Source organism: Micromys minutus, assembly GCF_963924665.1.
Source record: "Micromys minutus genome assembly, chromosome: 4".
NCBI lineage: Eukaryota > Metazoa > Chordata > Mammalia > Rodentia > Muridae > Micromys > Micromys minutus.
In genome coordinates, this window is record NC_137973.1 from 57,062,143 (window position 1) to 57,134,231 (window position 72,089).

Here is a 72,089-nt window from a genome sequence, read left to right on the forward strand (position 1 = left end):
AGGCATAGCAAAAGGTCTGCTAAAGAACAGGATTGAGACTAGAGGATTTGACTTGGAGAAGCAGAAGGAAAAGTGAAGGTGTGCAATTATCCTACTAGCTTCCCTGGATAGAATGGCCTCTGGGTTTCTAGGGAGGGCCTCCTGGACTTGGGGGCTGAGAAAAGCAGATTGGGAGATGGAGTTTAGAAAGAAATTATCTGTGGGATCAGCTAGAAATAGATTTAGGAGGGAGGCAGAAGCTGCAGCAGGCGTTTTGTTGCAGAGCTAGGGTTGTGACTGGGGTCTTAGGTTTGGAGGAGCTAATAGAAAGATGGTGTACAGTTACCTATCTACTTCCCTGGACAGAGTGCCTCCTAATTCATCAAGACATTGACACATAACTTTTCTAAGATTTTTCCTTGACCCTTTGTTCAAAATCCCAGAACTCAAGCTCACAAACATATTTAACCATCCTGCCCATCAATCATTGTGACAACCACCAGGCTATCTCAGAGACTCATAAAAAGTTGTATTAGAAATGAAAAGTCAACTCAGGATAAAAGTGTTGAAAATGAAAAATTTCCAACATTCTTACCAAGCCTATCTGCACAAGCTTTCATGCTTTGAAAGAAAATAAGGAAAGAAAAAAGTGAGCACAAGGAGCTGTGAGATGTGGACAGTCACCATCACAGTTGAAAATGTGACTCCTGCAACTGTTATTTCAAATTGTTGAGTATTGTTTCTCTATAATCAGGATATTTATATAACTTAGATTTTAATTTTCTGCTTGAGTTCCTCTGTGATTTCTTCGTAAATTATTCTTTCAGAATCTCTTCTCCCCTGATGAGAATTCTCAAACTATAAGCTTCACAGCCTATGCTGAGCTTTATCTCATCAAAACAACAAAAAAGTGCTTGTGTGGTTTGTTTGTCTCTTTGTGTGTCTGTACTGTTTATCTTCTCTGTTGTCTTTTTCTTTTCATTGGTTGGTTGAGTTTAGAAAGAATCACTATTTAAAAGAAAGGTAATAAATAATTGGTCTCGGAATATGCCTTAGTTATTGTTCTGTTGCTATTCAGACAATCAATAGATGTAAGCTTTATTGGGAATACAGTCCTGTAGTGTTAGTTAGACTCATGACCATTATGGAAGGAAAGATAGATGCAGGCATGGCGCTGAAGCAGTAGCTGAGAGAGTCCATCCTGATCCACAAGCAGACGGCACAAAGAGCTACCTAGGAGTGCCAACAGCACAGCATTTGAAAAGTAACTAAAACAGAAATTTATATCAGAAAGTGGGTCAACCCTGTGACAGTCCTGAAAGACCTGTTTAAAGGCGTGTAGAAGACATCAGACTTTTAACCCTGCAGCAGTTGAACACTAAGTGGGACTGATTAGTCCATCATCATAGGAGCTTAGAAGATAGCAATGTATTGTGGACTATGGAGACCCAGCTCGTAGCATATTATAGTAGTGAAAATGTTACATGAATAGAACAAAGAGAGAAAACTAAAAAGAAGAAGAGGAAAACTATAAGTCACATATAAAGGAATACCCATTAAAGTAAAAGATGATTATTCTTTGTAAATTTTGAAAGCATTGTGTAACCAATTTTATATCCAGTTTGACCTATTTAATGTCATGCACAATTTGTAAGCAGTACTGCATTTACATTATTCATGACTTATTTCTGTGATGCCAGTGGACTGCAGACATGCACTCATGAACCAAATGAGCTATAAGATAAAATGCCTCTTCTTTTATAGAAATATGTATCAAGGCATATACATCAGAATTTCCAAAATTCTGTGTTATTTTGCAACAAGATATGAAACAAGAACCATAGTGTGCTATATAGCAAATCATGGTTGAAATAAGAAATATAAACAATTAATTTAACCATGTGATCTGCTAAATCAACACACACAAGCACACACACACTCACACACAATCAGGGACTTTGGTATTAATAAATAAGCTCAATAGTTACTACCTAGCAATGCGTGATCCAACGGAATAACTACAAAGAGACAGTAGTGACCTCAGATCTTGCTCACTACTGTGTGAGAAGAGGTTTGTGCTTAACAGTAAGTTAAGACTATCAGAGCATGTCACTTGATTGTTTTTAACATGTGAAATTTATATTAAAAGTTCTATGAGTCATATCTAACTCGTTTGCCTATCATACAAACCTGCTTCTTTTTCTAACTTCTAAATTTTAACTTAACAACGTGAAATAACTAATCAACACTGTAACATATTTGTTGCAGAACAGCCACGGTGACTGGTAGTTTAAGGGTATTGTTTAACTGCAAAATTTAACTAACAACAAAAAAGTCTCTTAAACATGTCAAAATTTCTCTAGAATTTGATTTTATTTCAATAACATGTCTATCAATATCTCCGCATCTTTGGAGCTACAGTAGAGACCACTATCCTTTCTTTGTGATTCTATAATCTGTATGTGCTAAAGTTTCTGGTAGTTGACATTTCCCAGACAGTCTTTGCACTCCAAGATGAAGTCGTGTGACATGTTCAGCAACTGGCCAAGCAACATGCATCTATGTTGCTATTGGCTTTAGAAGATAGTTATTATTGAATATGTTTTACTTAACTTGTTCATCAAATATTTATTGCAAGTCAAATGGAGTTCAGACTTTCTACAGATGTAAAAGTTATAAATGTTTAAGTATCATCTTATACTATAAAATTGTTTATCTATAATTTGTCATGTCTTCCTTCCTGATTGGAGTCATATGTATTCTGACTTATCCTCTCAGTACTGTCTTCATTACCTAAATTCTTTCTCCATTGTAGGTTAGTGTTCTATGCATAGTAGTTTACTTGGTAGCAATTTATTAAAACTAAATTTCCGTAGATGCTGAACAATTGTTATCAAAAGAACATTAGAACAATCAATTCTTTAGTTATTTATTGGTCATCTTCTCTATTTTGAGAATTTATATTCTTTTATTCAATCCTATATTAAATATATCCCTGACCATAGTCTGGACATATTAAACATAAGACATTGTGTTAACTTGGAAATTCCACTTTAGTGTTACCCACAATGTCATAAACAAATTTCTCTGAAAATATTCCATGCTATTCATGGTGTAACCCTTACCTGATAGGCATGGTAGCTTCGTTTCAGTCCCTAGTACGACTCCTATCTCCCCACAGATCTCTAATTTAATTTTAATCAAAGACCATTGTCTGTTTTTCAGATATTAAACAATGTGAAATATAGATTATTAATTAATTATGATTATTGTCTCCATCCAATCATTTTATTATAGTGTGATTGTGTACTTACATCTAAGTATAAATAATTAGTATGCTAGAAAGCTTTATTTTTTGTGTATGGAAATACATTTTACTTATTGACACTCAAATTTTTCTTTTCTGTATTTTATTTCTGGTATTATTTTTTAAAGGTTAAAAGCTTATTAAGCATTTTAATTTCTCTAAATATAAAGTATGAAAAAAATCTTTTCTTGACTCAGAGTTCAAGTTCTGGACAATGGGAAGAAACACAGTTCTTATAGTCGCAGAGAAAGCCTGTACTGTATGTGTTAGGACAGAAGCAAATTCTCAGGAGAGATTTTGTTATATCCATAGAAAAGAGATGTGTGTTATAGGTCTATAGCACAAGCGTAAACTTCTCTCTCCTCTCTCTCTCTCTCTTTCTCTCTCTCTCTCTCTCTCTCTCTCTCTCTCTCTCTCTCTCTCTCTCTCTCTCTCTCTCTCTCTCCATATATATATATATATATATAGATAGATAGATAGGTAGATAGACAGATGTAGATATTAATATGATAGATTATAGATAAAGAACTAGAGGTAAAAATAAAAATAGTATAGATGCAATTTTTAAGAGTTAAAATGAGTTGCCATATAATAAAGCCATAATGTCTTTCTTAGATACCCAAAGCTCACCAATTTAAAGCCAATTGTCAAATAAAAGGCCAAGTGCCTGGAATGACTTTTTATTTCTGAATTGTTGACAAGTGAGGTCCCCTAGACGCTCAAATATTAAATGATGTGGCTCTTGGCTATCTTCAAGATCTTGACTCTGTTGGTGAAAACACCAAATACTTTTGTTATAGAATATGGAGAAATGAAACTGGTACAACATGGAAGCTTCATGCTTACTGGCTAGCTATCAAATCATAGTGCTAATGAAGTTATGCAAGGTACCAGGGGAGAAAGCTTTTAATTGATTATACTCATCTATGAATCCCATGAGCTCAAATAATTTTTGGCTTTGCAAGATACTCTCACTGGTGCAATAGTGGCATGAACATCATGGGAGTAATCCCAACAAACTGATTGGACTTAAATCTGCACCAGAAGATGAAACCTATGCCTGGCACCATTATTTGTATAAGAACTATGCTAAAATTATCATAGTCCCTAGGAAAGTACCTACTACTATTACATTAAGAAATGACATAATATTAAAATGATTCATAATGTTTCATAAATATACCCTTAGACCAATGTATTTCTCAACCTTCACCTCTGAAGTTTCTATTTACAGTTAATAATAATTAACAAAAAACTCAACTGTCCAACAAGCAGAGATTACAAAATGCTCAGCCCCATTTATACCCCACTCCCACTCCCTAGAACCAGGCTCAGGAATCACTGAAGAAGAGGGGACACAAGGAATGTAAGAGACAAAGTTGATGGGTGACTATAAGAAAATATCTGGGCACAGCAGGGTACCTACACAATAGCAGTTTCACCAGTTGAATAAAACCTGTCCAATCAAGAGTAACCACACACACACACACACACACACACACACACACACACACACACACACACACACACACACACATATACACACACACATACACAATAGAAAGGGAGTCTGGCAAGCACCTCACCCCTAGATGTGCAGTTATTGGCTATCATTAACTGCTGGGAGAAGAATATTTAGTATTGTAGAAGAGTACAGTAAGTTTACCACAGATCAGCAGAAGATGACACACCTAGGATATATTGGGCAACATAACATGGGTTTTAGGAGTTATAAAGGAAGAGATGCATATGGTAGGTTTGTATAGAATGATAGGGGTGAATATAAGATGATCAGGGGAAATGAATAAATTTAGTCAAAACATTTTTCTTGAAACTTTCACAAAACAATAAATATTTAAAAGAATAATGTACAGAAAGGGGATTGTTCATACACTTTTAATTGCAATGAAAATTAGTAAAGCCACTATGAAAATCTCGATATTCCTCTAGAATAATGTAAAATATAACTGATATGTTTCAGAGATGCACACGCTAATTATAAGTAGGAATAATACACCTGAACATCAGAAATATCATATCTATTTAAGCACTGTTTACAAAAGCCAAGTAAAAGAATCAACCTAAGTGTAAATTGAATAGAATGAACAAAGAAACATATAATACATTCCTAAGGGAAATTTTATTTATCTAGGAAGGAATGAAATTATTAAATATGCAGAAAAAAGGAGTGAAAATTAAGAGAAGTACAGTCGAGACAGAAATAAAACTATCCCATGTTCTCTACCATATGTTAAGTAAAGAATATGAAAAGCTTCATATTTATGAAAAGCTTCAACATTTTCACAGAAAAAGGAAGTAGTAAGAGGGATCAGGGAAGAAGAATGGGCTGATGATAATTGATGAACATGACACTTTTCACATATCTGAATACAAATGTTTTCATAGACCCTTCCCAATGTCAAATATATATGTCTTGACACAAATATTTGTTTTATTCTAATGCCTACGTGTTTTTGAAAATTCTGTAGAAAACATATGCATTTCCTACAACTTCCTAATTTGTTATTACTTACAATTCACATACCCACTGTCTATTCTGATTCTGTGATAATTCAACAGGGATGAGGTTATAAGATGAACAGAAATCCTTCCATGGCAGGAGACAGCATCTCCTCAGTCCAGGCTAGAAGCATCACACTACCACAACAGAAGAAAAGGTAGAATGGAATCTGTCACTATCCAGCTTTCCTTACAAATAACCAATGCTTCTTTCCTTACAAATAACCAATGCTCTGGTCTTTGAGTCATACTCACATAGGATGCATCTTTATGTTTTAATGACTTTTACATATAGAAGGATAACTTGTGTGTGTTTGTGTGTGTAGGGCTTTTGCTTGCATACATTCCACACAGCAAAACTCACAAAATGAAATGTAAATGATGTCTGATGACATTATTTCCTACATGAAATATAATTGTTCAAAATGTATCTAAGAGTATTAATAAATCATTTTAAGGGTTTCAGTAGATTTTGTCATGGTGGTAGAAAAATAACCAATGGAAGCATGCAATAAATGTGTGCCTGTTCACATCTCTGTGTGCGAGAGAGTTAGCCAACAGTTTCTTTCTAATTTTAAATATAACCTTAGATTTGAAGCATTATAGTCCTTCAGTGTCACTTGTTTGTTTTTGGTTTTTTTTTTTTTTTTTTTTTTTGCGATGTTTTTAGTTCTGAGAACAAAGACTTTTAAATCAAAGCCATAAAAAAACACTGCTGGAGATGTTCCAAGCACCAGTGTTTCTTGTGGAAGTCAGCAGTTGGCAATTGCAGTAGCAAAAGTTGTGATTGCTAAAGAAAAGCAGCTTGCTGTTGGTAATTTTTTTCTGTCTTAACTACTCCTTACACTGGAGACAGAAACTACAGGCTTCTGGATATTTACACCTACCGTTTAATAGTGGTGGATAAAGTACAGAAGTTAGCTGATTTGGGTTATTTGTTTTTTAAGTTATTTTTTATTGGATATTTTCTATATTTATATTTCAAATGCTATTCCCTTTCCTGGTTGCCCCTATGGAATTCACCTATACCATTTCCCTTCTTCTGCCTTTTGGAGAGTGTTCCCCCACTCACACACTCACTTACTCCTACCTCCCTGCCAGGGCATTCCTCTACACTGGCCCATTTAACATCACAGGACTAAGGATCTCTCCTCCCATTGATGCCCAATAAGGCCATCCTCTGCTACATATGTGTCTGGAGCCACAGATCCTTCCTTGTGTACTCTTTGGTGGCTCGATCTCTGAGATGTCTAGAGGGTCTGGTCCGTTGATACTGTTGTTCTTATTATTGGGTTGAAAACCCATTCACCTCCATCAGATTTTTTTTCTAACTCCTCCATTGGGGAGCCTGTTCTCAGTCCAAGGGTTGGTTCACAGCTTCCAACTCTGTAATTCTCCAGCTCTGGCAGAGCCTCATAGGAGCCTGATATATCTGGCAGATTCGTGCCAGTAAGCACTTCTTGGCATCAGCAATATAACTGGGTTTTGTGGTTGCATATGGAATGGATCTTCATTCAGGTGAAGCAGTCACTGGATGGTCTTTTCTTCAGTCCCTGCTCCATTATTTGTATCTGCATTTTCTTCCATGAGTGTTTTGCTCTCCCTTGTCACAAGGACTGAAGCATCCACATTTTGGTTCTTTCTTCTTTTTGAGTTTCATAAGGTCTGTGAATTGTTACTTGATTATTCCGAGACTTTGTGCCAGTGTTTGTTTATCAGTGAGTGCATACCATGTGTGTTCTTTTGTGACTGGGTTACCTCATTCCGGATAATAGCTTCTTGTCCTATCTATTTGTCTAAGAATTTCATGAAGTCATTGTTTCTAATAGCTGAGTAGTAACCCAATGTGCAAATGTACCACATTTTCTGTATCCATTCCTTTGTTGAAGGACATCTGAGTCCTTTCTAGCATCTGGCTACTATAAATAAGGCTGCTATGAACATAGTCAAACGTGTGTTCTTGTTATATGTTGGAGCTTCTTTTTGGATATATGTCCAGGTGTACTATAGCTGGGTCCTCAGTTATTATTGCATCCAATTTTCTAAGTAACCACTAGACTGATTTCCAGAGTGGTTGTACCAGCTTGCAATTCCACCAACAATTGAGGAATGTTCCTCTCTCTCCACATCCTCACCAGCATCTGGTGTCACCTGATTTTTTGATCTTAGGCATTCTGACTGGTGTGAGATGGAATCTCAGTGCTATTTTGATTTGCATTTCCCTGATGATTAAGGATAGTAAAGATTTCTTTAGGAGCTCCTCAGCCATTTGATAATCCTTAGTTTACAATTTTTTGTTTAACTCTATACTCTATTTTTAATAGGATTATTTGGTTCTCTGTAGTCTAACTTCTTGACTTCGCTGCTGATATTGGACATAAGCCACGTTTCTGACATAGGACTGTTAAAGTTTTTTGTAATCTATTCACTGTCAATTTGTCCTACTGACAATGTCCTTGCCTTACAGAAGCTTTGCAATTTTATGGAGTCCCATTGGTCAATTCTTGATCTTAGAACATAAGTCATTGGTGTTCTGTTCAGGAAAATTACCCTGTGCCTATGTGTTCTAAGCTCTTTTCCACTTTTTGTTCTATTAGTTTGAGTGTATCTGGTTTTATGTGAAGGTCCTTGAGCCACATGGATTTGAGAATTGTACAAAGAGATAAGGATGAATCAATATGCATTGCTCTACGTGCAGACTGCCAGTTGAACTAGAACCATTTGTTGAAAATGATACATTTTTTTGACTGGATTCTTTTAGTTCCTTTGTCCAAGACAAGTGACAATATGTGTGTGAGTTCATCATTTCTGGGTCTTCAATTTTATTCCATTGATTTACCTGCCTATCTCTGTACAAATATCATATAGGATTGCTCTGTAATACAGCTTCAGTTTGTGCTTTATGGTTTTCCCAGATGTTATCTCATTCTTGAGAGTAGTTTTTGCTATCCTGGGTTTTTGCTATTGCGAATGAATTTGAAAATTGCTCTTTCCAACTCTATGAAGAATTGAGTAATATTTTTGATGGGGATTGCTTTGAATCTGTAGTTTCATTTTGGCAAAATGATCATTGTTCCTATATTAATTCTGCCAATCCATGAGCATGGGAGATCTTTCCATCTTCTGAGATCTTCTTTGATTTCTTTCTTCAGAGACTTAAAGTTCTTCTCATACAGATCTTTCACATCCCTGGATATAATGACACCGTGGTATTTTATATTGTTTATTACTATTGGGAAGGGTGTTGTTTTTGTAATTTCTTTCTCAGACTGCTTATCATTTGAGTAGAGGAAGGCCACTGATTTGTTCAACCTAATTTTGTATCCAGCCACTTTGCTGAAGTTATTAGGTTCTCTGGTGGAATTTTTTGACCACCCAAGTACACTATCATATCATCTGCAAAGAGTGATAATTTGCATTTCTTTCCAATTTGAATTTGTTTAATCGTTTTGTCGTCTAATTGCTCTGGCTAGGACTTCAAGTACTATATTTAACAGATAGGAAGAAAGTAAGCAGCATTGTCTAGTTCCTGATTTTAGTGGGATTGTATTAAGTTTCACACTATTTAGTCTGATATTGGCTGCTAATATTAATAATAAATTGCTTTTATTATGTTTAGGTGTAGGTATTGGATTCCTGATTGTTCCAAGTCTTTTAAAATGAATGAGTGTTGAATTTTTTCAAATGCTTTCTCAGCATTAATGAGATGATCATGTATTTTACTTCTTTGAATTTGTTTATATACTGGAATACATTGATGTATTTCTGTATGTTGAACTATTCCTGCATACCTGGAATGAAACCTACTTGAACATGATAGACGATCATGGTAATGTGTTCGTGGATTCAGGTTGCAAGAATTTCATTGAGTATTTTTTCTATAAATGTTTATTCAAACATTGGACTTAAGTTCTCTTCTTTATGGGTCTTTGTGTAGTTTATTTATTTGATTATTTTTTATTTACAACTTTATTTTAAAAACAAAGATAAATGTACAGATTTTAAACATTTATGCATAAAAGGATGCAAATACATTTTTGTCAGTATTTGATCTTTTTAAAGGTTTGATAGAATGCATTAAATTCTTACTAGTTACAATGAACATAAAGTACCTGTAAAACAAGATGTAACCTGAAATTAGTCAAAGTTTTCTTGATGTGTAAAGATTAAGCATAATGGATTTTCATTTTTTTCTTTAACTTCATATAGTCAGTGAGTTGATTCTGGAGTGTTCAGAGCTTTCTGGGGTTAGTATCCAATTATCAGTGACTGCCTATTATGTCTATTTTTTTGTAACTGGGTTATCTCACTCAGGATGATATTCTTTAGATGCATCCAAATTCTTAAGAATTTCATAAGGTTGTTTTTTCTGATAGCTGAGTAGTACTCCATTGTGTAGATGTTCCTCAATTTTTTTATCCAATCATTGGGCTCTTTCCAGCCTTTGGCTATTATAAAAAGAACTGCTATGAATATGGTGGTGCATGTGTTTTTGTTTTATTTTGGAGCTTCTCTGGGGTATATGTCCAGAAGTGGAATGAATGGGTCTTCAGGCAGTAAGTAGTATGTCCAATTTTCTGAGGAGTGGGAAGACTGATTTATAGATTTGTTGTACCATTTTACAACCCCACCAACAGTGGAGAAGTGTTCTTCTTTCTCTACATCCTCGCCAGCACCTGCTATCAACTGAATTTTTGATCATAGCCATTCTGGTTGGTTTGAGGTGAAATATCATAGTTGTTTTCATTTGCATTTCCCCGATGGCTAATGATGTTGAAATATTCCTTAGAGGCTTCTCAGCCATTCAATATTCCTCAATTGAGAACGTTTTGTTTAGCTCTGTACCCCATTTTTAATAGGGTTGTTTGAATCTCTGGTGTCTAACGTCTTGAGTTCTTTGTATACATTGAATATTAGGCCTCTATCTGATATGTAGTTGGTAAAGAACTTTTCCCACTCTGTTCGCTGCCATTTTGGTTTCTTGACAGTGTCCTCAGACTTACAGAAACTTTGCAATCTCATTAAGTCCCATTTGTCGATATTTGGCCTTAGACCACAAGAAATTGGTGTTCTGTTCAGGAAATTTTTCTCCTGTGCCTATGTGTTCTAAGGTTTTCCCTACTTTCTCTTCTAATAATTTCAGTATACCTGGTGTGATGTGGAGATCTTGGATACACTTGCACTTGAGCTTTTTACAAGGAGATAAGAAAGGGTCTATAGTCATTCTTCTGCATGCTCAGTGCCAATTGGACCAACACCATTTGTTGAAGAAGCTGTCCTTTTTCTACTGAATGTTTACAGCTCCTTTGTCAAAACTCAAGTGACCATATATGTGAGAGCTCATTTCTGGATCTTCTATTCTATTCCATTGATCCACGTGCCTATATCTGTACCAGTACCATGCAGTTTTTAGCAAATTGCCTTGTAATAGAGCTTGAGGTCAGAAATGGTGATTCCCACAGACGTTTTCTTGTTGTTGAGGATGGATTTCACTATTCTAGGTCTTTTGTTATTCCAGATGAAATTGCATATTGCACTTTCCAACTCTATGAAGAATTGGGTAAGAATTTTGATGGGGATTACACTGAATCTGTAGATTGTTTTTGATAAGATGACCATTTTTAAAATGTTGATCCTTCCAATCCATGAGCATGGGAGACCTTTCCATTTTCTGAGATCTTCCTCAATTTCCTTTTTTAAAGATTTGAAGTTCTTGTCATACAGGTCCTTCACTTGCTTAGTTAGAGTCACATCAAGGTATTCCATATTGTTTGTGACTATTGTGAAGAGTGTCCTTTCCCTAATTTCTTTTTCTGAAAGGCTGTCCTTTGAGTAGAGGAAGGGTACTAATTTGTTTGAGATAATTTTATATTCACCCACTTTGCTGAAATTGTTTATCAGCTGTAGAAGTTCTCTGGTGGATTTTTTGGTGTCACTTACATACACTATCATGTCATCTGCAAACACTGATGTTTTTACTTCTTCCTTTCCAATTTGTATCCCTTTGATTTCCTTTTGCTGTCTAATGGCTCGGCCAGGATTTCAGTATTATGTTGAATAGGTGGAGGGAGAGTGGGCAGCCTTGTCTATTTCCTGATTTTAGTGGGATTGCTTCAAGTTTCTCATCATTAAGTTTGATGTTGGCTACTGGTTTGCTGTATATTGCTTTTATTATGTTTGGGTATGGGCCTTAGATTCCTGTTCTTTCCAAGACTTTTAACATGAAGGAATGTTGAATTATGTCAAATGATTTTCAGCATCTATGAGATGACCATGTCTTTTTTTTCTTTGAGTTTGTTTATATGGTGAATTATGTTGATGGATTTTCATATATTAATCCAACCCTGCATCCCAGAGATAAAGCCTCCTTGATCATGGAGAATGATTGTTTTGGTATGTTCTTGGATTCAGTTTGCAAGGATTTTGTTGAGTATTTTTGCATCAATGTTTATAAGTGGATTGGTCTGAGGTTCTCTTTCCTAGAAGGGTCTTTGCGTGGTTTAGGAACAAGGGTTATTGTGGCCTCGAAAAATGAGTTAGGTAGTGTTCCATCTTATTCTATTTTGTAGAATAATTTGGAGAGAATTGGTGTTAGGTTGTCAATGAATGTCTGATAGAATTCTGTACTGAACTCATCTGGACCTGGGCTTTTTTTAGTTGGGGGGCTTTTGATGAATGCTTCTATTTCTTTAGGTGTTATGGGATTATTTAGATGGGTTACCTGGTCCTGGTTTAACTTAAGTATCTTGTATCTGTCTAGGAATTCATCCATTTCCTCCACATTCCAGCTTTGTTGAGTATAGTTTTTTGTAGTAGGATCTGATGATTTCTTGAATTTCCTCAGTTTCAGTTGTTATGTCTCCACTTTCATTTCTGATTTTGTTAATTTGGATACTCTCACTTTGCCCTCTAATTAGTATGGCTAGGGGTTTATCAATCTTGTAAATTTTCTCAATGTACAAGCTCATAGTTTTGTTGATTCTTTGAATGGTTCTTTTCATTTCTATTTGTTCAATTTGTGCTCTGAGTTTGATGATTTCTTGCAGTCTGCTCCTTTTGGGTGTATCTGCTTCCTTTTGTTCTAGAGCTTTGAACTGTACTATCAAGTTGTTAGTTTATGCTCTCTCCAGTTCCATTTTGGAAGCAATCCAAACTATGAGTTTTCCTCTCAGTACTGCTTCCACTGCATTATATAGGTTTGGGTATGTTATGTTTTCATTTTCATTAAATTCTATAAAATCCTTAATTTCTTTCTTTATTTCTTTTTTGGCCATGCTACTCTTCCATAGGGATTTGTTGAATTTCCATGTGTATGTGGAATTTTTTTGTCTTTGTTGTTATTAATGACCAGCCTTAGACCATGGTGATCTGATAGGATGTATGGGAGTATTTCAATCTTCTTATACGCATTGATGCTTGTTTCCTGACTGTTTATATGAACAGTTTTGGAGAAGGTGCCGTGAGGTGCTGAGAAGAGGGTATATTCTTTTTTTTTAGGATGATATGTTCTATAGATGTCTATTAATCCCAATTGGTTCATAACTAGTGCTAGTTTCACTGTTTCCTTGTTCAATTTTTGTTTAGATGATCTGTCCATTGATGAGAGTAGGGTGTTGAGGTCTCCCACTCTATTGTGAGGGGTGCAATGTATTTTTTGAACTTTAGTAGGCTTTCTTTTATAAATATGGGTGCCTTTGTATGTGGAGGATATATGTTAAGGATTGAGAGTTTCTCCTGACAAATTTTTCCTGTAATGAGTAAAAAGTGTCCTTTCTTATCTTCTTTGATAACATTTGGTTAAAAATCAAATTTATTTGATATTAAAATGTCCACTCCAGTTTGCTTTTTTTTAGCCATTTGCCTTTAAGGTTTTTTCCCAACCTTTTACTCTGAGATAGTGTCTGTCTTTGTCTCTGAGATGAGTTTCCTGTATGCAGCAAAATGCTGGATTCTGTTTATGTGTCCAGTCTGATAGCCTATATCTTTTTAATTGGGGAATTGAGTCCATTTATGTTAACAGATATTAAGAAATATTAGTTGCTGTTTCCTGCTCTTTTTGCTTTTAGAAGTAGAATTGTGCCTGTGTGTCTTTCTTCTTTTGATTTTCCTTCTTAGTCATTTTCTTGTTTTTACTATAATTTACTTTCCCTTCCTTCTATTGGGTTTTCTACCTACAATTGATTGTAGTGCTGGGTTTGTGGTCAAATATTGTGTAAATTTAGTTTTGTCTTGGAATATTTTGGTCTCTCTTTTTATGGTCATTAAGAGTTTTGTTTGTTATAGCAGCTTGGGCTGACACTTTGGATCTGCATGATTTCTGTCCAGGATCTTCTAGCTTTTATAGTCTCTGTTGAGAAGTCGGGTGTGATTCTGATTGGTCTGCCTTTATATGTTGCATGACCTTTTTCCCTTACTGATTTTAATATTCTTTCTTTGATTTGGGCACTTGGTGTTTTGACTATTATGTGTCAGGAGGAATTTCTCTTCTGGTCCACTCTATTTGGAATTCTGTAGTCTTCTTTTATGCTCATGGTCATCTCATTCTATGATTTTTTGAAGATATTTACTGTGCCTCTTAGTTGATATTCTTCGGCCTCTTCTCTTCCTATTATCCTTAGGTTTCATCTTCTCTTGGTGTCCTGGAACTCCTGGACATTTTGGGTTAGGAGCTTTTTGGCTTTTGCATCTTCTCTGACTGTTTTGTCTATGTTTTCAATGTTCTCTTTGGCCCCCGAGATTCTCTCTTCCATCTCTTGTAGTCTGTTGGAAAGACTTGCATTTGTGACTCCTGATTTCTTTTTTAGGTTTTCTACCTCTAGGTTTGTCTCCTTTATTGTTTTCTTTATTGTTTCCATTTCCATTTTTAATTCCTTCTTCAATTTCTTCATCTCTTTGGTTCTGTTTTCCTCTAGTTCTTTGATTTCTTTGAGTGATTTTATTTCCTCTTTAAAAGCTTCTAGTTCTTTATGTTTTTCCTCCCATTCTTGTTTAAGGATCTCTATCATTATCTTGAGGTATGATTTTGGGTCTGAGTCTTCTTTTTCTGGAGTGCTTGGCATTCTGCTGTTTGCTATTATGGGAGAACTGGGTTCTGGTGTTGCCAGGTTGCCTTGGTTTCCTTGGAGTAAGTTCTTTTGCTTTCTTCTTGCCATCTTGTTGTCTGTGACTATAAGTGGTCTTGTCAGTGATTGCTTCCAGTCTCTCCTGTGTACCTGGCTTGTGTCTCTGGATCTCTGCTGTTCCTGGAGGCAGATAGCCTGAGCGCCTGTTCTGCATGCACTGGCCCACTAGGTGGAAACTGAGTCCCTATGGCAGAGTTCATGCTCCTCTGACCCAATTGGGTTGGGGGGCGCAATCCTGTTGCTCGAACCAGACCTCTCTGCTCCCTGGCTACTCGCAGCCTAGTCTCACCAGGCCCATGTCCCTGGATCTCTGCTGCTCCTGGTGTCAGATGGCCTGTGCGCTTGTTCTGCATGCACGGCCCGCTGGGTAGACACTGAGTTCCTGCTCCCCTGAAACAATCAGGTGGGTGCATTTTCTGAGTGCTAAGCACAGACCTCTCTGTTCCCCTGCTACTCGCAGAGCGGTCCTGTGTAGTTTAAATATAAACATACTTGCGGCTTCATAGAAAGAATTGGGTAGTGTTCCGTTAGTATCTCTTTTGTGGAAGACTTTGAAGAGAATTAATATTAGGTCTTCCTTGAAGTTCTGATAGAATTGTCCACTAAATCCATCTGATCCTTTGGCTTTTTTGGTTGTGAGACTTTTAATGACTGCTTCTATTTCTTTAGGTGTTCTGGGACTGCTTAGATGGTTTATCTGATCCTGATTTAACATTGTAACTGTTATCTATCTAAAAAATTGTCCATTTTCTCCAATATTCTAGTATATGAGTTTTCCTCCTAGCACTGTTTTCATTGTATGTCATAAATTTTGGTATATTTTGATTTCATTTCAATTAAATTATAAAAAGTCTTTAATTTTTCTCTTTATTTCTTCCTTGACCAAGTTATGATTGAGTAGAGCATTGTTCAGCAGCTTGTATGTGCATGTGGGCTTTCTGTCATTTTTGTTGTTATTGAAGACTAGCCTTACTCTATAGTGATCTGATTGGATGCATCAAATTATTCCAAGTATTCCAATCTTCTTGAATCTCTTGAAGCCTTTTTTTTTTAAACCAATTTTATAGTCAGTTTTGGAGAAGGTGTATTCTTTTGTTTACAGATGAAATGTTCTATAGATATCTGTTGCATCCATTTGGCTCATAACATCTGTTAGTTTGATAGGGGTTTTGTTGTTTCTGTTCAGTTTCAGTTTCCATTATATCTCCATTGATGAGATTGGGGTGTTGAATTTTCCCACTATTATTGTGTGTGGCACAATGTATGCTTTCAGCTTTAATAAAATTTCTTTTATGAAAGTGTGTGCCTTGCATTTGGGGTATAGATGTTCAGAATTGAAAATTCATCTTGGTATATTTTTCCTCTGATATGTAAAATGTGACTTTTCTTATCTTTTTTGAAAACTTTTGGTTGAAAGTCTAGTTTATTTGATATTAGACTGAATACTATAGCTTGTTTCTTGGTATCATTTGCTTGGAAAATTTTTTCCAGGCTTTTACTAAGAGAGAGTGCCTGTTCTTGTTGCTGAGGTGAGTTTCCTGTATGCTGCAAAGTGCAGAGTCCTGTTTACATATCCAGTCTGTTAGTGTATGTACTTTTTATTGGGAAATTGAGTCCATTGATGTTAAGAAATATTGAGAAAAAGTGATGCTTCCTGTTATTTTTGTGGTTAAGTGTGAAATTATGGTTTTATGACTAACTTCTTTAGGGTTTGTAAAAAGATAACTTTCTTGCATTTTCTAGGGTTTAGTTTCCCTCCTGGTGTTTAAGTTTTTCATCTATTATCCTTTGTAGGTCTCAATTTGTAGAAAGACTTGGCATATAGTTGTTTTGTCATGAATATCTTAGTTACTTCATCTATGGTTATTGAGAGTTTTGCTGGGTATAGTAGCCTGGGCTACCATTTGTGTTGTCTTAGGTTCTCTATATCATCTGTCTAGGATCCTCTGGTTTAGAGCCTCTGGTTATAAGTCTGGTGTGATTCTGTTAGGTCTGCCTTTATATGTTACTTGACCTTTTTCCCTTACTGCTTTTAATATTTTTCTTTGTTTTGTGCATTGTGTGTTTTGATTATTATGTGGTGGGAGAAATTTCTTTTCTGGTCCAATCTATTTGGAGTTCTGTAAGCTTCTTCTATGTTCCTAGGTATTTCATTCTTTAGGTTGGAAATGTTTTCTTCTACAGTTTTGTTGAAAATATTTTTACTGGCCCTTCAAGTTGGAAATTTTTGCTCTCTTCTATACCTATTATCCTAAGGTTTGGTCTTCATATTGTTTTCTGTATTTCTGGGTATTTGGGTTAGGAAGTTTTTATATTTTACATTTTGCGTTTTCTTTGACTATTGTGTCAATGTTTTCTATAGTATCTTACGCTCCTGAGATTCTTCTATTTCTTCTATTCTGTTGGTGATGCTTCCATCTGTGACACTTGATCTCTTTCCTAGGTTTTCTCTATCCAATTTTGCCTCTCTTTGTGATTTCTTTATTGTTTTTATTTCCAGTTTTAATTCCTGAATGGTTGTCTGGAGAAAGCTGGTCTCCTAGTAGTGCTCTAATTCCTACGTCCAGAGGTGAGACTACCACTTTCACTTGAATAACTGTTCAAATTGGGACTCACCACAGGGCACTGGAACCACAGAGCAGCCTATCTGCACCCTAGAACTAAGGCTGTCCCAAGATTGTCCATTCCCAAATTCAGCGCTGAGATACCTGGTCTCCTAGGAATGCTCTCACTTTTAAGATCACAGGCCCACAGGCCCACAGGAGAGATAAGCTACAGTCAGAGACAGTAAGACCAACTAACACCAAATATAACCAGATGGTGAGAAGCAAGCACAAGGACATAAGCAATAGAAACAAAGGCTACTTGGCATCATCAGAATCTAGTTCTACCATCACAGCAAGTGCTGTATACCCCACCTTACTAAAAAAACAATATTTGGATTTAAAATCTCATTCTATGATGATGATAGAGGACTTTAAGAAGAACATAAATAACCCTTTTAAAGGAATACAGGAGAACACTGGTATATAAGTAGAAGCTCTTAAAAAGGAAACCCAAAAATCCCTAAAAGAAACACAGGAAAACAGCTGAAAAGATCTTTACTAACCCTACATATAATAGAGGGATAATATCCAAAATATACAAAGAACTCATGAAGTTAGATAAATCTATTAAAAATAGGATAGAGAGCTAAACAAATACTTTTCAACTGAAAAATGTTAAATGGCTGAGAGGCACTTAAAGAAATGTTCAACATCCTTAGTCATCAGGAAAATGCAAATAAAAAAATCCTCAGGTTCCACCTCACACTAATCAGAATGGCCATGATAAAAATGCAGGTGACAGCAGATGCTGGTGATGATGTGGAGAAAGAAAAATACTCTCCCATTGCTGGTGGGACTACAAGCTGGTAAAACCAGTTTGGACATATATCTGGCAGTTCCTAGGAAAATTAGAACTAGTTCTTCTGAAGACCCAGCTATACCACTTCTGGGCATATACCAAAAAGATGGGTTCCAACATATTACAGGCACACATGCTCCACTATGTTCATAGCAGCCTTATTTATAATAGCCAGAAGATGGAAACAACCCAGATGTTTCTCAAAAGAAGGATAGATACAGAAATTGTAGTACATTTACACAAAGGAGTACTACTTGGCTATTAAAAACAACTTCATGAAGTTTTCAGGTAAATAGATGGATCTAGTATCACCCTTAATGAAAGAACTCAGATCCAAAGGAACCCACATGGTGTGCTATCACTCATTAGTAGATTTTAACCCCAATGCTCAGAATACTCATAATGCAACCCGGAAACCAAATGCATCTTAAGAAGAAGAGGGACCAAAGTATATGTGCTTCAATCCTGTGTAGAACTGGAAACAAAATAATTACAGGAACTAGAGGGAGAGAGGAACCAAGGAAGGAAATAGGAGGAGGAGCAGAAACTGGGGGCAGGATCAGGGGGTCAAATGGACAGGATAGTACAAAGGGGTCATGAAATTCAATAGAAACATGTAGCAGTGGTGCAAGGAGAACAGGGAATAGCCACTACAATGTCCCAGGCTCCAGGGAAGCAAGAGCTTCCCAGGACCCAACTGTGATGATTTTAGCTGAAATACCAACGAAGGGGACATACAACCTTTAGAGACCATCTCCAGAAGACAGGTATGGCCCCAGGTTGAGGGATAATTTTAAATCCTGTTCAAAAAAAAAAAAAAAAAAAAAAAAAAAGACAGGGACAAAAAGTAGAGCAGAGACTGAAGTGGGGTCACCCAGAGTCTGCCTCACCTAGATATCCATCCTATTTTCAGGCACCAAACCACCACACTATTGCTGATGCTAAAAAACACTTGCTAACAGGAGCCTGATATGGCTGTTCCCTGAGAGGTTCTATCAGCACCTGACCAGTACAGATGCAGATACTCACAGCCAAGCATCAGACTGAGCCCAAGGGCCTCAATGGAATGGCGAGGGGGGGGGGGAGGAAGGACTGAAAAAGCTAAAGGATGTTGCAACTCCATTAGAAGAACAATATCAACCAACTGGACCACCCAGAGCTCCCAGGGACTAAACCACCAACCAAGGAGTAAACATGGAGGGAGCTAGGATGGAAGATGTAGCAGAGGATGGCCTTATCTGACATCAGTATGGGGGAGGGCTCCTTGATATCCCAGCAGAGAGAAATGGTAGAGGGGTGAGACAGAAATGTGTAAATGGGTGGAATGTATGAATTGCCTCCAAGAGGCAAAGTAGAGGGGGGATATGGAGGGTGTGATGGGGGTTGGTGGTAGGGTAACTTGGGAGGGAGATAACTTTTGAAGTATAAGCAAATAAAATGATAAACACACACACACTCATACACACACACACACACACACACAAGCAGAAACAACAAAACCTCTTGGTTCAGGAAGAAAAGCAGTGGCTAAACTAGAAAGTTCTCTATGGTTTTTCCAAAAATGAATGAATATTTTCACTTAAGGAACCTCCATCACATAATTATCCTCTTACAGCAAAATTATGTCACCAGGATTTAGCATTGGCATTACATTTGAGGGCATGGAGAAGGTAGAAATAGCAGAGGTGACTCTCAGGTACACATCCTTGGATTATGTGGAAAGTATGATCATAAAAGCAAGTAACTGTGTAGACTACACAAATAATTTCTTTCTCACAGTCTAGGAAAAAGAGAAATCAGTTGACATCTTGATATTTTAGAGAAAACTGAGACAAACCTACAGCTCAAAAACTGTAAGAATATAGTAAGAGACTAAATTAATAATTCTTACAAAAGCATTAAAACGTTAACATGTGAGATAAAATGTGTTTTGTGACTAATATCTTAGACCCTAAATATTCAAGATGTAATATAATTTTTTATTGTATCCACAGAAAAAGGTAAGGTTACTTATATGCCATATATTTATATGGGGGCACTTATTTACCTTTCTATTCTGCATCCAAAGCATCCTTTCTTTATCTAAAGCTTAGTGTTTATGGTATCATTGTCAAGCAATCAGCCTCAGTCTGTAGCAAGATTCTGACCCTGTCCAAATTAAGAATGAAGGAACAATTTCCATTACCTTTCTAACTTGACAGCAATCATCTTCCCTACAGAAGTCATCTGGGAATGGTGCTCAGACTCAGTGTGTTCTATAGATAACACAAGACCAAATTTTCCAGAACTAAAGCAAACCCTATGCGGGGATCGTCTGCTGACAGTAGCAGAGATGTGATGGTTCTACTTGGCTCACTGGGGTCTTGACAGACATCTCAATCCTGCTGGCAAGGCTGAGGGTTTTGGCAGAAGCTGCAAAAGCATCTCTGGATGATTAAACATCTCAGTCTTCCTGTCAGGAACTCTCTTGGGCTATCTCTAATCTTCGTCATGTTATTTCTCACCAGATCTTCCTTCCCCACAAACAGGCATTAGGAACTAAAAGTGTCAAGATACAAGATTTTACAGCTGAGTATTTTGGATTTCTTTGTAAATGGCCACCTTCTTCACATAGAAGCTATTGAAGTAAATATTTATTCTGAGTGAGAACTCAAAGTCTGACATGCTTTTGAAATGTAACTATTCTGTTTTGCTTACATTCCAGCTTTTGAATTTTTATTCTTTTAGCTTTAGGACTTATTTGAAAGCGGAGCTCGTCACTATGGCTTACAACACCAGCATTCCACAGATGGAGGCGTCCGGATGGATGTCAAGACCAGCCTGAGGCAAAGTGCAAGGCCTGGAGTTCCTTGGTCACTTTTTATGTTACAGCCCCACTTTCTGTTAGGGTTCTGAAACGTCATCTAGAATTATAAGCAGCGTTAGTTATTTCCACTTAAGGAGTTGTTTATCTTTCTTTTTCTACCTGTTAATCTTTATCGTCCTGGAAACATTTTTACTTGGTGTGGCTCTATTACTGTTGCTTTTCTTTATAGCTACCAAAATCTCTTAATAGGTACATTAATGCTTTCAGGCCATTTTGAACACGTGCTTATTGCTCTCTTTTTATAAGATTTATCTTGTACATATTTTTATATCTGTACACCCTACCAAAGTATGTATTCCTTTGTGTACACACATGTGTTTGTATGTATGTTGTGTATGTTTATGTGATGTGTTTGTGTATTTGTGTGTGTGTGCATGTGCTATGTATGACATCTTCCTATATATGTAAAAGCCTATCTTCAGTTTTTTCTAATGATTCTGAGGTTATATTTTTATATTCCAATTAATTATTGTGAAACTTTCCATTATATACTGAATTTGATGTGGCTCATAAATATTCCCTGAGCTATTAAACTTTTGGATCCACATTGTTCCAGAGAACCTTAGCCACTAATTGTGAACAATTGTGAACATGATTTTCTAATTAGATCAAAATTACTTTCTATGCAAGTTCCTTCTTTCCATAATCTCCCATTACCATGGTGCTCTGTGAGAGTGAACAGTGACAATCAATCAAGGACTGAGCCCCTGAAACCCAATTAAAAAAAGCACTGTTTCTTCAGGCTGTAGTCTGACCATATAATTTTTAACTTCAGGATTTGTTCAGAATAAATTTGGAAGTGTTTAGAGCTCTGTACTACAGAAAATATACATTGCTATAATGAAAGGCTTCTGGATAGTACTACTGAATATAAAGAAATCTGACAACCTCCAGGAATGTGCTCAGTGGACACAGAACCATGAATTTTGAATAGAGATATTCATTCTTGTTGAATGACAGTAGAGGCCAATTGAGAAATACTAAAATAAATAATTTATCTAGCTGTTGCTTTAATTTTGCTTTAGTTCTGAGACTTTAAAAGTGGTTGAACACACACACACACACACACACACACACACACACACACACACACACAGAATTGGATTATTAAGTGTATTTTTACATTCAAGATCTTGTTCCCTTCCTGGTCTACCCTCCTACTGTTCTTCATTCCATACTTTCTCCCCCACCCCCATCTCCACGTGGGTTCAGTTAGAGAAGATGTACCTAACCATCAAGAGACTGGAGGCCCCAGGGTTCTTAATTTTATACTGAAATTTCTTGTGTGTGTGTGTATATATATGTGTGTGTGTGTGTGTGTGTGTGTGTGTGTGTGTGTGTATGTGAGATCATCTACCATTAGGTACCAATGAAGAAGAAGAAGAAGAAGAAGAAGAAGAAGAAGAAGAAGAAGAAGAAGAAGAAGAAGAAGAAGAAGAAGAAGAAGAAGAAGAAGAAGAAGAAGAAGAAAAAGAGAAGCTGATTTTCTGGAACTACAGTCATAGGAGCCTGTCAAATGGTGCTGGGAACCAAAGTCCAATTCCTTTGAAAAATCATTATGTGCACTAAGTCACTGATTTCTCTAGCCACTTACAGGGAAATTTTATTTCAGTTTAGAGTTCAGGTTATGACATGACTTGTGCTAACAGTGCTCTTTTATATTCTTCCTGAGAACAAGAAGGATAAACAAAATAGAAAGATCTTAAAAATGTACAACATGCCAATAAGTCATATATATTAAAGAAAAGGAAAAAAGTTGATTTTCTTTTTTGTTGGTTTTTATAGCTCTTTACAGGTACAAGTTTGCTTCAGTTCTGAAGGGCAACTTTAGAGATGGGGTTTTGAACTGAAGTGGAACTGCTAAGTCTTTTATGGCATTTTGAATTATTCGTGGTCATTGCAGTGAAGAAGAGTAGTGTGGATTCACCGTGTGGCTTCCCTAGCCATTGGCAAAACCCTTGGTCCACTGGCGATGATGCAGTTTTCAGATGTTCTGGCAACTTTAGAAGGTGAAGGGTCTCTGAGAGATGACAATCATTTGGGGGCATATCTTTAAAGGTTGAAACTGGTCCCCAGTTCTTTCAACTATGCCCAATGCGCACACAATATAAATTGAATTTTCTCTGTCCAAAGCTCCAAATATCCATAATTGCCAGGTGAGCAAAGGACATAGCTTTCCATGTCAGACATGACAAGCCTGGGATAAGGTGCAGCACAGTGCCATCTTCCTCAGCACTGAACACCAGAGGTCTGACAGCTTCTCTTAGTCCACTTGGTTCATTTCCAGTACAAAGCTGTGCTCCTCCCAGGGCTGTCTTCAGTGCTGCTCAGGGCTAAAGGCCTAGACTTGTGCATCCAGGCTTTGTGGCCATATTTTCTCAGAAAAAGTGTCAGCTATCAAAATGATAAAGTTTTAATAACACGTGCAAGTTTTGGCTCTGAACCTCAAATGGAGGGCAACTTAGCTTACCAAAGTCTGTATGTGCATTAAAAGGGACAGATGTTAGCCTGGGGTATGCCACAGGCTTGAGGGCAGATGATGATTTTGATAATGTTGATAAGGATGAACATGCTGATTTAACAATTAGAGCCCTTTTGGGAGAATATCTCTGAATCTCTGGAGAGTTCAAAGCCATGTTTACTTTACAGCATTACCTGCTGTTGGACGGCATGGCTCTGCCCTCCCTTCTACAGACAGTGGCTGATCTTCAATCCCTGCCGTTGGTGAAATTAAGACTGTCTCGAGGGTCAGGTGTTTGTGTTTCCTGGCAACAGAACATTAGGAATGAGGTGAGCTTATGGCTATACAGCCATGTGTTCCTTTCCCAACCTCTTCGCTGTCTGCATTATAATTTCCAGATTCACAGGCTGACTCACCTCCACCTGCTTTCATATATGTGTGATTACCATGTGGTAACTTTCAAATAGGAAAAATCATATCTATGAATATCTCAGGGTCAATTCTGTTAAATAATGTTGATTTTTTCAAAACTATTAAAGTATACCAATGTTACAAGATGAAGTTGTATGGAAGCTGTAGATACTAATAAACCAAATAATCACTTATTTGAGCATTCTAATTTGTAGAATGGAAATGCTTACTAAATTCATTGACGTACCAAACATAAAGTTGTCTTCTCTTTTGAATGCCAGTATATTACTTTTTGTCATCAATGTGGTAAAAGGTAAAAGGTACTTAACTAGGTATGCAAATTGAAGGGAGAATGGGCAAGTCACATGACTTCAGATACATCTCCGTGTGATGTAGTATGGATTGACCTATTTTTATATCACCACATATCTAGTGAAAATGGATAGAAGTTAAGTTTGATGGACATTAAGAGGAAGAAAGGTCTCTCAGCTTACATGAGTCTGTGAAGCTCCATGCTGGTTGCAGTTCATGGTTGTTAATAGGTTGGTAGATGCATGTTTGTTTTTCATGTGTCTACAGCTCCTTCTGGCAAGGAACAAGACTGCTACGTGCCATTTATTAAGGGGGTGCATAAAATGGCTAAGCCCTGTGGTGTGATCTGTAACTAAATATTGCATTATGCCTGCTTTCAGTGACTGTGAATGATACTTTGGGTTACACAGAGTGAAGTAGGAATATCTATACTAAATGTAATAGATCACATCTTATTTATTATGGGCTTATTTCTGACTGTAAAGTACAAAGCAAACTAAATAAACAAATCTTATTACCCTCTGTTACTAGGTGAGCAAAGAACTTCAAGCTCTCATTGCCAGAACTTTCTTTCAGAATAGGTGGTAACCTCTAAGGCGAGCAGAACAAACCCTTTCTTATACACTCAGGTCATTACAAATAATGTAACTAATACAGAAACCATGGTAATGACAATAGAGCAGTTGTATTTGTGAAACATATCTTATCTCAACCTCATATATTCCTTTGCAACATAACACTGCCCTCTGTGTTACACCTAAATGAAGCACTTCCTGCCTTTCTTTAGCATTTGTGGGTTGTCAATAGAAGTAACAATGTTTGTTGTGTTATTGAATAAGGTCACCTTGATTTCAAAAAAAAGTTAACACAGAAAGCCTTGGTAATGCAATAGTTCACATGTCACTAAATATTTTATGATATGGAATAATTATTATAATTGAAGAGTTAAGGCAGGCACTGGTGAAAACTTCATCACAATGCAGTATGGTATGCAATTTGAAAGGCATGCATCTTTTACTTGGGAAATTTTCATTTTCTTGCAGTTACAGGTAGTAGTCGATTGTGCTACTTTCAAGCTGTGTAAAGTGGAAAACTAAAGCTTCTAGGTGAGGAAATTGATTTTTTATCATCAGAGAGAAGAGAAATTTCTGACTTAGATTTTAAAAAAATCATGCATAGGACAATACTAAAGCATATTAAGGCATAAAATTGTAAAAGATGGGGATGCTTCAGAAGAATTTTCAGTTTGGGGAAGAAGACTGAGCGGTCTATGTAAGGTGGTCTAGACATTGAGTACTGTGTTAAATTTTCTGGTTGCAAAAATGCAGGTAAGTCTGTTCTGCCAGCTGTTGGTTACTTTGAGTGCCACTCACTGCTGCCCGCGCTGATATCTTACCATGTTGGTTATGGTCATAATTGACAGATCTCTCAGTAGGTAGGGCTTTTAATTGCCTCCCTAACACGGCAGCTTGCACGCTATTTTATGGTGCCATAGAAACTGAATTTTCGGATAGAGGATTTCATGTCAGATGTAGGTAGAATCATTTGAATTCTATGTTTGTCTCAAAGGGGACCTACCAGCAATGTTGAGAGGAAAGCAAGGGTTACAGCAGGCATCTACATTTGAGCAAGCATCAGAGATGTCTTGACTAACTGTTAGAAAGTTTTCATTCTGCAGGAATGAAAACATATGGTGCTGGCAATCTAGGTATCTTTGGGGAGCTAGTGAGGTCATAAGTCTTTTAAAAACATCTCATACCAGCACTTTACTACATCCCCAGAACAGATAGTTGCAGCCATTACCCTGGTCAAGGAAATGTCTGTTTACAGTGAATGGAGACCTTAACAGAAAACCCAAACTGGACATGATGAAAAGACATGGCTTGTGGGGAACCTAGCATTCGTACATTTACATCGCACCTCCTTTGCCTATGTCTCAGGGAACATTTGAGAGGAGCGTTTGGAAAGACTGTGAGAGTTGTTGTACCCAAAGGGCCGCTGTGAGTGGAACAGTCTTTCATAGAAATGGATGCAAGACCATGAGGATGGTAATTATCAAAATACAAACGAATACGTAAAGGTAAAAGTCTCATGTGGTTCCACATTGGACAAAGACAGCCTCTTCCAGGAATGAATCCCCATTTATTGTACAATACAGAGGTTTTGGAAGTGCAAATATATACACAAAGACAAAAATAAACACAGTGTGTTATTTTGTATATTTGTGCATACAAGCAAAGGAACACACATACACAATGTAACAATATCCAACAAAAGTATGAGGCATGGGATGGATTGGAAGAAGGAAAAAAAAGGGGCAAAGTGATAAATTTCTAATCAGAGAAAAATTTTAAATTATAATGAATGAAAACAACATATGACCATTTCTAATGGGAATTCAGAAGTGTCAGTAGAATAAATATACATTTCTTTACTGAAGGTTTTCTCTAAAATTTCAATATTTCACATTTGTATTCACGACTTATTTTTAGGAAGACAAATCATATGGAATTCTTTATGTTGAGGTTAAGGACTCAGTTTACAACAAATACGCAAAGCACTTATTTGTGTTTATGAGAATAAATGGTGTGTGTGTGTGTGTGAGTGTGTGTGAGTGTGTGTGTGAGTGTGTGTGTGTGTGAGTGTGAGTGTGAGTATGTGTGTGAGTGTCAGTGTGTGTGATATATGTGTGTGAGTGTGTGTGTGTGAGTGAGTATATGTGTGTGTGTGAGTGTGAGTGCGTGTGTTATGTATGCAGCATTCTTGGGACACATAGGAAAGTTTGAACTAATTTAGGTTAGAGGACAGCATCAGCTATTGGTCTTTGCCTCCCATTATTTCTCAGACTAGGTCTCTTCAGGGTCCTACTTATCAACATTTGAGGATCATCTGCCCAAGAATCTATTGCTGATTCCTTTGCATCTAGCTCAATCCCTGTCAAAGCTTCTAGTTTACAAATTCTTGTGTTACAATGCCCAGCTTTGATTTGTTTTTAATGTAAGTTTTGAAGATCTGAATTCATATCACAAAGTTTTATCTCAATTGCTTTATATATTGAGCCATCTTTTCAGGCCCTTTCATAGAGTCCTACGTTTTGTTCCAAGTTTAAATTCATTCTGTGTAATAAGAAGAAATCGATCAGTTATTCTGGGGGGAGTTTTGAAGAAAATACGTATAAACTGATCCCAGTGGATCTGTCAAGTGGTTCCAGGTCCCTGAGGAAACAGAGAGGACTGTGACATGCCATCATCCTGGAAAATCATGAATAAGACACATTGACACCTAAGCAATCAAATTATGGAGTGACATTTATTATCATAAAATGTGAATACTCTAGAACATAAAACATAAAGAATATAAGATTATTATTTGGAATTAATATATTATGATGAAATGGAGAAGCAGAAGTACATTAATAAGTTCATTAATAAGCTTTTCTGAGGTATGGGTAGGTGGGAGGGGCCATGACACATTCAGAAGGAATGAGCTGGGATCTGAGAAGTGCTTACTTAAGGCTCATGTCCACAGTCTACGAGAATCGCCTTGGGTGCCTCTATTGGTTGATAGTGGCATTTGATTTGGGAGCGGGATTTTTGTTTCTGGACAGAAGCAGAAATCCAAACAAATTCCTTCAAAGGCTGGTAAAACAGGTTGTATAAAAATATTTTTTAGGAATAATCAACAAAGTGAAGGAGAAAGAGAAATTCAATGTAGTCCTGGGAATTCAAGTATTCAGTTGCTGAGAAACATTTCCCTTCCAGAGCCATCTGGATTGGCTCATCCAGATGCTGCTTGTCACCTTCGTCCTGCTCTCGTTTCTGTAGACAAGGTAAGAGAGGGGGTCATTCTGTTTTCTTTGCGTATGGAACATAAGTGCTGTTTTAATACAAATCTTCTCAGGTTGTAGATTCCTCTCAATTTAAATAAAATGTGTTTTCATATATATCAAGCTAAGGAAAGTCAACTATAAGTCACATCCACTCTTTGCACAGTGAAGTATTTATGTCAACTCTACACCTGCTCCTAAATGGTGCTATTTTTTGACTCATAGATGTTCTAGCATCTTTATCATTCTTAATGCGCTCATTGTAGTGGATCCTGCATTGTTTAATACTTACATTAATACTAAGCATTTGATAAAATCCATCTTTCATATGAAATCAATTAGTTACACAAGGATGGCATGCTTCATGGTATGTCCTTCAGAATGCTTGGTGGATTTTAAATAGTTGTTTCTGAATGACTTTTTTAAAAATAATAATTTTACTATCTGAGATATCTTAAATAGCTATTGAACCATAGGGAAGAAATGTAAGAAATAAAAGTTGACAATATTCCGGTATCCTCACAGGGTCTAAAGTAGAAGTGAGTACATCTGTACTACATACATATGTCTATATCTAATCATTCATATACATATATGTGTGTGATTGTCTATGTATCTATATATGTGGTTATATGAATTTATATGCAATGCAATTAAAGTATTTTTAAGACTTCCCTAATGTTTTCATATGTGCCCCAATGCTGCTGTGATGTTACAACTTTCTTATATGAGGAAACGGTTAATCCTTCCATTCATTTGAAGACTATTTCAAACATCCATTACCTGTGAAGTATTCTTTGTAAGGAGAAGCAGCACATAGACTCTCTTCATTGTCTTGCTGAGAGTACATCTTTTCACTATGACAGCCACCCCTATTGTCACCTGTGGCATTGCTCGTTTTATTAGACTCAGCAACATTATTCAAGGGACCTAAAGGTTTCTCTATGTCTCTGCAACTCTTTGGGATCTCTCCATAAAACACAGTGGCATCTTCTCCAAATATATCCAGAAAGTTTTCAATGAGGATTTCTACAATAGCAATCTGTAACACCCTAAGGCAAAAGCAAAATCCTTGTCATTTCATATAGTTTATTATCACATTTGACATGAGACTTTTTAAATGAAAATTATCATTATCAAGAGTAATGAAAAACAACAGTTCCTATAAAAAGATATAAGCCCTTGAAGTAAGTGTATATTAAGGATGTATTTATATATATTTTCAGTGCAATGCATTACTATAAAACGGAAAAAGGTCTCAATAGTCTCACTGTAATTATTCATATTTTATGATTAAATTTTAAAGGTAAATTTGTGTGTGTGTAGCCATATGCCCATGTGAGTGGCTATGACAGTTGGAACTAGAAAAGGTGGTTAGATGCTTGGACTTAGTTCTTAGGCATTTGTAGACTTCCAGAATTGGATGATAGGGGGACCAACTTAGTTCCTCTGCAAAAGGAGTGTGGTTATGTTCATCATCCTTGGAAAAGTTTTATTTTTAAAGTACATTTTAAACTACAGACACACACACACACACACACACACACACAAACACACACATACACACACACACACACACACAGAGAGAGACACTGTAGCTGTCTTCATATACACCAGAAGAGGGCAGCAGAACTCATTACAGATGGCTGTGAGCCACCATGTTGTTGTGGGGATTTGAACTCAGAACCTCTGGAAGATCAGTCAGTGATCTTAACTACTAAGCCATCTCTCCAGCTCTTCTACACAGTCTTAAGTGAGACATTAATTTGCCCATAATTCTACTTCTGCATGCCCCATACTGAATAAAAGGAGGAAATAATGCTGGGAGCAGGTAACAACAGTGTTTTGTCTCTTTTTGCTTTGTAAATGCTAGTATGCTGCTGTTTCAGAAGTCTCTGCCTGGAAAAGAGTTTCTAGATACTTTATATCTCACTAAAAATAGTTTGTTAAAGTTTCATGCATACTGGAATGAATACTATTAGAAACATCCTCACATTCCACAGCTGACAGGTTGCCAAGAGGAACTGTGAAGGAATTGAATTAGTGACATTATAAATGTCTGCTTTATTCATTGGGTTTTCAAATTATGGAGATCAAAGGGAGGGAGGGGACCAAGTAGCAGAGGCTTGAGTTGGCTACTTCTATTATTGGCATCTCAATGCTTCATACTCTGTTCATGATCACATCTGGGTGGATCAAATGGTTTGGCCTTCCTTGAGGATGTAAGTCTTTGGTTGCAATTTAGGTTTGTAAAAGCTATGGACCATTTCCAGAGCACTCCCTCTCTGCTTAATGTTTGGTGTCCATGACGTGAGTCTTTAGCTTTCAGCTTCCTGGACCAGTTGCCCTGCCTTCAACCATGTTCATTTGCTGTGGTTGTTTGGTTCCTCCCTCCCCCTTTTATTGGATATTTTCGGTATTTACTCAAGGACACTAACTGATCTGGATCTTTCAGCCCCAGATAAAAATTTGCTTCTGTATGTTGCCTTGGTCAACATTCTACAAAGCAATATAAAATAATTAAGATGAGATATGTTTCTGCCAGAACTATCAAATCATAGAAATTATCTGAGAAGAAAAATCTTAATTGAGAAAATGCTTCTACAAGATTGGCCTGAAAGTTTGGGGCACCTGTGGGATATTGTCTTGAATGTATGAATTTGTGGTGCACAGATCACTAGGATGGAGCCATCCCTTACGTATATAAGGCTTAGAAAGGTATGAGGTATAAGACAGAAGGCAGCGCTGTTAACGTGGCTTCTGATTCACTTCTTGCTCCCAGGTTCCTGCCCTGCTTCAGGCTGGGCCCTCAGTAACTGTCCATAAGTGCACATATGACATGAAATCAACTCTTTTCTCCAAAAGTTACCTTTCATTAGCGCTTTTTAACAGTCACAGTAGCAAACTAAAAGATGCACTAAGTTGAATCACAGTTGAAATGGTTGGATTAAGTAAACTTGATACACTTTATATTTCTACCCAGCATAAGATTAACTTTATATTTTTCTAGTCTATTATAAGGTAGGGATTAAATGATTCTCCAGAAAATCACAGTCAGTTATTGCCTTATTTCACAAGCAAATATTTCAATATGGTTTTCATATGTTGTTTTTATTCTTGAACATACGTTTTTATTTGAATAAAATTGCCCATTGCAAGTGAATTATTGGAATGTGTGAAGACTGAAAAAAAATTGATTTCATTGTTCAGATTGAACTGAAGATTTAGGTTGATTCAGGTAAGAATTTTAGGTTGCAGGTATGTTGGTATGTGATTATTTAAAAGAGGACTGTGTGCATAGGCCCGAGCCAAGTAGATTTTCAAGTGACTTAGGCATTCGTGGGCTATGCTGCTCCACTGTGTGTGACATTGTCATGATTTCCTTCCTCCTTGGTGCGTTCTTGGAACTTACTAGATAAAATACAACTTTACTTACTTAAAATATTTTATCATGCATTTTGACATAAAATGCCTGACAAAATATTGGGTAATTAGGTTATTAAACTGTTTAATTATTAGCTTCTTTAAGAACTTAGTTCAACACACTTTGGTCATATTGAATACTGAGAACTCTTCCTATAAGTAGGCTCATTTTTTTACATAACTTTGTAGTCTTTTGCATTTGAAACTATTAGAACTACCTTGTTAATTATGGCTTTTCTCTGGAGTTTTTATGTTAGTTACTTAACCTTTCAACCTGCTGTACTGAGAACAAAGCTTTCAAAAGTAAATCTTACTATGAGGTAAATGGGTAGTGTGGGTATGACCATGGAGGAGACATCAGATGGCTTCTTTCTCCTTTCTCTAATTTTTCTTTCCCCATATAAGATGAATATGTTGTTTCCCTGAGAAAATTTCAGTTATTTTGTTAAGTATTTCTCTACCTTTAATTCAAGAAGCTATATCAATAATGAATTAGAAATATCCATACAGCAAATTGATATGTTTTATTGCTAGCTCATCTCTTAGGGTCATTGGCAGCTACTACAGAGGACCCAGTTGGTTCTCAGAACCCATATTGTAGATCACAATCATCTGTGACGTCAGTCTCAAGAGATCCATGCTCACATGTATCCATGAGCACAAGACTGCAAATGGTGCAGAAATTTACATGTAGACAACATAAAACCAGTTTTAAAGTAAGAAAATAAACATTTAATTCATGCTTTACACAAACTAAAATAAGAATTTTGGTACTAGAATTATGTATATAATGGTGAACATCCACCAATCACACACACACACACACACACACACACACACACACACACACACACCTAGATATAAATCTAAAGCTTTCTTTAGTATCTTTAGATGCTAGGTATGGTTAGAATATACATACTTTCATACAAACAGGATATGATGCACTATATTTTATTTTTATAAGTGGATTGTTACAGGCCTGTTGTTATAGAGCCGAAAAGCCTGTCTGGCAATAGGAACTGGTAGATGAGTTTTGATTTCGTTTTCTGATTGAGCCATAAACTGTAAGCAGAGTATTACATATGAAGCCTTGGTGCCCATATGGTCAACTGACAGCAATGACCTCTCAAAGGAGTCCCTAGCTTCTAGGTCCCAATCAAGTCTCTTTCCCCAAGGACAGAATAGAAGAGGTCCACTCGCCTTTTTTGTGATATCGTTTCCGAACCCTGAGTTGAAGGGTGCAGGTTTCCAAAGCATATGTGGAGCTATGCGAACTGATAAAGAATAGGCAGTCATGTGATTAACAGAAGAGTGACTTTTAATCTTGTGTAGCACACTAAGAAGGTGTCTCAAAAGGAGTACATTTGACTCTGGCATCTGTATTAAAAGACTAAACAAAAAAGTGAGAATTCTATGTTTGTCTGTTTCACAAATAATGATTCTATTGGATCTGAATATAAAGAAAAAGAAATGGGTAATATTTTATAGGCCACCTAGAAGCATCAAAATTCACAAGAAATCAAGATTATCACTACAATGTTGCCTAAAATATTTTCCACAAATTATTTTAATATATAATATAATGGCAAATTTTTGAAAATTATCTATGTATGCATGTACACTGTGTGTGCCTGCTGCTGGGAGAGCTGAGGGGAATGAGTCAGGTGCAGGGAAACAGAAATTTTGAGGTCTGACATTTGCAAGCCACTATATGGATAGTGAGAATAGACCCAAGCTCATCAGGAAAAGCAGCCAGAGGTTTGAAACCCTGAACCATCTCTCTAGTCACCATGAATGTACATTTAATATACATTATCACATACATTAAATACATTTAGTCACCATGGATACATATTTAATATACATTATTATATATATTAAACACATATTTTAATAACTATAATATATTTACCATGTATGATTTAAGTGTAATTAAAATAATTACAATGTAATATAGTAAATATAAACACATGTAACAATCTAGAGGCATTCTAGAATTGCTGGGCTGGAACCATGCTGACGAAACTAAGTCATGCACTTATAAAAGCTTCTTTTACAAATAAGGCAAATATGCTAGTGTTCTGGCTACTAATAGGAGGTCAAAGTTCCTCTTTAACCTAAGAAATTGTTTTGTGGAGAGGTGTAGAAGACAGTGTTACACAGAAATCAAAGCTGAATGAGACCTAGATTTCTCTAGCTTTTTATGGTTAAAAACAATTGAAATTATTTTGTACTACAGAGGAATTTAGATTGGCTAGACTGGACCCCACTATATGGCTGAGCCTGTTTGCATGAGGCAAAAGACTCATGCCTGGCAGACACCTGTTTATCAAGTATCTTTACACTTGTGAGCAAAAGCAGCCTCTTGTGACTGGGCATCACTTCAGTGTATAATCTTGTAAATACGAGGTAATACCACAGAACATGTTACTCATATGTTTGTGTCGGTCTCCATGTGATTAATGTATCATTACCTTTGGATAGCAGAAATTTTTTGATCATGGGATTCTTGATCAGGGACATCAAGCCACTTTTCATACAGATTAGAACATAGTAAGCTTCCTTGGATATTCCTAATAAATTCCTAACAATAAAAATACAGTTGTAAATATACTTTGAAGAAATGACTGAGAATCATTTTTATTCAAGAACATCAGTTTAAATGTAATTTCTTAAGATACTCCCTGCTCAACATCGTCCAGAATCTCATCTCAAAGTCAAATAACCAAAGGGTGCAAAAGTTGTAAGTTTTTCCCACCAAGAACTGGAGTCGAAGAAACAGAGTTCTGGCAATAAAATGAACTTACTCTCAGTTCAAAGGGCTTTACCTGGACATAAGCAGATACTAAAAAGAAGCAGGAGACAATACATTGTCCTGATTTGTTGACTAGGTTTGAATTATAGTTAAGTAAAGTTTAATATGTGCATGCACCCTTGCACACAGATTACAGATACAAATGAGGAATTCTGAATTACCTCATCAGTGCCCCGAGTTCCACGTGAGAAGCCTTCACATTTCCACCTTCCCCTGACTGTAGAAGAATTCAGCTCTTTACATTGTAAATAGCACATTGTTTGATAGACAGCCAAATCCTTGTTTTTTGCTCCTCCCAAACCTCGTGTTTTGTTACATGTGCTCAGAGATTTTTAAAAAGTAAGAACATTGATATGTGTGGGGCATAGGCAGGCATGGCAGTACACACCTTGAATCTCAGAATTCAGAATGATGCAATATGACTTTAGGTTAGAAGCTAGAATGGGTTTTAAACATAGATAAGTCAATGGATGGATGGATGGATGGATAGATAGATAGATGATACAGATAAAAGAAAAAGAAATGTGGAGAAATCTCAATTTTTGATAAGAAAGTCCACAGGTGTAAAAATTATCTTTTATAGCTTAAAATGCATTTATTTTCTTCTCTCAATAAATAACTGCAAATAGGCAAATAGTTCGGTATTAACTAGCTCTGAAACACCTTCGTCTCTTAGTGTTCTCTGATTTATAAAGGGGTAGGCATGTTTCCAAATAATAATAACAAACAAATGAGAAACATGGAAAAATCTCAAGTGTTCGCATAGTTTTCAAGTGCTTTGTGAGCATTGAGCTGCCTTGGTAGTCATTGATCTTCCCCACAATGTGGCACCAGTCTTCTGACAGTGAAAGTAAACCATATTTGGCAACTAGGGCCAAACAGGTATCAAGTGCTACCTTTACTAAATGTTCTTACACTTGCCTACTCCCAGACCACTATCTTTTCCTGTGACATCTGCAGCCACTCCTCTAGGATCTACCCAGTGTTAAACTCAGAACATGGCAGAATAAGAAAAAAAAATTTGCATTTTACCCACTGTTTATAGTCAGGTCTCTTAATGTTCAATATTGTACACTATTCAGCAGCAGATAAGACTAAGTCTTGGATATAAACATGGGATTACAAAGGAAGCATCTGGGGGATGTGAAATATCTTTTGGTAGAGGAAGAAAACAAGATGTTTTATATATTAGATTGATGGCAACATCTAACTCTCTGCAAACCTATTCCATGTTAGAGATGGACTAGCCATTTTGAACTGTTGTTATTTATGAAGAACATTTTTCTTTGGTAAGTATGATTTGTAAAATGTGCTTTGACAAAATGTATTTGTATACTTTTATACAAAAATGCTTAAAATTGTACATTTACATTTATCTTTGTTTTTTTAATAAATTTTTCAATAAAAATGTGCTTTGTAAATCAACTTTTGCCACTACTATTACTTGTTTTGTTATTACATCATACAATGTTGTCAAAGTAGAATCAATGGAGTAGTTTATATAATGACAAACCAGAGTACACTTGACCTAAGGAGACGTTAACTTTTTACAGCAGGTCTGCAACAATGCCATTATGATGATTCACATACCCTGGTCAGAGTTTTATCATCATCAGTTTATCTCAAGGAAGTAAATTATTATTGCTCAAATCCTAGTTAGAGGGATGCTGAGTGTGGGTGATGCTCAATCCTTCTTTACCTTCAGTACAGATGCTACAACATAAACAGATTCATCTCTCAAGTTCATTTTCTCCCCAGAGTCAAACTCTTCTTTTAAGGTGAGGTATGATCTATTAACAAATGTTCTGAAGATTCTCTCTGTGTCTGGTCCTTTTTCATCGATGACAGACAGCATATCCTGTATGGGAGAAAGACAAGAACCAATCACTGCACATTCAACATTGCCAAACACGGGTCCAGAGATACAACTGTGAGGAAGGCAGGAGACTGATTTTTTAACCTTCTAAATATATATTCTCTTTTAGTCCAATTTTAAACACTGGAGTGATTTTTGGTTGCTTGTTTTATTTTAATCTGTGTTTTCTAGAAGCTTTTTCCTCATTAAACTTCCTTTCCTTTCTACTTTCCTTTCTACTTTCCTTTCATTTACTTTTCAAAGCTTCTTTAATTTTTTTCCTCTGAATTTTTATTTTCAACTTCCAGTGTCAAAAGATACTTTAATAGTCAAGAACCCAAAAAAAGAATTTCAATTTCTTCTTCATTATCTCACTATGTCTACCATTCACAAATTTAGTGAGGTTATTTTTTTTTCCTATTTGCCAAGTTGGGATGATACAATTTTGATTACCAGAAAATTTTGCTATAAAATCTTTAATGTTTGGGAACTAATTATCACATATCTGATAGGATAAACATGTTCATATGCAGAAAAGTTTTCAATACAGAGTATAGTGCGGAAATGTTTACTGAACAGTAAATATGTATTTCTAATGCAACTATGTAGCTTATTAAAAACTTAATAATGTTTAATGAACAGTAAATATGTATTTATAATAGCACCTTTGTAGCTTTTAAAAACTTAAACCATATTAGGTGGCCTTTAAACATGATTTTTTTCGGATGCAGGTACTAACATCTAGAAGAAAACAATGCTTATGACTGATTCATTGATAATTTACAACAAAAACAGTTTATTTTGAATTAGTAGATTTAATAATCTCAGAGGCAATGACATTAAGAATAAAATGGGTCATGGAAGAGTCTGGAACAGGTTAGGGTAAGAGACAGAGGATGATATCCATAGACCCATTTTCTCCTCAAACTGGTGTTTTGGGGTTGATACTGAAATCACTGAAGGATAAGGCAACATTTTTTGGGGTTTTTCTGTTGGTTTGTTTTCAACATTCTTGTAATACATGAATAAAATTTCAGTGGAATATTATTTCTTTAAGGCACCATTTTAAAAGAATTTCACCCTCACTGTTATGGTATCTAAATATTCATCAACTTGATAACAGAATTGAGTGAGAACACAGAATTCACAGAACTTATATTGTGCATCAAAGCTATCGAAAGCCAAAATGACACTCACCAAGATTGGAGCAGGCAGACTACTGTCCTTACAGACACTGTTGAGAGACTTTCCAAAGAGCTGCCCCTTGTTTGGTGCTGATGGGGATGGGGTCATAAACACATTGTCATGGCTAGTAGTAGAATCACGAGTAATCATTGGTTTTATAAAAGATCCTTTGACAGATTTTTCAGAGTCTAGGAAAGAAAGAAAATCTTTGTATGTAGTAGTTAAATTCAATCATCACATTTCATCAACTTGATATGATAGCATTTGTGATATTATAGTATTGGTTAATCACTTTTTGTATTAACTGAATATTCTCCCTGAAATCCTAAACATAGAAAAACCCAGAAGCCAGATCTATTTTGCATTCAGTTCTTCCACTGCCATTCTGAGACAGTGCTGTCTAAAATATACTGCAGTGCATTGTGTGACATGTAACATCTAATTGTATATGGCCCTTATTTCTAGGTCTGATCAATAAACTCTTGTGTTTGTGTTCATAGCTATAAATAAAGGTATTAGAAGGAGGCAGTTATATAGCGTTTTAGTCTTAGTTTCCTTGTGTGATTTCTGACTGAACACCCATGGGCAACTATAGTCTAACAACTCTCATCTGCACTTACCACTCATCATGCCTGATAAGCTTCAGCTTCTTCCATGTGACAATACCACGTATTGTCATGTCTACCTCTTCCTTACAGTTGTATTATGGTATAGTTAGACTTTCAAAAGAGACAGTCATGGTGGTGCAGGTCATTTATCCCATTACTAGAGAGGCAGAGGCAGGCAGATCTCTGCAAGTACAAGGTTAGCCTCATATACAAAGCAAGTTGCATGTCAGCCAGCATTGTTAAATACAAAAAAAAAGCATATCTCAAAAGACAAAAAAAAATGTGCCTTTTCTCTGCAAAATTGCCACTTCAGGGATTTACCTTTTACATGCACATAGGACCACTAGAAAGAGGGACTAAAAATGTAAAAGCAATCCAGGAACACAGGCCTGGTGAGATTGCTCTGCGAATAACCAGGGTTCAGAGAGGTCTGGGCCTAACACACAGAAAAAAAGGCCCTCTTCATAGGTTCAGGGGAGCATTAACACTGCCATCGGGACTCAGTTTCCACCCGGAGGGCCCATGTGTACAGACCAAAGGCTCAGGCCATTTGCCACCAGGAACAGCAGAGATCCAGGGACACAGGCCAGGTACAAGGGAGAGAAGAGAAATAATCACTAACAACAAGACCATGTATATTCACAGGAAACAAGATGGCAAGAGGAACGCAAAAGAACTTACGCAATGGAAACCAAGACAACCTGGCAACACCAGAACCCAGCTCTCCCATCATAGCAAACAGCAAATTGTCGAACACTCCAGAAAAAGAAGACTCAGACCCAAAATCATACCTCAAGATGCTGATGGAAATCCTTAAAAAAGAACAGGTGGAAAACCATAAGGAAATAGAAGCTTTTAAAGAGAAAACATAAAAAACACTCAAAGAAATAAAAGAACTAGAGAAAAAGAGAACCAAAGAGATGAAGGAATTGAAGAAGGAATTTAAAATGGAAATGGAAACAATAAAGAAAACACTAAAAGAGACAACCCTAGAGGTAGAAAACCTAAAAAAGAAATCAGGAGTCACAGATGCAAGCATCTCCAACAGACTACAAGAGATGGAGGACAGAATCTCAGGGGCTGAAGACAACATGGAAAACATAGACAAAACAGTCAAACAAGATGCAAAAGCCAAAAAGCTCCTAACCCAAATTGTTCAGTCAACCCAGGAAACAATGAGAAGACCAAACCGAAGGATAATAGGAATAGAAGAGGCCGAAGAATATCAACTAAGAGGCACAGTAAAAATCTTCAAAAAAAATCGTAGAAGAAAACTTCCCTACACTTAAGAATGAGATGACCATGAGCATAAAACAAGCCTACAGAACTGCAAATAGAGTGGACCAGAAAAAAATTTTTTTCCCAGCACATAATAATCAAAATGCCAAGTGCCCAAAGCAAAGAAAAAATACTAAAAGCAGTAAGGGAAAAAGGTCATGTAACATATAAAGGCAACTAATCAGAATCACACCCGACTTCTCAACAGAGACTATGAAAGCTAGAAGAGCCTGGACAGACATCATGCAGACCCTAAGAGAGCACGGGTGCCAGCCAAAGCTGCTATACCCAGCAAAACTCTCAATCACCATAGATGGAGAGACCAAGATTTTCCAGGACAAAACGAAACTTACACAATATCGGATCACAAACCCAGCACTACAACAAATTATAGGTGGAAAACCCAATGCAAGGAGGGAATCTACATCCTAGTAAAAACAAGAAAATACCTAAGAATGAAAACCAAAAGAAGAAAGACACACAGGCACAATACTGCCTCTAAAAGAAAAAAAATAGCAGGGAACAGCAACCACTATTCCTTAAAATCTGTTAACATAAATGGACTCAACTCCCCAATAAAAAGTCATAGGTTATCAGACTGGATACATAAAGAGAATACAGCATCTTGCTGCATACAGGAAACTCATCTCAGAGACATCTCAGTCACTGTCTCAGAGTAAAAGTTTGGGAAAATACCTTGCAAAAAATGGTAACACAAAACAAGCTGGCATAGCCATTCTAAATAATTGAATAAAGAAGATTTTCAAGGAAAAGTTGTCAAAAAAGATAAGGAAGACACTTTCGAGTCATTATAGGGAAAATTTTTAAGGAGGAACTCTCAATCCTTAACATATATGCTCCAAATACAAGAGCAGCCATATTCATAAAAGAAACCCTACTAAAGCTCAAAAAATACATTGCACCCCACACAATCATAGTGGGAGTACTAAACTCCCCACACTCATCAATGGACAGATCATGGAAACAGAAAATGAACAAGGACGCAGTGAAACTAGCAGAGGTTATGAACCAATTAGAATTAATAGACCTCTAAATTATATTTCATCCTAAAATAAAGAGTACACCTTCTTCTCAGCACCTCATGGCAGCTTCCCCAAAAATTGACCTTATAATTTGTCACAAAACAAGCCTCAATAGATATGAGAAGATGGAAATACTCCCATGCATCCTATAAGATCACCATCGTCTAAGGCTGCTAATTAATAACAACAAAGACAACAAAAAGCCCATATACAAATGGAAACTAAACAATGCTCTATTAAACGATAGTATAGCCAAAGAAAAAAGTAAAGAAAGAAATTAAAGATTTCTAGAATTTAATGAAAATGAAAACACAACATACCGAAACCTATGGGATGCAATGAAAGCAGCACTGAGAGGAAAACTCATAGCTCTGAGTGCTTCCAAAAAGAAACTGCAGAGAGCATACACTAGCAACTTGACAACATAGTTGAAAGCTCTAGAACAAAAGGAAGCATATACACCCAAGAGGAGTAGATGTTAAAAAACAATCAAACTGAGAGCAGAAATTGACCCAATAAAACAAATAGAACCATTCAAAGAATCAACAAAACCAAGAGCTGGTTCTTTGAGAAAATTAACAAGATTGATTAACTCTTAGACTAAATAAAGGGCAAAAAGAGAGTATCCAATTAAGAAAACCAGAAAGTTAAGTGGAGACATAAAAACTGAAACTGAGGAAATTCAAGAAATCATCAGATACTACTACAAAAGCCTATACTAAACAAAGCTGGAAAATCTGGAGGAAATTTGGACAGATACCAGATACTAAAGTTAAACCAGGATGACGTAAACCATCTAAATAATCCCATAATACCGGAGAAGAAATAGAACTAGTCATCAAAAGTCCCCCAAACAAATAATGCCAAGGTCCAGATGGGTTCAGTGGAGAATTGTATCAGACATTTATTGATGACCTAATACCAATACTCTCCAAACTATTCCACAAAAGAGATTCACAGGGAACCCTAGTTAACTCATTTTTGTGAGTCCACAATAACCCTCCTTCCTAAACCACACAAAGACCCTACAAGGAAAGAACTTCAGACCACTCTCACTTAAGAACATTGATGCAAAAATACTCAACAAAATCCTTGCAAACCAAATACAAGAACACATCAATATGATCATTCACTGTAATCAAGTAGCCTTCATCCCTGGGATGCAGGGATGGTTTAATATTCGAAAATCAATCAAGGTAATTCACTATATAAACAAACTCAAAGAAAAAAAACACATTGTCATCTCACTAGATGCTGAGAAAGCATTTGACAAAATTCAACACCCCTTCATGTTAAAAGTCTTGGAATGAATAGGAATCCAAGGCCCAAACCTAAACAAAATAAAAGCAATATACAGCATACCAATAGCATACATCAAACTTAACTGTTTAAAACTTATATATCCCTCTTAAAACTGGGGTAAACAAGGCTGCCCACTCTCCCCATACCTATTCAACATAGGACTGGAAGTCCTGGCTGGAGAAATTAGACAGCAAAAAGAAATTTAAGGGATCCAAATTGGAAAGGAAGAAGCAAAACCATCACTGTTTGCAGATGACATGATAGTGTTTGTAAGTGACCCCAAAAATTCCACCAGAGAACTTCTACAGGTGATAAACAAGTTCAGCAAAGTGGCTGGATATAAAATTAGTTCAAACAAATCAGTAGCCTTCCTCTACTCAAAGGACAAACATGTCGAAAAAGAAATTAGGGAAAAGATACCCTTCACAATAGTCACAAACAATATGAAAGACCTTGGTGTGACACTTAAATAAGCAAGTGAAGGACCTGTATGAAAATAACTTCAAATCTCTGAAGAAGGAAATCAAGGAAAATCTCAGAAAGTTTAAAGATCTATCACGCACATAGTTTTGAAGTATGAGCATTATAAAAATGGAAATTTTACCAAAGTAATCTACAGATTCAATGCAATCCCCATCAAAATTCCAACCCAGTTCTTCATAAGAGTTGGAAAGAGCAATGTGCAATTTCATCTGGAATAACAACACCTAGAATAGTGAAATCCATCCTCAACAACAAGAAAACATCTGCTGGAATGACCATCCCTGACCTCAAGCTATATTACAAGGCAATTGTGCTAAAAACTGCAAGGTACTGGTACAGAGATAGGCAAGTGGATCAATCGAATAGAATAGAAGATCCGGAAATGAGCCCTCACATATATGGTCACTCGGTTTTTGACAAAGGAGCTGTAAACATTCAATGGAAAAAGGACAGCCTCTTCAACAAATGGTGTTGGTCCAACTGGCTCTCAGCATGCAGAAGAATGAAAATAGACCCTTCAAGATCTCTACCTCTAACCGGGTACATTGAAACTATTAGGAGAGAAAGTAGGGTTAGAACATATAGGCACAGAAGAAAATTTCCTGGACAGAACACCAATGTCTCATGCTCTAAGGTCAAATATATACAATTAGGACTTATTGAGATTGCAAAGTTTCTGTAAGGCTAAGGACACTGTGTAGAAAACAAAATGCAGGCAACAGATTGTGGAAAGTTCTTTACCAACCCCACATATGATAGAGGCCTAATATTCAAAGTATACAAAGAACTCAAGAAGGAGAGAATCAAACAACCCTATTTAAAATGGGGTACAGAGCTAATCAAAAAGTTCTCAATTGAGGAATATCAAATGGCTGACAAACATCTAAGGAAGTGCTTGACATCCTTATTCATCAGGGAAATGCAAATCAAAACAACCCTGAAATTCCACCTCACACCATTCAGAATGGCTAATATCAAAAATTCAGATGACAGCAGATGCTGGGGAGGATGTGGTGAAAGAGGAACACTTCTCCCTGTTGGTGGGGTTATAAACTGGTACAAACAGTCTGGAAATCAATCTGGTGATTTCTCAGAAAATTGGACATAGTACTACCGAAAAACCCAGTGATTCCACTTCTGGGCATATACCCCAGAGAGGCTCCAACATAAAACAAAGACACATGCACCACAGTGTTCATAGCAGCTCTATTTATGATAGCCAGAAGCTGGAAAGAACCTAGATGTCCTTTGGTAGATGAATGAATACAACAATTGTGGCATATTTATACAGTGGAGTATTACTCAGCTATCAGAAACAATGACTTTATGAAATTCTTAAGAAAATGGATATATCTAGAGAATATCATCCTGAGTGAGGTAACTCAATTACAAAAGAACAGACATAATATGCTGTCACTGATATTTGGATACTAACCCCAGAAAGCTCTGACCACCCCAGTTACAACTCACAGACTATATGAAGTTCAAGAAAAACAAAGGCCAAAAAAAATTTGAAAAATTATTATGCTTAATTTTTACACACCGAGAAAACTTTGACTATTTCCAGGTTACATCTTGTTTTACATGTACTTTATGCTCATTTTAACTAGTAAGATTTTAATGCATACTATTAAATCTTTAAAAAAATCAAGTACTGACAAAAATGTATTCATATACTTTTATGCAAAAATGTTTTTAAAATATGTACATTTATCTTTGTTTTTAAAATAAAGTTGTTAAACCAAAAATAAAACAAAATAAAATAATAAATAAAATGATACTGAACAAAATTTAAAAGCAGTTTGTAACAATGGAATGTTTTTAATGAACAGGTAAGAGTATACTTCACAATGGTTTTAGTAAATGCTACATCTCTTATGCCTGTGGACTTCTTTACTTACCTATAGTCCCCTCATTTTGAAGAGGAGCAGCTGCACTCATGGGTACTGAATTGCCAGCAAGACGGTATAAAAGCATGTCTTCTCCAAATATTTTTTGACTATTTTCAATGAGAAATTTTACAAGAGAAATCTGTCAGAGGGGAAAAAGCACAGAGTGTCACTTTTGTGCTTATAAACCCCACTGGATATATGAGACTTAGAGGTTAGAATTGTATAGTTCAAAATTTTGAGCAAAAGTCAGCTATCATAAAATACAGGCGAGAGGGTTTTCTGTTAGAAGTTAGAATTAGAAATACTATCTTGAGATCAGATGTATGGCAAAGTATACTACTAATAGGATGCTTTCCAGTGTTTTCATTGTGATGGCTATATAATGTCAATTTGACCAACTTTGGTTCCATTTGTCACAGGCATAGCTGACAATCCACTCACTCAAATTTTACAAATGATTTACTTACTCCAGAACAATATAACTCAAAGATGTAATTATTTAAAAACAAAAAGAACAAACAACAACAAATCAGTAACTCTCAAAAATTGTCTGTATTGTTGGGTTACTGTGAAGACTTGGCCACCTTAGCCATAAAGTATGTGTCTCATTACCTCATTGGAGATAACATTTGCCAATCCAGAGTTGCAGGAACGAGGCAGACATAGAATACTTGGGGTCATGCAAACAGATAAACAATAAGCTGTCATCTGATTAACTGCAGAATTTCTTTCTATGTTGTTTAACATTCTGAAAAGATGTCTCAAGAGCATGACATTTGGGTAGGGCAGCTCCTCTAAAAGACTGAACAGAAACAAATTATTTTAAAACAAGCATTTTTTTACTCAGGAAGTGGGAAATTTGTAGAAAGACAACATCGTGTCTACATATTATTCATTGCTCTCAGGAAAAAAAAATCAATAAAAGGAGAAATGTGCCCTGAAAATACTGCTTGAAATAGCTCTCTAAAATCAATTTTTTTAAAAAAGGAAAAGTTTAACTAGATATAACTTGATATAAACATACCTAAAACACCTATGGCATTCTGTAATGTATTCAACTAGGAGAACCCTTCAAAGTAAATTGTTGAAATTTTAAAAATCTGTGTATTTTGGAGGCTAAAGCTTATCTGTTAGATGACAGGTCCTGATGGATTTCATGTGCAAATGCAGAGTTCATTAAAATTTTATCCTTAATTAGACATGGTATTCATTGTTTTAATATTATACAAAGTTTAACTATACCACTAAAAAATTGGTTGTTCATTATATTTTACGGAGCCATAGAAATTCATGAAGTAAAATGTTGAAATTTTTAACTGTATATTTTCTTTATTTACATTGCAAATGCCATCCCTCTTCCTGGTTTCCCTCTGGAAACCCCTCCATTCCATCCCCCACCCTTGCTACTATGGGGGTGCTCCACCACCCATGTCCTCCTGCCTCCCCACCCTGGTATTCCCTTACACTGGAACATTGAGCCTTGACAGGACCAAGAGCCTTTACTCATCATTGATGTCCTAGAAGGCTATCCTCTGGCACACATGCAGCAGGAGCCATGGATCCCTCCATGTGTACTCTTTGGTTAGTGTTTTAGTCCCTGGGAGCTCTGGAGCAGGGGGGGAGGGGACTGGTCCATTGATATAGTTGTTCTTTTTATGGGTTTGCAAACCACTTCAGCTCCTTCAGTCCTTTCTCTGGATCATCCATTGGAGATCCTGTGTTCAGTCTAATGGTTAGTTGTGAACATCTACTTCTGTATTTGTCACGCTCTGGCATATCATCTCAGGATACACCTATATCAGGCTCCTACCAACAAGCACTTCTTGGCATCAGTTATAGTTTCTGGGTTTGGTGACTGCATATTGTATGGATTCCCTGGTGTGACAGTCTCTGGATGGTCTTATCTTCAGTCTCTGCTCTACAATTTGTCTCCATATTTCTTCCTTTGAGTATTTTGTTCCCCTTTCTAAGGACTAAAGAATTCAGATGTTGGTTTTCCTTCTTCTTTAGCTTCATTTGGTCTATAAATTTTATCTTAGTTATTCCAAGTTTTTGAGCTAATATCAACGTATCAGTGAGTGCATACCATGTGTGTTATTTTGAGACTGGGATACCTCAATTAGGATGATAGCTTCTAGTTCCATCCATTTGCTTAAGACTTTCATGAAGTCATTGTATTTTAATAGCTAAGTAATATTTTGTTTTGTAAATGTACCACAATTTCTGTAGCCATTCTTCTGTTGAAGAGCATCTGGGTTCTTTCCAGCTTCTAGCTATTATAAATAAGGTTACTATGAACATAGTAGGGCATGTGCCTGTTTTTTATGTTGGAACACCTTTTGGGTATTTGTCTAGGAGTGGTATATCTGGATCTCAGGTAGTATTATGTCCAATTTTCTTAGGAACCATTAGACTAATTTCTAGAGTGATTGTACCAGCTTGCAATCCCACCAACAATGGAGAAGTATTCTTCTTTCTCCACATCCTTGCTACCTGAGGTTTTTATCTTAGCCATTCTGACTGGTGTAAGATAGACTCTCAGGTTGTTTTGATTTGAATTTCCCTGATGGCAAAGGATGTTGAATATTTCTTTAGGTGCTCTCAGCCATTTGCTATTCCTCAGATGATAGTTCCTTATTTACCTCTGCATCTCATTTTTAATAGGGTTATTTGGTTCTCTGGTGTCAAAATTCTTGAGTTCTTTGTATATATTTGATATTAGCCTTCTATCAGATGTGGGGTTGGTAAAGATATTTTTCAAATCTGTTGGTTGCTGGTTTGTCCTATTGACAATGTCCTTAGCCTGACAGAAGCTTTCAATTTTCTTTTTGATGTCCCATTTGTCAATTCTTGCTCTTAGAGCATAAGCCATTGGTGTTCTGTTCAGGAAATTGTCCTCTGTGCCTATGTGTTCTAGTCTCTTCTCCACTTTATCATCTATGTGGAGGTCCTTAGTCCACTTGAATTTGAAATAAGAGTGGATTGATTTTCATTCTACTACATGCAGACTGCCAGCTGAACCACCATTGTTGAAAATGCTGTCTTTTTTCCACTGTATGGTTTTAGCTCCTTTGTCAAAGATCAAGTGGCTATAGATGATAAATTTTCATATTAAGAATTAAGATACATTTATTGTCATGAAATATATTTGTTTTTATTGTTTTTTTTCTTTTTCAATAAAGTCTGGGCTATTCTTGACCATTTAGGTTACCCAGGCTGACCCCAAGTTGTTGGTGATTATACCTCTGCACCTCAAGTGCTATTATTACCAGCAAGAGCCACTGTGACTGCTGAAATAAATCATACTTCTTTTCTTCAAAATGTCTTCCATGTCTGTAAGCAATTGAACCTACTTGTTGTCAGTGGAAAATATTTTGTAAATAACTGTGGGGTATATAATCTAATGATTCTAAGCAAGTATTCCTTCTATTTTTGTTGATGTTGTCCAAGCAATTAGTCAATTATTACCTCTGCATGGCAGCAAGTTTCTTCTTTTCATTCCCTTGGTCAAGGACACCAAGCCACATATCATACAGTCTAGATGTCAGCACACTTCCTGGAATATTTTGAAGAAACTCCTTCCATAGAAAAAATATTTTGGAACATATAAATCACAGAAGTTATTGAAAATATTTCCTACTGTAAAATACAGTTTAGGCCCAACTTTCTTCATAGTGTCCATTTTGTTCCCTTGTTAAAATTCTGTCTGACATGGAGGCCCACTAAAGGGACCTGCATTATCTCTAGTGTTAAAAACCTATGAGCAGATTGTGGGTAGTGCTGGGAATGCAGGCAAATCTTCCCTCTTGTTCCAAGGGACTCCATCTGAACAAACTAGCATGCAGTGAAGAGACCAATACTTCATCTCAAACCCTATTTCAAATGACATAAATATACATGCCATAGTCATTTTCACTGGTAGCAAACACTTTTTGTTTTTAGCCTAAAAAGTTCTGAAACAAGTGATTCAAACACACAAACTTTTGCTCATAAGCAAAGGTCGAATGAGTCTGGGTTTCTTTCTTGTGCTGCGTTCTCTGAAGAAAAAATCCTTCTAGTCAAATCATGTAAGTGGTGGTCAAAATGAAACGCTTGTCTTTATATAGTGACTGTGAAATATCACAAAACTGAGCACGCTATACTTGGTGATACATAGGTAGTCATAAGAGTGTGTGCACCTGCAGTCTCAGAGCTCAACCAGAGAAAACATGTAAATATCAAAATAGAGCCTAACCCTGGGCAAATTTTCATTAATTAAAACTTAGTGGAACCTTCATGTTTAATTATTAAAAAGAGGAAGCAATAGTCAAATCACATATAATGTGTCCAAAGAAAAATTCCCTTTGTGCTAATCTCACAGAAAAAAATTTCAGAAAATTTCCCTGAAGTACATTTATAATAATACATCAGTAATTACTCAATCCTGAACATATTTGTAGAGCGGACCCATGTACCAGGCAGGAGGTGAGTACCAGCCACCCTCCTCTTATATCATTAACACACATTAAATATAATAATCTAGTTTGCATCATTCCACGTATTTTTCACAGATGTCTTTCAGTATTTAGAAAAAGAAAACACTACTACAGTGACTGACTCAGATAGTCAGGGCTTGGGGGAGGTCATTAGCATCTTTGCTTGCTGTCACTGAACAGGTATGATTTTTACAGCATGTTTAATTCTGAGGATTCCTGGGCCAACCTGTGCCAAGGAAAATTGCTGTTGAGCCACTTCACAGACACAGATTAATAGCAAGGTTTTTGTTTTTATGTTTGCTTTTATTTATTTATTTATTTTTTTGGTGCTGAGACCATATTTATTAGTAGGTTATGCTGATAAATTGAAATGTGAAATCATATTATGAAAGGAAATTTAGAAAATTTAAAGTCTGTTAATTTACATATTCTGGTATAATCAAATCACTTTCAGATATACACCTAATAGGTGCAAATTCTGACTCTTTTCCACAATTATCATATGGATTACTTGGTCTGTTACAAATGTTTTCTGAACGGATGGCATTTCTAGTTTAGTCAATATTTAATATAGATGAGAAAAATACTTTATTTCAGAGATATGTTTGCACTCATTAGAGTATTAATATATTTTGGATCTCATCAATATGAATTCTTTCTAAATTGCAGTATTTCCCCATCAAGCTACAACTCACTTTTTGCATAAATGAAATTAATTTTCAGAACCTTAAATTAAACTTGGTTTTTGTAACCAGGTTAGAGGACAGACCTATGTGAAGTGTCTGTGTGGAGGAGCTGCTTCTGGTGTGGCATGTCAAGCATCTGAAGAGAGACTCCAAAGCTCAAAACAGTGAAGGAAACACAGACGGGGTCATGATTTCATACAAATTGTAAAACAAAACTGAAGATCAAGATGAGAACTTGAGAAGCCCTCAAGTATGTTTTAATATAGAATAATTACAAGAGAAATGCTTGTTTGTTGTTTAAACATCTATCGATTTGAAAATTGACCAAGCACAAATCTAACTGGAGAGAAAGTATGGAATAAGTAGAGAAGGAACGAGAGTGAGGAGGCAAAAGTCACACTGAGGTTGTTGAAATGACCTCAAAAGAATCTTGTTATTGTTATTATTTACCTGGTGTCATATACAATGTAACTTCATATCACATATTACATATAAGTATAATGATTTAAGTTCACAGAAGGAATTTAAATTTCCAGTTGACACTACTTTGTACAATACAGCTACCTAGACTATCTAAAAACCATCACTGAACCAGGTATGAGAAAACACTGCACGTTGTTTTGTCTAAGAGACTCAAAAATATACGTGCTATTGCTGCTGCCCTTGGTTGCCTCACAGAAGTTGAAAATAAGTTTCTGTAGATGAAGACACAGGGTTGGAACATCTGAGCCAGGTTTGATGTGTAAACCTCCTCTCTGAAGACAAGCTTTAACTGTATTCAAAGGTTCTATGCAAGCTACAAAGCAGACAGAGGAAAGCAAAGAACAGGGCTATAAAGCTTAACCTATGACCACAACAAGGACAAACATGACAAATCCTTCCTAAAGTGTGCAATAAAACACAGCTGTCAATCAAACGCATAGCCTGCAAAACGTACAGGAAACTTTACAACCAACCAGGGATGGTGATGTTGTCATGGCTCTTAATGAAGAATAACCTGTTACTATGTCACTAAACAAGTACAATTTCTAACTATATTCTAAATAGTATTCTAATTCTGACACATAGTATAGCTTTTTCTCACCCACTAAAGAAGGTTCACTTTGCAATATATGAAAAGCATTACAGAAAATTACAACTATCCAAAATTGCAGTGAAAGAAACCTTTAGAGTAACAGTCCCCAATGGTTGTATGACTGTGTATGTGTGTATGTACTCCTGAATCTTAGGATGTGGGGAAATTGTTTAAAGGACTCAGAAGGATCATAAACCAGATGATCACAAATCCTGCCTTGTATCATGCCACCTGGAAACGATGCACAGGCAGCACTCATAATAATCCCATAAAATGGTTGCTTAAATAATACCTGAGCAAAGCCATCATCCCTCTAATAACAGGTAGAGTGGGAAAATCTCATGAAGCTGAATTTCCAGACTAAGAATTACAGGTGCATAAATAGAAATGAGAGTGGAAAAATTAGTCTTTCCCAAAGATGAGCTCCAGAATTGATAATCCAGTACCAAATCCAGTACTATGAAATCATACATACACTACCAACCACAAATGGAGTCACCAGATTATTTAAAATGGATTATGGATGCATACCTGTGAATGCAATAATAACAATTTTAAAATGGAGGCCATCTCAGTAGGAAAGGTTGTACCTAATACTGTAAGGACTTGATGCCCTAGGGAATGAGGGTGTTGGGAGTGGGATGGAGTAAGGAGGTTGGTTGGGTGGGTGAGTACGCTCTCAAAGGAGATGTGGGGAAGGGTATGGGGTGAAGAGCTCTAGGAGGGGGGAGTGGGAATGGGAGCCACATTTAAATCTGAATGCATTTAGTTAAATTTTTAATTAAATTAAGAAAAATAAGAGAGGCCATGTATTTGAGAGGGAGTGGGAGAATGAGGGAACCATAGAGAATTAGAGCAAGGAAAGGGAAAGAGTGAATAAAACCAGTTACTCGGTGGAACTGCAGGCTTGGGTCAGTGAGACTGCACTTCCCAGTTATGAGGACTTGGGTTTGATTCCAACATTCTGAGAGAAAAAGAGAGAGGACAGAGAGAGAGAGAAACAGAGAGAGAGAGAGAGAGAGAGAGAGAGAGAGAGAGAGAGAGAGAGAGAGAGAGAGAGAGAGAAAGAGAGAAAGAGAGAGAGAGAGACAGACAGACAGAGAGACACAGAGAGACAGACTGAGAGACAGAGAGACAGAGACAGAGAGACAGAGAGATAGAGAGACTGGATCTTGCTGGCATGTGTAAACAAAGTTTTTCCTGAGGGGACACAGCAAAACACACCCACCTAGGCATGCTCACTAGATAACATACATCTGCATGTTAGAAATGCTACTCCACATACTTGGGAGTTGGAATTAGTGTCTCATTTACGAACATTGAGGAATCGAACAGAAATTGCTTCGCTACATTCCATTTCATTACGAGTGGTTAATGTTTCAAGCTGTATTTTATTATCACTGTCACTAATGTTACTTTTTGGCTGGAGATGGTCAACAATAGACATAAAAGGGTGATGTATTATTGCAAGTGAAAATGTGTACAACATATTGGACTTCTACCATAAAAGGTGGTTCCTTTTTCTTTGGAAATGTTTGGAAACTTTCAGCCTATCAGATTTCCATCCTTTATGCCTGCTGTCACTCAAGGGAACGCGTGATGGAGAAGACCACTGCGCAGACGCAGTGGATTCCCGAGTGTGGAGGATGCACGGAATCTCCCTACCTTTAATACAGATGCCACAACATGAACACATTCCTTGTTCAGGTTCACACGTGTCCCAGAATCCAGCTTGTCCTTTAAGGCTTGGCATGCTGATATATTGGCTGATATCCTGAAGATACCTTCAGTGCTTGGTCCTTTTACATGGATAAGTGACAACACATCCTAAGTGGAAGGAAGGGGAGCGCCTGTCACTGTATCTATAGCACAGAGTTAAGAACTAGGCCAGCAGCATGGGCAAGACCTGAGACGGATGAAGGGATGAAGAGGACCTTAGAGTGGTTTTGGTGCCTCTCAATGTTGTTTCTTCTACTCATTGCTCGGATGTCAACCCTGAAACCTTAGAGATATTCATTTGTATGAGATTTCCCACTAGAGTAAAGTGGTAGATTTAAAGTTAACTTTTCCAATAGATGGGTTGTGGTAAATAGTACTGTTTTCCTCCTATGTGTAAGCAAATGGTTTCATACATAACTGTTTCCCCTTCTGTTGATAGAAATGAGTAGCAATATTTAAGAAGCGGGAGTTTGTCTTCAGAATAACCAAGGAAGCAACATGTGATACCAGAATTGCTGTGGGAAGATTTCCATCCTCACAAATCTCGGTGAGATCATTTCCAAAGAGTTTTCCACTTTTAGTGACTGACGGGGATGTGCAATCTTGGTCCTGGTGGGGCACCGAGGCCCCATGGAACAATCGAGTTATGAAAGGCCATCTTCTGTCAACTGTTTTCTTCTTTGCATCTAAAGAGAATTTGAGTCATTACATAAACTCGGGTTCTTTATACAACCACTATCAAAGAATTCCAATTATATAACAAGTCTGTTGCAACGAATAGAAAGATAGGGCATCGTTTGTAGCATAAAACTCTCCATGTTCTGAAGCTGGTTAGTCATGCTCTAGTTTGTGTTTTTCTTTCCTAGACTCTACAGTATTGTTAATCTTTGAGACATGATCTGAGTGTTCTCCAGTGAGCATGCTAACCAGCCAGTGCTGTCTAACCCTACATTGCACCATTTGGTACTTGAGAACTTCTTGAACACCACCTAACTTATATATTCAGTGGTCTCAGAGATGGTAGTTTTTTTTCCTAACTGTTCTCTGTTAGGACCAAGCAGTGTTTTGCTGTCCTCAGATGTCATAGTGTATCTCCTCCCATTGTTAAGCATTCTTACTGAGGTTTTAGAACCTATGTCAAACTTCTTTTGTTACCAGCCTGTGCCTGTATAACCAGCATACATGAAATTTGTCATCCAGCCTCTGGACTTTCACACTTATGGTTTTAGTGGCTGAGATCAAAGTTTCTTTTGCTTTTCTAACATTGCTTATAGAATATAGGACCACAATAAAATCATAAATAACTTATAACTAAATAGTTTTTCTCTGATTAGAACATACTTGTTGGCCATTCAATACTGTTAGTTTTGTGTGTGTGTGTGTGTGTAGATAGATAGAGGGGGGTAGAGGGAAGGAGGGAGAAAGAGAAAGGGGAGGGAGGGAAATTTGTTTGAAAGGTATCATGAGGAGTACATAGACAGGAAGGAAAGAAAACCAGGGAAAATGATGAAAGTATAATTAGAATAAAATATTTAAGTAAAACAAAAGATTCCAGTACATAAATATTAAGTCCATTAGTGGTTCAGACTATAGATGCTGGTCTAGACATACATAAAACATGACTGTTGTTTGGATTGAAATGAGATTAGAGACCAGTCTAGAAGCCTAAGGCCATTTCTACTCAAGCCAGCAAGAGATTACCTGCAGCACCATACATACACTTGTTCTGTGCGGGTTTCTTTACAGAGTTGTCTCAGTGCATCCATTAAGTCACTTTCTGTTCCAATCATGCAAAAACACAATGGGGAACACATGAGGATTCAGGTCTTCGAACCCATACTCTAATGGGACAAAGACGTATGCACACACAATTATATGTAAACAGTGCCTTGGCATACTAGCTCACAGTGACTATCTCCCTGAGATGATGAAATGTTCTTCCTAGGGACGAGTTGAGCTTTGTCATCAAAACCGTTCTCTTAAGCCTGAGCATATATATTTTGTTTTTATTTTCTACAGAGTCCCTCCCTTAAGCATAAAAGATTGTGTTGGTATTTCATGCAGGCATAGAAATGGGATGTAAAAAGGTGCTTGAAGGAAGGTCAGTGCCTCACCTCTATGCTGCTGGCTTCTTGATTGGTTGCTGGGCTTGGGGAGGATTTGCTCTTGTGCTTCTGGATTTAGATGTTCTACACACTGCCCTGGCAGGTTAGGAACATCTGTGTCGTTTCCTGATCCTTGTGGTCCAGGACTATCTTGAAGGTTGCTCATTATGATATAATATAGATTGTTAAGTCCTATAAGGAGACAATATTAATACACATTGAAACTGATAGTAATGTGTATGACCAAACCTGCTGTCATGCTTGAACACACACCGTTGGATTGCAGTTTTTTCTCCTGCAGGTACAGAGAAGGCTGTACACCTTAGAGCAACAAGATCCTTAGTGGGGAGTCTGTGACTGACGCAAAGATGTATAATCTGAGGAGTCCTAAACAAAACAAAACCAAAAAAAAAAAAAAAAAAAAACTCAAAAAACAAAAAACAAAAAAAAAATATCATGGTTAGAGAGATGGCTCAGTCGTTAAGAGCACTGACTTCCAGAGATCCTACGGTCAATTCCCAGCAATCACAGGGTGGTTCACAATTTGTGATGGAATCTGATGCCTTCTTCTAGTGTATCTGAGGAGGGTGACAGTGTACTCACATACATAAAATAAATACATGTGAAACTGGCATGCCTATATCGTTAGAATGACTGAAATTTGGTGGTAGTTCTGGAGCATGAGGTCTGCAAACTTCGTATTCACTGTTATGTGTCATTATGTACTTCTGATGTGTAATTACATCGGACTAATTAAGATATTAAAACTCCACCAAACTGCTAAGTCACCTACAAAGATTTTCTGCTACATAATTTGAACTCAAAATAAATGATATGTGGGAGTGTGATGAATATGAACAGAACAGAATGAAATCTATGTGTTCAAATGCCATGATTAAGCCCTTTTACTTTGTAGTCTAACTTAAATAGTTGTGAAGGAAATATAAATCAGGCTTTCCTAATGATGCATACTAGTTTTGGAGGATCTCAGGAAATGTCACTCTTGAAGGATTTGTGTTGGCTAGAGAAAAACAAAACAAAAAAAGCCCAATTTTTTTCAAAAATTTGTAAAATTATTCATTAACAGCCAAATGAGTCATATCCTTTACCTGCAGTAAAAGGGACATAGGGCTCTCAGTGAACATACACCTGTACTGCCTATTGGGATATCAACACATATTCTGGCCTCTAGATTACCTGAGTTCCTACTCATAAATTCTTGTTATATATCTCAAAGCTCCAACCTAGTTTCCTGTCTTTTCCCAACTACCAGCTTTTCCTGCTGCACTATGATAGCTCCCAGAATGTTGCAGAATCCCCTTTTCTCTCTTTATGCAGGCAAGAATTACCCCAGTTGTCTTCACTACTCTCTCCTACTATCCTGCCTTTTCTCACACAAACTTATGGTCTTGTCCAGTCTGCTTGTTTTTGCTCCATGCTATGAACACTTTCAGATGCCTCTGGATATTTTCCTCACAATAAATGCTTTTCTCCTAATTGTGGAATGACAGTTCCGTAGGTTTCCTTACTGTGGCCTGCTTATACAGTTTGTATGTTTAAAGAATATATCATTTTGATGATTATGTACCATGACACCATAACTTTTCTTTATCAATCATGTGTCAGTGACAATAGCCAGTGGCTGCCCCTCAGGCGTATGAAGCAATGATACAAGAAAAATAGTAGCAATTCAGCTTCATAATTTATAAGATGAAAGTAAAAAAGGATGTTTGGTAGACCATTCTAACCTAAATTGGTGCTAAAATATAGAGATATAGGTTGTCAAGATCAGAAAATATGTTAGTAACAATAATGATTTAGTAAATAGCAGAGAGTTCCTGGATTTTAGACTGAAGTTTGACCAGTTCACAACAAACAGTTGTCGTCATAGTTGATAAAACAATTCCATGCAGCAGAGACTAACTTTCATAATTTGGAAACACACACACATGTAAATATTCATAGATTACTAGGCACACCTGCCCTGACATTGCAGTCCTACCTCTTTATAGTCCTGGTACTGAGTATGGCTAACATGAGTAGCTTTTCATGGAGCCAGTTAACAATTAATTCACATGATCTGAAGAACCAAGAGAGAACACATCCTGATGTCACTAGTCTAGCTGGAGAATTTAAACTATTTTAAAATACCTTTACATGGAGACTGAAATGGAGAACCTTTCAGTGGATGTTCTTCTGTGGCACTAAAGTCCCAAGGTAGATGTGGCAGTTGGTAGACCAACTGCTGAAATCTGGAGATTCTGTGGTAGTCTAGGTGACTGTCATGTCAAGACCATGAGGACCATGCCATAACTGACCAAGTAACGTGTGTTTTATTTTCTTCCAACTTTCGGCTTTGTAAATTTATTTTTAAATAATCATTGAACCACAATTTTTTAAAAGAAATAACATGTTTTTGCAACTATATATCCATGCAGGTAGATATATACATAGATAAATAGATGTATACATGTGTTTAGTGACTCAAATCAATAGAAACATGCCTCCCCAAATTCTAGTGTACTACCAGATAGTGTTATTTTTCTGTTGCTCACTGTCTTGAAAGAACAAGTGGTCTTGTTTTATCAGTTTGCTCTCTGGTCATGACAATCTGATAGTACAATGTCATACAAAGTGGCCTCAAGGAAAGGATATTTATGAAAGGGTACTTGGGATGAGAGGAAGCCAAAGTAAAGGGGGGGGGGAGACTTGCTCTCTGACAATAGTCCCGATGCAAGGACTAAAACTGGCACCAGGAAAACAAAAACAAACAAAACCAGTTCAGTTCCTTCAGAGGGCAGTCACTTCATTATAGGCCTTGTCTCTTGAGACCCATCAATACTGCCACACTTGAGGCTAAATTTACAGCAAATTAGCTTATGAGGGCCAAATCACATACAACCAGAGAACCATAATGTGACTTTTGATCTAATTAAGCCTAAGGCATTCCCACTACAACAAGGTTCCTTTATGTTAACATACCCACCAATTGAAATTTTCTGAAAAAAAAAAATTTTACTAGGTTACAGTAGAGTCTCCATCAGTTAACAGCGTCAATGCACTTAGCACAAACCTAGGGCTAGCAAGATGTTTGAAGAATTAAGGAAACTAGCAACCAAGACTGAAGTCCTTAGTTTTACCCCTGGGGACTATAGGGTGAAAGGACAGAAATCATTCTTGCTTATTGTCCTCTGACTAACACAAGGGAGCAGTGTCCTACATGCCTCTTACCCAAAATAATGACTAAGCATAGGAACAAATGTCATATGATAACCTAAAGTTATTTCTCAAATACAGTACACAAACTAAAAACTAAAATAGAAACCTTCCCCAGAAAGAAAAGTGTTTGGTGTCTGATTCCCTGGCTTATTCTAACTGCTCATACTCACACGCCCTTCTTCTTCCTTTTTTTAAAATTTCCATTTTAATGCCAGAGTCCCCTTCCACACCCCCAAGCCCATTTCCTCCTCCCCTTCTCCTATAAGAGAGTGGTCCCCCATCCACGCACCCACCCACCCCCACCTCACCCTTAAGCATCCCCCTGTTCTGGGAAGTCAAACCTCTGCAGGACCAAGCGCATCCCCTATCACTAAAGCCGGACATTTCTGTAATGTTCCCTGAGCCTGACCCACAAACCCTCACTGGCATGACGGCCTAAACCTCAACTGAAAAAGGATGACACACATGAACAAGACAACTTAAAGGGGAAAAGCCCCTGAGATCTGAATCCTAAGCAAATAAATACAGGCAACTGGGGAGAGCTGGGAGCAGGACAAGGAGTCAGTTTCAGGGAAGAGCAAACCAATTGGTTGTTCTGTATGGAACAGCCTAGAAAGCATACATTCAAGTATCATTATACCAATGAAACAGATAACATTTAGGAATGTAAATGTATACACACATTTAAGCTATATGTATGCAGTAACACGGTGAAAAAAGGGGGATATCAACTTCAAAGAGTGTAGGAAGGGGCATACAGAATGTTAGATTAATGAGAACGAAAGGAGATAGGGTGTCATTAAATTTTGTCAAATCTTAAAATAAATAGATAAAGCATAAATGACATCTCCAAGTGAATTAAAATTTTCCTACCAACACCACAACCCAAGATTACCAGAGGAGAAATGTGGCATAGCTTTACCAGCTGTATTGCCAAGTATGGGACTAAGGGACACCACACTGTCATCTTCCTCAGTACCAAACCAAGGAAGGCTAACAGCTTCCCTTAGTCCAGTGCCTTGACTCATGTGTGACCCAGAAGCATGTTCTGCCCAGGACTGCCTTCACTGCTGCTTTGGGTTATGTGTATTGGTTAGTGTATCCAGGCATCATGACAACATCCACTCATTAAAAGTGGTGGTTATCAAAGAGATTATTGAATTGTCCAATCTACATCTGTAAATTTTGGCTCTGGGCCAGAAATGGATAATACCTCTGACTGGCAGTGCTTGCAATTCCTCTTTTCTCCATATGTACTCTTTTATTAAACAGATGTTTTAAAAATGTTACATAGTTTTTAAATTTATGGAATTTATATTAAATTCTGAGATTTGGTGACAGCTGAGAGTTTGTCTATTGACAATTATTTACTGAGCTTGACAGGAAATTTGATATGACTGGGGACAGGTTGGGAAATATTACCTATGTTTAATACACTCACCCTCATCCCCCCTCCACCGCAAAAACAAAGAAACAAAAAACGACAAAACAAAGTCAAAGAAAGAAACAAAATGTAACAAACCAAAAAGACATGACTTTTTGTAGTACCCAGTTCTTTCTCCTCATTTCATCTACAGTAATTTAAGGATTATTTAAGGGTATTTCTACCTCTGATCCTGTAACACAGAGGGACAGTGAGCTTGGATAATGCTTCTTTAGTGGCTTTGTTGTTATTGAGGTCTTAGTACATGAAACAGTGTCTGTGAAACAAGGGCTCTGGGATTCCAAGAGATTTATTTGTGAGAATGGTAGGAGAAGCTGTGGGTCTGAACAAATATTTAATAAAGTCCCCTGGGCTCTGCAGGAGTTTTTTTTTTTTTTTTTTTTTTTTTTTTTTTTTTTTTTTTTTAATCTGATTTTCTTTCCAATCTCCCAACCCTAATTAAAAAAAAAAAAATCCATCTTAGTTCTCTTGTAAGGCAATATGGAAAAATGGTTAATTTAAAATGTTGTTACAAAGACGGTGATTTTTTTCTTTATCTCTATTCACATAGTTCCTATGAGACTTACACATCAGAACTTAGTGTTCAGAGGTGCCTTCAGAAGCTTTTCATGTGACAAATGGAAACATATGCTAAATGTGCTTCAAACACAAGACCCCGCATCAAGCAAACTGTCACATTCTGTGAAGTTTTGAATGTTTGTATAAACAATTAGCAGTGTCAGGCTGAAAGGTCATCCAGGAAATAACTCTATTAAACATTTCCCAGAGTGAAGCTGAAGGCAGCTGGGATGGGTCGCTCTCTTTGGTTTCCTCTTGTTTGCTGCTTTCATCCGTCCTTTCATTGAGTAAATCTGAAAGTCCACAGACAGGTTTTGGGGAGATGCACCATCTGGGAGTCAGCTACAGGTTACAGCGATTAGACAAAATACATCACTGGGACTCCAGGGTTCCCTTCCAGAATCATTGTTTCAGCCCCTGGCCATGACTACATCAGCAGAATTCAGACCACAGAGCACAGACACATGTGACAGCTATAACTTGTAACTCAAGACACCTGGCATAAAGGATCCTTTTCCCAAGAAATGAGGTCTGAGAGGTGAGCAGAAGGCAGTGAACCCTTCTCACCCTGAACACCAAGCCATGGGCTCTCAGTGCGTCTAGGATTAAGATGCTGGCAAGATCACAGGTGACCATTTCTAAACCCATATTATTCATTTCACTGTTTTTAAATTTCCCTTTATTTAAATGAAGAAATGGAAAATACTTTTTAAATAGAAAGACAACTGAGCAGGAAAGTCAAGTTTAAAAGTTCAGAAACTACAAATACAAAATTTCCATCTGAGAAGAAGAGCCTTAACAAAGGGGCTGGGTTGCTTATTTCCAGTGCAAGATCTTTATTTGTATTTAGGCGTCCCAAGTTCAAATACAATATGCTGGCAAACTGTTTTAGCAAAGTATGTTAACAAATTGGAGTTATAATTTGAAGAGCTAGGCGGTCCTATTTTTTTGATAAGTAGAAAAAATAAGCCTCTCTCTCTTACTTTAACTGTAACTTCAAAGACACTCAGAGGACTAAGGAATGGTTCTTTGGTGCATAGAGTAACATTTATGTAGAAGTATTTTTAATTGCCTTTAATATATTCTCCTTCGATTTCTGTTTTTAATTCCAGTGAGTTTGTCGACTTTTAACCTGTATAAAGACACTTTATATAGTCTGATGGGTCATAGGCATATTTTAAAAGATCACTAAAACCAAACAAATTGTTCATTAAATATTATTTGCATCCTGGACAAGCTTAACTGAAGACCCTCAAGCATCGATATGACTTAATTATGCATAGTATGCTCGGCTTTTAGTCTCTGTGGCAACCGGGGGTGGGGTGGGGAGACTTTCATTCACAAAACATCTATAGAGTGACTAATGTACAGTAGTACCCTGCTGGACACTGTTTCTATTTTGGTCTGTTATTGGGTGTATAGCTCCCTGTTCGAAAGAAATACATCCAAAATATTAAAACTAGAAGTGATCGGCTAAGAGGGTGGGATAACTCAAATACGGGAAAAAAATGACCAGGGAATATAATATTTCGAACTAAGAAAACTACACTGAGGAGGGCACTAGGGTCTTAGAAACATGTCTCTTCTCTTCGGCTTACTCCATAGAGTGACCCCATTTTCAGCCGTAAAGCCCAAGGTCAAACAGACCCAGAAGAGATACCGGGCACTGCCAGTTGGAGAATTCTGCCTGTAGCTTTCCTTTTTCTATTCCTTGCTTTGCCCTTTTAATCCACTATCAGGGCAGAGTCTGCTGGAAAAGGAAATGACTGTTGTCATAGTTTCAGCTGACACGCTTTCTCCTGCTCCCTTTTCTCGGTGTAAAACACTGTTCCTGAAAAGGCAAACTGCTCCGTGAGCCCTGAGCGGTGTACATCAACTACAATTACAGGATAAGGATTGTGATCTTCGGGATTTGTCTATGCCACCTTTATCCCTTTTTAGTCTCTGGTTAAACATAGCAAACATGCTTGTGGGAGCAGGCAGTGTAGAGCCCACGGTTCCAGCCCTGCCTTAGGAAGGAAGGTTTATTTTATTTATTTTCCCAAGAGAGATATTGTTATCGCTGCCAGCCAGGACTCCAGCTGCGCTCAGTCACTGAACCTCGGGCCCTCCAGCATCCTCCCCATCCTGAGGCTCTCAGATCCCTGCAAGCAGAGAAGTAGCTGATCTTTTTTGACTACAAAAGCTACAAGAACGAGCAGGTGCTCTACTGCAATTTCTTTCTTTTACAATTTGCAGGAGCCAAGTACCTGTCTCGCCTAACACTCTATCGTTTCTTTTCTTGGTTATACGGAGGGAAGGGGGCAAGATGGATGCAGGAGGGGGCATGAAGGTAGGGTGGCTCAAGTGCTGAGCCTGCGGAAGTCTGAGTCCTCTGGTTAGAGAATAGGTGGGTTCTGGGATGCGGGAAGGCATGTGATTGGGTATGAATGTAAGGGCTGGTCAGTTTAGTGAGCAGGGAGAAGAGGGAAGTAGGTGAAGGAGGGGCTTCCAGAACCTCTGGCCCCGCCCACATGCTTTCAGGTTTTTGGTTTTTTTTTTTTTTTTTTTTTTTTTTCTTCTTCTTATAAACCCCTGTCTGTCTCAATCTGAAGGCAGGGCCAGGCAGAAGACAGATCGCAAGTTCCCTCACTAGTGGGAAAGGATGGGGCAAGAGACAAGTAGGAAGCAAACCACCACATTGTAAAGATGAACCGATCTGACTGTGGCAAACAGAGGTGGCACTTTGGAAGTGACTAAGTTGGTCTGCGATATCAGTTCTGTGGGATTGTGAGCACTGGGCTGGGAGATGGGGCTTTAGTCCACATGGAAAAAGAAACAAATGGAAGGTCTGGGAACTCACCATTGCAAGCAGCCCTTCCCCCACTTCCTTCTTAGTCAGAAAGGTCTGAGGAGGTAAGGAAAACACTTGGGAAGTTGGGACATGCCCACTGGAGATCTCCTTTTTGGACCCCCCCCCCCACTCCTTGTCCTCTTTACATCTTTTAAATAAAATCTAGAGTCTAGTTGCTACCAGATGAGGAATGGGAACTGGTGAGATGAGTTCAGGCAGGACAGTAATGGGAGAGAAGGTAGATAGATGGCAGGATTCAAAAGTCTGTCCGGAACAGGGCTGAGAAAGGGTCACTCTCCACTCTCTTTCTAAAACGAAAATTATTTACCTTCAACAGGAAGGCTATCCTACAGAGCTTTTTGTTTCGAGAACAGTCTTTTTTGCAAATACTCTACCCTTTGAACAAATCTTTGTTTTGGGGGTTTTTTGTTTGTCTGTTGTTGTTTGCTTGTTTCAGGTTCAAATGGGGTTATGGTTTGAAGAGTGAACATGGGAGAAAATACAGAGAAAGGGGGTGAAATGAACTGTGACAAAAGTCTTTGTCTGTGAGGAAGTGAGAACTCAGCTGTTTTTACTTAGGGGCTGTGAGAGACACCAGAGGGATGAAGCTTCAAGTCCCACCTCCAAACTTTGCGTGTGGCGTTTTGAAGTGCTTCTCAGAGGAGCTTATGGAACATATTTCACAGATGGTGGAGTTAAGGATTGCACAGAGGAGCGGGTGTGCTTCCCCCTGAAGTTTAGCCCCTTCTCTCCCCATGACCTCCTCACACTTTTCTGGCCCCACACAAACAGCACTTTCTTACAGGTTGGACATGCAACTATCTTGGAAAGAGATTAAATTCTCCAAGCAAATGAAGGTGAGGTGGGGGAGGGGAGGGGATGAAGAGAGAAGAAAGAAAGGGAATTAGGAGGAAGAGGAGGGGCTGTATCAATGGAGGACAGAGGTGAGGGAAAGATGCTGCTTGGCACCACCGGGTATTGAATGACCAAATATAGTAGCTGACTACAGCTGTTGGTACTGGTGGAGGGAGAGCTACTTCACTCCTCCCTCTGCCTCCCCTGACCCCATAGCATTCCTGAAAAGGAGTCTTGCTTTCTGCTTCTCTCCTATGCTTTAGATACTTTCCTGGAAGAGAAGGTGCTTTGGAGTTGAAAGCTAGACAACTCACAGTAGAAATCTATATAAGATTGAAATATTCCCATGCATCCTTTCAGATCACTATGTTCTAAGGCTGGTATTTAATAACAACAAAGACAACAAAAAGCCCATATACACATGGAAACTAAGCAATGCTCTATTAAATGATAGCAGGGTCAAAGAAGAAAGAAAGAAGGAAATTAAGGATATTCTAGTGTTCAATGAAAATGAAAACACGACATACCCAAAACTATGGGATGCAATGAAAGCAGTACTGAGAGGAAAACTCATAGCTCTGAGTGCTCCCAAAAAGAAACTGTAGAGAGCATACACTAGCAACCTGACAGCTCTAGAACAAAAGGAAGCAGATACACCCAAGAGGAGTAGAGGGCAAGAAATAATCAAACTTAGGGCAGAAATAGACCAAATAGAAATAAAAAGAACCATTGAAAGAATCAACAAAACCAAGAGCTGGTTCATTGAGAAATTTAACAGAATTGATAAAAACTTAGCCAGACTAACTAGAGGACAAAGAAAGAGTACCCAAATTAACAAAATCAGAAATGAATGTGGAGACATAATTACTGAAACTGAGGAAATTCAAGAAAACATCAGATCCTACTATAAAAGCCTATACTCAACAAGGCTGGAATAGGTGGAGGAAATGGATGAATTCCTAGACAGATATCAGATACTAAAGTTAAACCAGGACAAGGCAAATGATTTAAATAATCCCAAAACACCTAAAGAAATAGAAACAGTCATCAAAAGCCTCCCAACCAAAAAAGACCAGGTCTAGATGGGTTAAGTGCAGAATTTTATCAAACATTTATTGACGACCTAACACCAATACTCTCCAAACTATTCCACAAAATAGAATCAGATGGAACTCTACCTAACTCATTTTCTGAGGCTACAATAACCCTCATTCCTGAACAACAAAAAGACCCAACAAGGAAAGAGAACTTCAGATCAATCATACTTATGAATATTGATGCAAAATTACTCAACAAAATTCTAACCAAATGCAAACCAAATCTAAGAACACATCAAAACGATTATTCACCATGATCAAGTAGGCTTCAACCTGGGATGCAGGGATGGTTTAATATATAGAAATCCATCAATGTAATCCACCACATGAACAAACTAAAAAAAAAAAAAAAACCCCACATGGTCATCTCACTGGATATTGAAAAAGCATTTCACAAAATTCAACACCCCTTCATGTTAAAAGTCATGGGAAGAACAGAAATCCAAGGCCCATACCTAAACATAATAAAAGCAATATACAGCAAACCAATAGCCAACAGTGGGAAACTTGAAACAATCCCACTAAATTCAGGGACTCAACAAGGCTGACCACTCTCCCCCTACCTATTCAACATAGTACTAGAAGTCCTGGCTGGAGCAATTAGACAGCAAAAGGAGATCAAGGGGATACAAATCATAAAAAAGATGTAAAAATATCACTCTTTGCAGATGACATGATAGTGTACTTAAGTGACCCCACAAATTCCACCAGAGAACTCCCACAGCTGATAAACAAGTTCAGCTAAGTGGCCAGATATAAAATCAACTCAAATAAATCAGTAGCCTTCCTATACTCAAAGAAAAAACATGTGGAGAAAGAAATTAGGGAGAAGATACTCTTCACAATAGTCACGATAAATATGAACTACCTTGGTGTGACTCTAACTAAGCAAGTGAAGGACCTGTATGACAAGAACTTCAAAACTCTCAAGAACAAAATCTAGGAAGATCTCTGAAAATGGTAAAATCTACCATGCTCATGGATTGGAAGGATCAACTTTTTAAAAATGGCCATCTTATCAAAAGTGATCTACAGATTCAATGCAATCCACATAAAAATACCAACCCAGTTCTTCATTGAGTTTGAAAGAGCAATGTGCAATTTCATCTGGAATAACAAAAAACCTAGAATTGCAAAATCCATCCTCAACAACAAGAAAACATCAGCGGGAATCACTATCTCTGACCTCAAGCAATATTACAAAACAATTGTGCTAAAAACTACATGGTACTGGTACAGAAATAGGCATGTGGATCACTGGAATAGAATAGAAGATCCAGAAATGAGCCTCACATATATGTTCACCTGATTTTTGACAAAGGAGCTGTAAACATTCAATGGAAAAAGGACAGCCTATTCAACAAATGGTGTTGGTCCACCTGGCATTCAGCATGCAGATAATAGACCCTTTCTTATTTCTTTGTACAATGCTCAAGTGCAAGTTAATCAAAGATCTCCACATTAAACCAGGCACACTGAAACTATTAGATGAGAAAGTAGGAAAAACCTTAGAACACATGTAGAGGAGAAAACTTCCTGAACAGAACACCAATGGCTCGTGCTGTAAGGTCAAAGATTGACAAATGGGACTTAATGAGAATGCAAAGTTTCTGAAAGGCTAAAGACACTGGCAAGAAAACAAAACAGCAGCCTAAAGAGTGGGAAAAGATCTTTACCAACCCCACATCAGATAGATTCCTAATATCCAAGGTATACAAGGAACTCAAAAAGCTAGACACCAGAGAATCAAACAACCCTATTTAAAATGGGGTACAGAGCTAATCCAAAAGTTCTCAATTGAGGAATATCGAATGACTGAGAAGCATCTAAGGAAGTGCTCAACATCCTTAGATATCAGGGAAATGGGAATCAAAACAACCCTGTGATTCCCCCTCACACCACTCAGATTGGCCAAGATCCAAAACTCAAATGTCAGCAGATGCTGGCGAGGATCTGGAGAAAGAGGACCAATTCTCCACTGCTGGTGGGGTTGTAAACTGATACAAGCACTCTGGAAATCAGTCTGGCCATTCCTCAGAAAATTGGACATAGTACTACCTGAAGACCCAGTTATTCCACTTCTGGGCATAGATCCCAGAGACTTGCCAATCTACAACAAAGAAACATGCACCACAATGTTCATAGCAGCTCTATTTATAATAGCCAGAAGCTGGAAAGAATCCAGATGTCCTTCAGTAGATGAATGGATACAAATATTGTGGTACATTTACACAATGGAGTACTACTCAGCTATCAGAAACAATGACTTAATGAAATTCTTAAGAAAATGGATGCATCTAGAGAATATCATCCTGAGTGAGATAACCCAGTCACAAAAGAATAGACATAATATGCAGTCACTGATAATGGGATACTAACCACAGAATGCTCTGAGCACACCAGAAACTACTCACAGACTTCATGAAGTTCAAGGAAAAAAAAAAAAAGAAAAAGAAAAAAAAATCATTATGCTCAATCCTTACACACCAAGAAAACTTTGACTAATTAAGAGTTACATCCTGTTTTACATGTACTTTATGCTCATTGTAACTCGTAAGAGCTTAATGCACACTATCAAACCTTTGAAAAAAAAGCCAAGCACTGACACAAACGTATTTGTATACTTTTATTCAAAAATGCTTAAAATTTGTACATTTATCTTTGTTTTTTAAAATAAAGCTGTTCAAAAATAAATAAATTCTGTTTCAGGGTCTTGGTGTATATAATGAGTATCACCTTATGAAATGGAAGTGTGAATGTTAACAAAAAATTTGTAATATAAATGTTTGTAAATAAAGTAAAGTAAATATTTGTAAACATAAATATTCAATCAAAATATGATATTTAAAATAAAAATAAACTAAATATACTATTCAATGATATTGCTATATGTTTTTCATAAAATTAAAATTATAATCTTGGTTAATATACCTCAGAGAATCTCCAGCATACAATAAAGACACATGCACCACAATGTTTATAGCAGCCCTAATTATAATAGCCAGAAGCTGGAAAGAACCCAGATGTCCTTTGGTAGAGGAATGGATACAAAAATTGTGGTATATTTACATTTGGAATAATACTCATGTATCAGTAACAATAACTCTATGAAATTCTTAAGGAAATGGATGCATCTAGAGAATATCATCCTGAGTGAGGCAACCTAGTCACAGAAGAACAGACATAATATGCAGTCACTGATAATTGGATACTAACCCCAGAAAGCTCTGAACAAACCAGAAACAACTCACAGACTATAAGAAGTTCAAGAAAAACAAAGGAAAAAAAAGAATGGAAATGAAAAACCTTTATGCCTAATTTTTGCATACCAAGAAAACCTTGACTATTTTCAGGTTACATCTTGTTTTACATGTACTTTATGTTCACTGTAACTAGTAAGATTTTAATGCACACTCTCACACCTTTTAAAAAACCAAGTACTGACAAAAATGTATTCATATACTTTCATGCAAAAATGCTTAAATTCTGTACATTTAGCTTTGTTTTTTAAAATAAAATTGTTCAACTAAAAGAAAAGATTTGGAAATTGAGAATATGTAAAAGCCTGTTGTCTGATTGGAGCTGTCTCTAGCTGAAAATCAAGAGTTCCACCATTCAGCACATTGACTATGATGGATTTCAACTAGAGACAATATTTCTTCTTTGTAACATTTCAAAGAAGAATGTTACAATACACAAACATGCTTTAAGCCTAAATGTCTTTTTTTCTGTTTTTATTTTTTTCATGGAACCTGATATGCTACTTTTCTAGAATCACAGCATAAACACCGTTTACAGTGAAAAATAAACTTGGTTAAAATGAGATTTTAATTAGGAAAATAGTCTCATGGTTCTAATCAGTACTCTGGATGCTCAGTCAAGAAAATTGTCAAAAGTTTGAGCCAACCTGACCTATGGACTCAAACTTTGTCTCAAAACGCAATAAGAAAAACATCCTTGGAACTTAAAAAAATTAGATAAAATTCAGGGTGCAAAGGATGGTCAGTGACTATAAAGCTCTTGCAAGACACACTTGACTGCAGATACCTGTGGTGAAAAAGAGGATGCAGGGGTTCCAGTGACAAACATGATGAGATGCCCAAGGTGACATTTCTGTAGGCAAATACTCAAGCAAGCCCTCTCTGCTCCTAGAGTTGCCCTTAAGATCTGTGCTGGAGCCTGGGGTCTGGGAATGCTTCAAAGCATCTCTGTGTGCTACCTAGATGCGCCAAGAAGTATTTGCAGGGTTGAACTTCGATCAGTTTGAAGTTACTGGTGTTCCAAGAAGGCATGAGATATGTATCTACTCATTTGGCATGGATGAATAGGAGATAAGCATTCTACAATGCCGTCTACCAATTTCTTGCAGGTTGAGGCAGGCTTGGGTCACTTTCATCTGTGTTGAATATCAGTGGCTACCTACAGAAGGATTGCCTGCTCCTCCTTGGGTGTTCTGTTTTGTCTTTGGTTTTGATTGTGCCGAAATAAATGTATGAAAGACAGATGAAGAGAAAAAAAGTTTGATCTGTAACCCAGCACTGGCTTTTCAGAAACTGCCAGATTATGCCCTTGTTGCCAGTGATCCTAGCCACCCAGTGAGCCCAGGTTCATGAAGAATCTGTAAAGTTAGAGAAATTAGCAATAATTGAGGGTATAATCTAGAACATACAATATACTTAATCTTACATGATAACTTGTCCTTTGACACATACACACATGTATGTTTAGACATATCTACCTGAGTATATATAAACATGCATTTGCCCACACATACAGACACTTGCACATATACATATGATAACATGTTAGTCAGCTGTTTCTGTTTTAATATCATTTTTCTTTCTTAAATCAAATTTTATATTCACCAAATATTTACAGTTAAGTCTGTAATCAGTGTGGTCAGTTCTCCTGAAAGCAGAAAACCTTGTCTTACCTTTACCATAATATTATAATTGTAATTATACTAATTATTATCATTGTAAATGATGGTATATTGCTTTTCATATACTGGTTTTATGTAAATATTTATTATATAAGATAATTTACAATGAACATGGTGATAAGGGGATACTTTATGTTCAATTATAAGTCACTTAACAGCTGATAATGCTCATCACAACAATGCAGAACATGTAAGAACAAGCTAAGACTGGTACATGGTGAGAAAGAACTGATATAAAAGGGAATTGTTGGAGATGAGAAAGCAGATGTTTACTGCAGGTTAAAAACAAATATTTCAACTATGGATGAGGGATTTGAAGATGCTCTTTACCATTGCCCTTCTCACACTCCATCATAAAGGTAGCAGTTTCTTTCACACCCAGTTGATGTGATGGTGCTTCTGCCAAAAGAAAGGTAGGTGCCTTCAAAGAGTGGCAAATCCAGTCACATTAGTCATGTCACACATATTTGCTAGCTGTCTATTTCTTCTGGTGATTCATATCCAGCCCACAGATAGGCTCTACTTTAGGACTAATAGGTGAGAAGGTGAAGTTTTAAGGACATGGTTGCTAAGTAGGAGTTCTCAAAAGAAATTGCACTGTGGAAAAAAAGAGGGCAAGAAAGAAACAGCTTCAGAAAAGAGACTAATGAGTCAAAATGAATCTACACCTAACAAATACTATAAACTATATAGAACTTGGGATTTCCTAGCAAGGTGGTAATTATTTCAATTTGTAAAATGCAATGGCTCTACATGGGTAGAAAATTCTAGACAGTCAAGGGCCAGGAAGACATCAGTGAAGCACTAAGGCAGAGAAGAGAATCAGGAAGTGTGAGTTTATAACTGTACATAATAATTAGCATTATGACAGCCTTTTGCTTATACATTATTAGTAGTCTTGTGGCAGGTTGATAATGACATTTTTAACAAAAGAGTTTCTTTTGTTTGTTCTTACCAAAAACATTAATTTCCATGACAGCTTTATTTTCTTAGGTAGTAATTTGATTTTTTCCCTAAAGATTAAATTCTTTTCAAATCATGACAGAAACATCTCCCTAAAGTTTTATTTCTAAAGAAAAAATATAAAATACTTTTTACTTTATTATTGAGTTATATTTAAAATTCAACCTAATATATATTACTTTACTAATTATAGTGATTAGCTTCCTAGTAATCTGTCAATCTATTAATAGTCCTTTTCCTCATTTGGCATGGTAACTCCTGTTCATCTATTGGGAAGACACATCTACAGAAATATTGCATACATAAAAACTATGAGATATGATTATCACTTGCACAGTTTTCCTGTGAAAAAAAAACTCTTCAGGCTTCCTTTCTATTTTTATTAACAATAATTAAACAATATACCAGGATTACATTTTCTCCTCCTCTTAATCCTCTAAGATTTTCTGTAACACCCATCTCACCAAAATGTAGACCATTTAAATCTCTTCTTAGGGGAAAACCAAATTAATAAATGAAAAATAGTCATGTAAAGAACTCTAAATTAAAAAAATTAAATAAAACAAAAATAAATAAATGAGAAAAAGACAAGACCAATAAACAAAAGAAAAAGTGTCAAAGGAAAATGGCACTAGAAACACATATGAATGTGGAGACACAGACAGGAATCCAACAAAAAAATAACAAATAACAAATCCAACAAAAAATAACAAAGAGATGTAGGGATGGTTCAACATAGAATCAATGTATTCCACCACCTAAACAAACTCAAATAAACGTAGCATCTTATCTCATTAGATGCTAAAGAGCCTTGAAAATAAATCCAGCACCCATTCATGATAAAAGTCTTGAAGGGATCAGGAATACAAAGGACATACCAAAACATAAAAAAGACAATTTACAGCAAGTCTACAGCCTACATCAAGTTAAATTGAGAGGAATTCAAAGCAATTTCACTAAAATCATAAACAAGACAAAACTTTACACACACTCACACACACACACACACACACACACACACACACACACATATCCATTCAATATAGGATTTAAAGTTTTAGCTAGAGCAATAAGACAACTAAAAGAGATCAAAGGGATACAAATTGGAAAAATAAAGTTGATGTATCTCTTTAACAGATTATACATAAGTAACCTCAAAATACTCCCATGAAACTACTATATCTGTTGAACACCTTCAGCAAAGTGGCTGGCTATAAATAAGATTTAAAGAAAAACAGAGAGAAGGAAAGAAAGAAAATGTAGTGGCTATTTCTGGTTGTCAACTTACCTACATCTGGAATGAACCACAATCCAGAACTGGGATGCTCACCTTTGATCCTGACCTTGAGGCACAGATGCTATGGTACTTAGGACACTAAGGTAAGGAGATCTCTGAGCTCAAGGTTATCTATAACAAAGCAAGTCCCAGATTCAGGTGTGGTGGTACACACCTTTACTCTGGGACACATGTTCTGTTGGAGACCTACATAAGGACATTGGAAGAAGGAAGGCTCTTGCTCTTTGCCTGCTTGCCTTGTGGGACTGAGACTCTGCTAGATCCTTGGACTTCCACTCACACCTGCTGCCGTTTATTGTTGGAGAGTTGGACAACAGATTGTAAGTCACCAACAAACACCTTACTACATAGAGACTGCCATAAGTTCTGTGACTCTAGAGAACCCTGACTAATACAGAAAGAAAGAAAGAAAGAAAGAAAGAAAGAAAGAAAGAAAGAAAGAAAGAAAGTAAGAAAGTAACATCATGGATTAGTAGGATAAACATAGTAAAAATGGGCCATATTATCATAAGTAATTTATAAATTCAATACAGTCCCTATTAAAATTTTAATACAATTCTTACATACTTTCAAAGAGCAACTTCATGTGGCTAAACAGAAAACTCAGGATAGCTAAAACAATCCTATATAGTAAAAGAAAGGCTAGAGGTATCTTCATCCCCGATTTCAAACTATGGAACAATAGTAAAAAAAAAAAATAAAAGTATGATATTTTCACAAAAGCAGAT

General features: G+C 36.9%; 1 protein-coding gene across 1 annotated transcript; it reads right to left on the bottom strand.

Annotated features, from left to right (window-relative positions):
• Window positions 1–19,958: 19,958 nt before the first annotated feature.
• On the bottom strand, window positions 19,959–54,319 carry LOC308420105 (uncharacterized protein; the record flags this gene model as incomplete). Its single annotated transcript, XM_080916028.1, has 12 exons — window positions 19,959–20,113; window positions 28,993–29,261; window positions 32,756–33,022; window positions 34,107–34,216; window positions 36,147–36,305; window positions 37,500–37,675; window positions 44,103–44,232; window positions 44,706–44,895; window positions 47,562–47,671; window positions 51,995–52,156; window positions 52,556–52,734; window positions 54,163–54,319. 12 exons carry the CDS (start codon window positions 54,317–54,319, stop codon window positions 19,959–19,961), a joined length of 2,064 nt encoding a protein of 687 aa, XP_080772154.1.
• Window positions 54,320–72,089: the final 17,770 nt, after the last annotated feature.